Source organism: Ananas comosus, linkage group 1, assembly GCF_001540865.1.
Source record: "Ananas comosus cultivar F153 linkage group 1, ASM154086v1, whole genome shotgun sequence".
NCBI lineage: Eukaryota > Viridiplantae > Streptophyta > Magnoliopsida > Poales > Bromeliaceae > Ananas > Ananas comosus.
This window is the reverse complement of record NC_033621.1, coordinates 13,747,021-13,819,109: the sequence shown is the minus strand read 5'-3', so window position 1 is coordinate 13,819,109 and position 72,089 is coordinate 13,747,021. Positions and strand designations below refer to the sequence as shown.

The 72,089-nt window shown below is 39.2% G+C and overlaps 3 protein-coding genes and 1 long non-coding RNA gene across 4 annotated transcripts; 3 read left to right on the top strand and 1 right to left on the bottom strand.

Annotated features, from left to right (window-relative positions):
* LOC109720320 (histone H3.3-like) lies at nt 5,413-6,656 on the bottom strand. Its single transcript, XM_020247362.1, has 2 exons — nt 6,444-6,656; nt 5,413-5,877 (listed from the first exon to the last, which is right to left on the bottom strand). Exons 1-2 carry the CDS (start codon nt 6,513-6,515, stop codon nt 5,539-5,541), a joined length of 411 nt encoding a protein of 136 aa, XP_020102951.1. The 5' UTR covers nt 6,516-6,656; the 3' UTR covers nt 5,413-5,538.
* Nucleotides 32,839-34,807, top strand: LOC109707675 (transcription factor MYC2-like). Its single transcript, XM_020229138.1, has 2 exons — nt 32,839-33,377; nt 33,570-34,807. The coding sequence occupies exons 1-2, from the start codon at nt 33,119-33,121 to the stop codon at nt 34,130-34,132; spliced, it is 822 nt and encodes a 273-aa protein (XP_020084727.1). The 5' UTR covers nt 32,839-33,118; the 3' UTR covers nt 34,133-34,807.
* On the top strand, nt 49,214-50,211 carry LOC109718621. The gene is made up of 2 exons (XM_020244935.1): nt 49,214-50,012; nt 50,110-50,211. Exon 1 carries the CDS (start codon nt 49,253-49,255, stop codon nt 50,000-50,002), a length of 750 nt encoding a protein of 249 aa, XP_020100524.1. The 5' UTR covers nt 49,214-49,252; the 3' UTR covers nt 50,003-50,012; nt 50,110-50,211.
* LOC109709886 lies at nt 61,608-63,880 on the top strand. The gene is made up of 3 exons (XR_002216229.1): nt 61,608-61,657; nt 62,466-62,515; nt 63,325-63,880. It is a non-coding gene; the product is annotated as an uncharacterized LOC109709886 (long non-coding RNA).

Below are 72,089 nucleotides of genomic sequence, written 5' to 3'. Positions count from 1 at the left end.
TATCTTTGTAACTGTTCGTTGATATAAAGATTAGCTTGATGTATATGTGTTGTTTGTGTACTATGTCGAATACATGAATCGTAATGCTAACTTTGATCAAATTGTTGTTCGTAACATTTTGTTATTTGAACTCATGAAAATTTTAATAAACAGTTGTTCGTAAATTTTTGGTAATTTCAAACTCACAAAAGAATAGTGAAAAATGATTTTGGTAACAAATTACGCTAAAATTAATTTAATTTGACTCCCCAAAAAATTGCAAAAATATAAATTTAAATGCTTAAATTAAAAGCTCTTATTTACATAGATTCATGTGAGGTTATTTTGGTCTTTTTATCTCTATAACAACCTACTATCCTTCTTATTCCAGCTACTCCAACCAAACACTATTTTATTTATACCTCAACTAAACCCAATTTTCAACCAAACTATAGTATCCCAGGTGTTTGGTTGCCCATGAGATTTCAGCATTTAAGGCTTGTCGACACATCTGGAGAGTGTCGGGACAAGTCGGAGTCATTTTGACGCGAAATGGACGCAAAACGGACTCAGTGCGACACGAGAGCAGAGTTTGATATTGAAATCTGCAAAGTGCGGGTTTCAGTATTGAGTACCGGTACCATGCAGGAAAGTACCGGTATCCCAGTGTATTTTTCGAATTACTGCTCTCGGGTTTCGATAATTGATGCCGAGTACCGGTACGGAATCGAGCTGGTACCGGTACTCCAGCTGGGATGTTGAGTTGGTGAGGGACAGAATGGTCTTTTTGGTTGTTTGATAAGCATGCCACCTACTCCCTCGTTATAATTATCCATTCAACTTGGTTAGTTGAGGATAATTATCCTTTCCCCCTCTTTCTCTAGTTTAATAGTGTGCTTGGTGGAGGCTACGACTTGAGCTCGGATTAACGTCGACGTTACGCCGGGGAGCCGTTCAAGCGCGTGGACGTCGCGGTTGCGCCGTTGGAGGCCGGGCGAGCGCGTGTTTTCCCTTCTCTCGACTTCTCGCTGTATTTGGATTAGCGTTTCAAGGTGGATTGAAGTTTACCAAAATCATCGAAATATCTTCTAAGTTTTAGCATCGTCGACATGTATTATCTGTGTATTTTTTTACTAGTACTCGAATTTATGGATTAGTGTTTACATTTGAATTTGGAGTTAAGTTATTAGTTTAATTTACATGTTGGACTTAGAATTGACTTAGGAGAAAACTATTAGAATCTACACTGTCACTTTCTGAAAATTACCAGATTTAGCTTTAGGAATTATGATTCATTTGTATCACCGCTGTTTGTATGCAGTGGATATCTAGAATAGTATAGAATGAATTTACGCTCGTGCTGGGATGCCGAGCTTATTTTATAGTAGTGTATAGACTGTTTCAGACTGTCGGGTGCCGTCGCAGTTGACGGTGGATCCAATTTGCTATTTTTGTATCGGATTGTGCCAAGAGCACGTGAGTTTTGGTTGTAGGACCAGTTAGACCCATTTACTTTGATTATAGCCTATGAGAACCTGATTGAGCTCGGCAGAGACACGCTTGCATACTCGGTTGGGTAGCACCCACGAGTGCCATTCCGGAGTCGGGTTTGTGCGTTTGCGTTATTGTCATTGTGTCCTGGTTGGACTCGTTCTCCAGTGACGACCCAGCGTGGTGGTGGTTAGTGTAGTTTCGACAGGCGGGACGGGTGCGTTCACAGTCTCTAGTTAGATTGAGTCAGAAATTGTATCTTACTTATATCTACTGGTATCTAGTGTTAGTTAGCGATAGTATAGTGGCATGTAGCTGTAGAATTTTTTCAGCTTCTTTTACTATCCTTGAGCATACTTTCTGCAGACTTAGTGGGTGAGCCGTTGAAGTTTGTAGCGGTACCCACTGAGAACTACTCCTTTTTGCAGTAGTTCTCACACCCAGTTGTTGACCCATTTTTATAAAGTCTTCTTCTGCGGCTGCTGCTGTCGTTGTTACTAATCGTGGAAAAGGAGTCGCGAGCTAGATCCCTTCTAGTTTTGTTGCTGTTTTAGAGGAGTACCAGCTACAGATAGTTTTGATTTTTAGTTCATGTGCATACTGATGTTGGATACTAGCGAGTGATGTCTGTATCCTGGAGACTATGTATATATAGTGAACTTGATGGTTATTTATATTTGTTTATAGTTCTATTAGTAGCTCTATACTCCTAGTTGTAGTTTTTATGATTACAGACACAGTTACAGCTATTGCTTAGTATACAGAGAAAATTCTTTTGTATACGACGGGTCTATTGACGTGCCTAAAAAAATGTAATAATCCGGGGCGGGACACAAACACAAATTTACTAACTCTGAACTTAACTCTAACCTTAACCTTAAATGAAGGAGACATTATACGAGTTTCGGAGAAAGTGAAAGACTATAAATTTTCGAGGTGCCAGCGCAGGGTGGACCTTTCCACGATGGCGAAATGGCTAATAGGGATTCGAGCAATTCTATTCCAGGACACTCGAAACGATGATGAGGGACGAGGCTATAAACAGGTAGTGCAGATTTTTTTTTATAAATAAATCTTCCAACTTTTATAATTATAAAAAAAATAATTTTTTTAAAAAATTATAAAAATAAACTATATATATATATATATATATATATATAGTCAATGAATCACTATATTTAAATATAATTGCATTCATAATTTCTCCTAAAACTTTATAAAGATATAAAAAGGAATAAAAAAAAAAGAAAGCGGTAAAGATTTATTATTTTTAAAAACGATGAACTATTCACTAAAATTATAAAAAATTTAATAAATGCGATAAATTATTTACCGTTTTTATTAATATNATATATATAGTCAATGAATCACTATATTTAAATATAATTGCATTCATAATTTCTCCTAAAACTTTATAAAGATATAAAAAGGAATAAAAAAAAAAGAAAGCGGTAAAGATTTATTATTTTTAAAAACGATGAACTATTCACTAAAATTATAAAAAATTTAATAAATGCGATAAATTATTTACCGTTTTTATTAATATTTCTTTCAATCTCTCCATCATAAAACTATATTTACAAATAAAAATTTAACAAATTTAATTTTAGAATAAAATTTTGAAAAAAAAAATATTGTACTAAAATCTCCCTTTGAGCAACTATTGTACCATTTCGTCTAAATATTGCCCGCTTTTAAGTTTTATTGTACTATTTAAAATACTATTGCACCACTTATCCACCGTACCGTACATATTTAATTCTTAGGATGCGTTTGGTTCGTGCTATTTTTCAAACATTCCTAATAATCCAATGGGAATAAAAATTATGACGTTATTTGGCTAAACGCACTAAGTAATCTAGTTGGTAATATTAGATTCACTTGGGAATAAGATTCACCCCAAAATACTAATCTCATTCCCTTGAGGGAGGGTGGGTATCCTCATATTAATGGATTGGGGTAATCATAATATGTCTAATTTCTTTCTTTCTTCTTACCCGCCGGCTAATTAATATTATTTTTCTTTACACTCTAACCTTATATCTCTCTCTAAACTTATTTTTCTCTCTAAAATTCAACTTTTTTTTCTCTCTCTAAACTAAGCTTTCTCTCTCTCTCTCTTTCTAAAATTTTAACTCTCTCACTCCCTCTAATTTCGACTATATTTTTCTTTCTATTTTTTTAATTATGCTCTCTCTCTAACTTATACTCTCTCTCCCTTTTTTTTTAAAAGATGTTGAAACTTTTGATAACATTATCTAAAATTAAATTAATTAATTAATTAATTAATTGTATATTTTTTGTAATATTAAATAACATGGCTAATTAATATTACCATACGAACCAAACACAAAAATTCCACATTCTTAGTAATAGAATGAATAGAAATAAGATTCTCGAATATCTTTTATTCCTAGTAATCTTTCATAATGCGAACCAAATGCACCCTTAAATATTTCCTGTCAAATTTTTTTTTTCTTAAAAATAGAATCACAACAGGCAATTATTTTATTCGTGACAGCAGCTGAATCTACGAGGGAGTAGAGGCGGACGGGGCACATTTTCATCCGAGTACCAGAAAAACCAACCCAAATCTGAAAAAGGTTGGTCTGAATTTGCAAAATCTCAAAAACAGTAAATCTTTTTTATGCAAATTGGCCATTCTCTTATTTATTAATTAATTTTAAGTGTTATAGAAAGACTATTAATATCATAGAAAAATAGTCAAAACATTTATAACTATTACCTGCTTTGGGCGTAGAAGTATATCTCATACCTTTTTTAATTAGGAAAACTATTATAAGTAATTAACTCATACACCATACCTATAAAAATACAGAAAAATCAAACATTTAAAATGCGTACACACCAAAATTTACCAAATATTATGAATTTTAATACATAACATTGTGAATTCTTATACACGGACCCATGTTGGTGGTGCTGCGGATGGCATCTACCAAATTATATCTTAATTCTTTAAGATTGATGGTTGAAAAGTAGGAATAATTTATTTTGCATAAACACCTCCAAATCAAAAAGGAATAATTGCATACATATTGCACCTTCACCTCTGTAAAACTTCCCAAAAAAACAGTTACATATTTGTGCACACTCAAAACTCATTTATATTTTACTTCAATTCCATTTCACAACATCTTTGATTACTAATTTTATAAGAGTGATGAAGTCAGCAAGAGGAAAACAATCTTTTCAAGTAAAATATAATACCGTTCGACTGGTTAAAAAGATATATTTATAAAAAAAAACTTTTTTTACCTTGTAGAAATATATTTTTAATGGGAGAAATATAAGATTGGGATGCAGGGGCCCGGCCGCGACATGGATTGGCTCGCCAAATTGGCTCACAGAATTAACATAACACATTTCCAATCTCCCAATCAAACAAGGTTTATTACAAGTTTTTCCAAATCCAAGAAAAGAAGACAAAATCCGGCAAAGCAAGTTGAAGGTCCAAGAACTGTATAGCGCAACAGCCCAGCCTCGCCGCTTCCTTTGGGGCCCAGACCAAAAGTTTTATTAGTTTTCCAATTTAAAATTACTAGGCTTAGTGTGCATTTTCGTTCGTAAAGCCATGCGGCGCCCACATCAGGCCCAAAACCAAAATACCTGCTTCTCATTCACAGATTACTGTTAAATTAAAAATTCAAAATCCAAGTCCTGAGCATATATGACCAGATATATAAATATATATATATTAAATATCCAAAACAGAAAGAAAAGAAAAAGGTCCAGAGAGCGGCGACATCATACTAGGAAACACATATTATCCACATAGTCTAAACTAAACCTCTCTGTATATTATAATATAATATATATACCAGCCCACAGCCATGACCCATCCCAAAAGAGAGAATTTACACGACACCAAAAAGAGGGATGGGATGCATGCATGCTTTAAAAAAGCTTAAAGCTAAAAGACAGGAGGAATTAGCTAGTAATAGAAAAGTGGCGGTGAGAGCAGATGGAGAGAGAGAGAGAGAGATGGAGATGGAAAGAAAGAGAAAGAGAAAGAAAGAAGAGGAGGGGGGAGGGGGGAATTGGAGTCTAAGCGCGCTCACCGCGGATGCGGCGGGCGAGCTGGATGTCGCGGGGCATGATGGTGACGCGCTTGGCGTGGATGGCGCAGAGGTTGGTGTCCTCGAAGAGGCCGACGAGGTAGGCCTCGGCCGCCTCCTGGAGGGCGAGCACGGCGTGGCTCTGGAACCGCAGGTCCGTCTTGAAGTCCTGCGCGATCTCCCGCACCAGCCGCTGGAACGGCAGCTTCCGGATCAGCAGCTCCGTGCTCTTCTGGTACTTGCGGATCTCCCGCAGCGCCACCGTCCCCGGCCGGAACCTGTGCGGCTTCTTCACCCCTCCCGTCGTCGGCGCCGACTTCCGCGCCGCCTTTTTTTAAAATTTTTATTATTTTACAAAATATAAATAAATGAGATAAGATAACCCAACCAACCACCACATTTAGTAGAGCAACAACACAATCAGAATTGAGATCAAGATAAATAATAATATTACTACGCATCAGATCAGATCAGATCAGCATAAGAAATAAGAAATAATCCTAGACCCCTACTAGAGGTCGAATCGACCTTTCCTTCCTTCCTAAATCAAGACCGATATCGGACAGACATTTCCACAGTAAACCCTAAACCCTAAACCCCAAGGCCTTGCCGGATTATACATGACATGATGTAGAAAAAGATTGAAGTCAGAGGGGAGCTCTACCTAGAGATTGGATTGATCCTCGCCGCATTATACTTTATATAAGGCAGGATAGAGATCACGATCAAGATCACAGGGGAATCTACGTAGAAAACCCTAAACTAGAGAGGTCGGATCGATCCTCGCCGCGTTATATGACACAAAATCGAGATCGAGATCGCCATTGAAGGGATCTAGAAAGAAAACACAAAACCCTAGGCGTTTGATCGACGGATGGATCGATCGGAGCGTACCTTAGTGGCGAGCTGCTTCCGAGGAGCCTTGCCTCCCGTGGACTTGCGAGCGGTTTGCTTCGTACGCGCCATTAATGCCGCTGGGGTTGAAAGGGAAGGGAGCGAGTAGAAGGATTAGGGTTTTGGAGACGGATGTTTTTTTTAATTTTTTTTAAATTTTTTTTTATTATTATTAAGGATATGAGAGGAGAGAAGGCGTTACGAAGAGTTTGAAGAGGTATTTATATGAGTTGGAGAAACTTAGAGGGCGGTTGAGATTGTGTGTATCGGAGTAGGGCAGGGAGTTTGGACGGGCGAGATTGAACTTTGACGAAGCACATGATCCGTGTGCTGCGATCTGATTGGTTGGGAATTACGGACGACGACTGCGGAGGATTTAAAAGATTTTCTTGCTCAACGACGGTCAACATGTTGGACAGTGATACTTGGTTTGTTGACTAGGTTGACTAGAGGAATGTTTGGACTTTGGATTCTCATTAAAAAAATTTTATATAATTTATAAACTGTATTTTCCTCTGGATAAAATAAAAAATTTTGTAACTCTAAAAAATTTCACGAATTTAATTTTTAAACTATTTGGACGCATAGTGTGTAATTCTATAAAATTTCTTGAGTTTCAAAATTAAAAGTTAAAATTTAAATTTTAAATTTTAAAATTTGAAACTTAAATTTTCAAATTTTTAAATTTGAATTTTAAAATTTAAAATTTTTATTAAAATTTAAAATTTAAAATTTAAAATTTAATTTAGATTTTAAAATTTAGAAACCTAGGTGTAAATTTTGAAATTTAAAATTTAAATTTCTTAATTTATAATTTTATGTTGGAATTTAAAATTTAAATTTTAAAATTTTGAAATTTAAAGTTTAAAATTTGACACATGTTGGGGGTGAGGAAGTGCTAAAATGTGAAATTATTTTACTTTGGTTGGAGCGAATTGTTAATTTACTTTATTTTTTGGGTATAGTTAGCTATACTTTAAAAATGAGATGCTCTTTTGTATCTGCAAAATATTTTATAGGATAATATTTCTATTGGTTCTGTTGGTATAACATAGTTTAATTATACTACATTTTTAGAGGTATCTAAATGGGCCCTAAGTTTGATGGGGAACAAGAATCAGTCTCCATCTCTCGGATCATGATAAAGTTGTTTAATCAACTTGATCTGTATTTATTTAAAATTATTATTCTAAATTGTGTAAAAAAGTTTTGAGACTAGTCAACCCGATGTTTTGATTGCATATGAAGTGCTAAAGAAAAGGACTTAGTTATGACGGCCAAAAACGAGGATTCGGTGATATTGATTTTACTTTTTTTGCTTATATCTAGACCAAAATCAAATCCGAAATAAAGCCTTTTAAAAATCATGTTACAATACTAGTTGTAATGCTAAATGACAGGGGTTTGTGTTATGATCGTCAAAAACAGAAGCCTAATAATTTCGTTTATACCGAGTACGAAATAAAGCCCGTTTAGAAACTATTTACAATATTAGTCACAGTGCGCGTGTTAGGCATACCAAGGACAAAAAAAAAAAAAAAAAAAAAAAAAAAAAAAAAATCCATCAAAACAACCACCACCTCCCAAGTATCATAGAAACTGGATAGCACCTTCATTTGGATGCTCCAATTCTTTTTTTAGAGAGATAAATAAATCACTATCTGTTTCATTTATTTCATTTAAAAATAAACTTAACTACAAATGTGAATCAACTAGGATTTGAACTTGGGTCTGGGATACCAACCATCAAGTCCTTTGCCACTTACTGCAGGAACAGTCGGTGGATGCTCCGGTTCTTGCAGTTTCATTGTGTATTTGAAGTTGCAACATATCCACTTTCCATCTCTCTATATATCTCTAATATAACTTTGTTTGGTAGGTAAATGAAGAAGAGAGTAGTTGTAGTTTTCCTCACACATTGGAGGTAGGGGTGACAATCCAGCTCGCTGTTCGCAAGCCAGCTTGTGTTTGGCTCGAAATGAGCTCAAGATCGAATCGCTCGTTTAGTAAACGAGCCGAACACGAGCTGGGTCAGCTCGCTCGTGTTTGACTCGATAACAGCTCGAATACATATATTTTATATTTATATAATTTATTTATATATATAAATAAATAATTATATATAATATTTTTTTATTATTTGATTTTTAGCAAAAAAAATTTTGAGCTCCATTATAAAAAGACTCATCTATATATAGAGTTTCAACCAGATCAAAGTCTAATAAATAAAATTTTATAATTTTTTTTTTATATATATATCCAATGCAACCCCTTTAACTTATTGTTCGTTGGTCAACTCGTGAGCCAGCTCGTATTCGGCTCGTTTATTAAAACGAGCCGAACACGAGCTTAATTTTTCGGCTCGATACTTTAACGAGCGAGCTCGTGTTCGGTTTTATTAAACGAGCCGAACACGAGCCGACCCCAGCTCGCTCGTGTTCGGCTCATTGACACCCCCAACTGGAGGAAGAGTAGAACTATTAGTGGGAGGAACCTTTTAACTTTATTTGAATTTCTTAACTCTCTTCATCCAAAATGGCTCGAGAACACCCATTTACATAGAGGATTTACCATTCTTCAACTACTCTGTAGACAAAATATTATTGACTCATATTTCTAATTTTTATGCAAGTGATATTTTGGTTTCATAGATGTAGAGTAATTCTAGGAAATACTAAATGTCATTGCTAATAACAAAAATATATATTAATTTGGTTTATAAATTCAAACAACGGATGTTTATTATGTGATTCGGGGTTCCAGCCCCGTATAAAGCTGTCCAAAATATTCGATATCCCACACCTGACTCGGATCCTATCCGGCTTTATTCGGACCCAAACATTACGCAATAATATATGAATAGCATACGGTTAAAAAAACATACTATTAAAATTTCGGATATGGATCCAGATACTTTATATCCATACTAGATTTGAATCTGACCCGAACTCGATCTTTTGATGGTTAAGGTTCGGAATAGTTTTCAAATTCGGACCTGGATGTGGACCCGAACCTAGTGAAATACATGATAGTAATTAAAAAAAATTTGAAGTTGAGAGATCAATTTTAACAGGACTTATAGATGAGGAGTTTCTGTGTATTTTCATCATAGTAAAATCCTAACCGCTCGGTTTACTCTTTTTTTTTATTAATTTCTTTACTCCTTATTTTTTAATAACTATTTTATTGGTTATTGTGACTATTATGTTGTTGTTTACTTGTGAAAATTGAAAAACTTGATACTTATTTTTTCACCGTAATGTTTCAGACCTATTATGTATATGTTTTAACTATATATAATAGTAGGTGTATCTGCTTGGATCCATGTGTATTGTAGTATTATATGGTTCATATTAAATTTTGGTAGATGCATATGTTTTGGATCCATGCTTACTGTAGTAATATCTGGCTTATATCCATTTAAGATATCTTAGTATATACTACTTTATGATTATTTTATATTTTTTATGGAGTATGATAGCTTTTTCATAATTCTTGTGCTCATGGAAAGTGATATGCCTTTCTTGTATTGGAATATTTTATTCTTTTTTGAATAAATTTTTATTGAACTATGTGCAGCTCATTAGACGACGAGTTTTCTATAGTGAGAGATCTATGATTTATCCATAAACTATTTAATAAAATCTATAAAAATTATATACATACGGATGTACCTGTTCTCGATCTAGATCTAATTCGTACCTGACGTGTACCCGATCTTAAACGTGTAGTATATAGGTAGATACTATCCAGACCCACTCAAATAAACCCGATAAGTACATTAGTAAGTTAAGTATCTAGATTTGGACCTAATTCGAAATTAAATAGATAGGGTATATATTCCCGCCCCCCTCCCCTCCCTTCTTTTTTGTTTAAGATACGGATACAGTATATCAACTATCCAGACCCAATCCAGTCCATGAACACCTTTAACCCCGTATAAGCTTAAATTTGAGGTTCAATATAACCTGCCTCGGACTGATATATAGATGCTTGGAAAGAAGGTTCTGGAGTTAACAATCACTAGATCTTGGTCAATTTTGAAACTTTTAAGCTACTATTATATTTTTTTCAAGAGGCTTAATTGTAAATATCAACTATTTGGTGTGTATCTATAGAAGATCCAGGGAAAGATGGTTTTAATGCTTAGAGGCAGTCCTATAGAGGTAGTTTAAACAGTCTATATTATTTTTTATTTAGTTTAATTTTATTATTTTTTTCTATTTATCTAGCAGTAACTAATCTCCTGTATAGGCAGTTTAAACTGCCTCATGAGCTAACCAACATGTTGTTATATAGAGATGGTTTAAACCGCCCTACATAAAAATAGTAGAAAATTTTTTTGACATGATTATTTTAACCGGCAGTTATAAGAAAAAAATTATAAATTTGTCAACAATCAAATTATCTTAAATGTTAATAGAAAACAAATATCACATTTCTTAATACAATACAATCATAATAATAACTCATAATTGTATAATATTATCAAAATTCATTACTCAACATAACGTATAATCCGAAACAATAATTACATTCAATATCCATAGCAATACATTAAATAGAAGAAAACTTAAATAGCTTCACAGATAGTCGAGATGTCCTTCAATTATAGGTGTAATGCACCAAACTATAGCTAAATTAATAAAGTGCATGTTATACATGATTAAGATGAGTTTTGTGAAGTTTAGATCAGTTTGGATTGAATTAAACTGAATTCGGAATCGAAACAAACTTCAAAACCTAGAAATCAGAGTTCCAAACCACTTTCAGACACTCAAAACAGGAATCGGGCCCCCAAAAATGGTGTCGGAGGTTCCCTCGAAGTGCCCGGATCAACTAAACGCATATCTACACTACAACAAAATTGAGTTTTAGTGGCGATTATTTTTTAAATTTTCGACAATTATAATTGTTCCTAAATAATTTCGTGGCAATTATGACAATTGCTAGTATTGATAGTGTTGGAAAAAATTATAATGACATTTGTTCCGGCGGTTAGTAAAAGTCCAAATAAATGCCGCTAAATATTATATAATAGCAACTATTATAAATGCCACTACAATTAATTATAATTGCCACAAAAAAATATACTAAATAATTGATAAATGAAGCTTATAGCGGCAATTATAATTAATATTAAAATACTTATCCACAACTAAATACTTCAATGAATTGAAATATTAAAAAAAAAAAGTAATAACCAAAGAGTATTAATAATTTATATAACAAATAGTTTTTACTCTCAAATTATGATCGCAATATTCAAATTAAATTTCGGATATAAATTCTAACAACAAAATACTTGTTCAAAATTTAACCAAAAAATAACAAATTCTAAATAACACTAAACACCCATAATATCGAAAAAACTCCAAATTATAAATGTTTAAAACTTTTTGTTCCACTTCGAAAGCTTGCTCTGATTGATGACAAAGCCCCAAAGAATTTATTTCCAAAATAATATTTTTGCAAAAAAATATTTTTGCAATCTGTGATATGAATAAGCATATGTTTATTTTTAGGATTGAATAGGGTTTCAAAATTCATTCTAATGTAACAACATTTATATAAAATCGAATTAGACGGTAAATAAACCCCAGAAAAGCCTATAGATAAAATACTGTCATTTAAGAAATAGCGAATGCAATTTTAATTAATGCAACATTATTCTCTCAATAGTGGTAAATGATAATATTCTTTAGAGCTAATTACCGGGAGGCTTGACTGACGCATTTTCTGTGAAAACTAAGACCAACAAAATCATATTTCCCACATTTGGAATATAGAATATGATGTTAGGATTTGGTTAGAGTTGTAGATTAATTCTAGTTGGATAAAGATTAATATTTAAATCTATTGGAGATAAATTAAGATTTAAATATTAATTAGAATATGAATCTAACTAGATTAGGATAAATATTTAAATCTATTAAAGATAAATGATATATAGATTTAAATATTTATTGGAGTAGGAATTCTAAATATATTAGGATTCGGATACGTTTTGATATAAGCTTTATAAATAGCTTTATTGGTGGAGAGCATAAGGTGTAATACGACCAAGTTGAGATTCTTGAGGAGGGTACGGTGAGGTATTTTGAACCCATTGGTGGACCGTACCAAAGAGAAGTTTGGCCATGAGTTGCATGCACCTAATGCACGGGTGCATGTGAGACAGAAAAAGTGAAGGGTTGTCTTCTTTGTAGGTTTATAGAAGACGAGAGAATGGTAGAAAAGACTTAGAAAGAGGGCTTGGGTTGTACCTACTCAGTTTCAGAAGAGGAGTCAGGCGTAATCTTCTCTTATTTAATGAATCTTTTTTTACCTGCATATTTTTTGTTTGGTTATTTTTTTCCTCTTTTATGATTGTATCAACTTTTGTTGAAAAGGCGGGTTTATGGTAAAAACCTGATTCGACGCTTTCCATTGCGGAATTCCAACAATCGGTACTAGATCCACAACAATCGGTATCGGAGTAGGTTGCGGATTCTTAAAATCTGGTATTAAGGCGAGTACCGGATTCCCAATAATTGGTATCAGAGCTTAAGATTATCGATCTGCTGGAGAGATCGATGGAGATGGCTACAAAATTTGAAATCAAAAAGTTCGACGGCAAGAACAACTTCGGATTATGGCAGATTAAAGTGCGAGCGATCCTCATACAGCAAGAGTTGGACGAGACGTTGAACGGGAAAAAGGCGAAGCCAGCGGAGGTCACGGATGTGGCATGGACGAAAATGGTGTGACGCCCCGGGGTCCCTTTTTAATTAAAAGTATAGTGGAAGTGCTTAAATTTTTTTTTTTTTTTTAAATCTGACCACCAGGGTATGCCAGATCTGTCACAAATATAGGGAATCCACTGTTCACACGGACAGAGTCTCCCCTATATTTGCACGGCGTCGCACAAGTACAAGACTTATCCGCCACAAATATAGAAAATCCACTGTTCACACGGACAGAGTCTCCCCTATATCTGCACGGCGTCGCACAAGTACAAGACTTATAACAACTACAAATAAATATACAATATTCAACCATTTATACATTCATACACCATTCACCACAGATTTACTTTTAGAGTCTAATCATAAAATCACGGCTATCAGTTGAGATGTTTCCTATCCGGAAACTTGTTTTGAAATATTAAGTTACGAAAAACCACGAGAAAACCTTTTTAAAATTGTATCCCACACGGAAACTCTTTTCTTTTAAAACACGCTACCACGAGGTGTAGAAAACTATTTTCATTTCCTAGAAATCCCAAATGCGTTACTACATTCAAAAACCAATTGAAATCCCGCAATATCAAATACAATAAAATACTGAACCATTTAATTGTCTAAGTCAATTGTTCACAAAGCCAAGTTTAAGGGATAACCGAACAACGGGACGGAGGCACTATCGGTAGCTAGACTCGCTCCTCATGAACCATCCTACTAGGACCAGCGACGTCACCTGTAATAGGGGCGGGGGGTGAGAACATGTAAACATGTCTCCTTTCCCAGTGGGTACCGCAAGCCGACGAGGGCGAGAGGTACTCACCAGCAAAGGAGGATATATAACAATATGGGTAAGTGAAATACACTAGCCATAATAACAAATGAACAGGATATATAAATGCACAACTACCGCTACTGTATGAATGCATCAACAGACAACGAGTCCAAAATACCCAATCTGGGACAGCCATATTGGTTCGCAACACCTTAGGCTTGTGCCACAACTGCTCAACCTATACGTGACCCTCGCATAAAGCACCAGGGTCCGAAAGGTATATGACCCTTGTATAAAGCACCGGTGTCTGAAAGCATATAAACCTTGCATAAAGCACCCGGGCTCACGGGTTGGTACTCCCAACCACTTTTTCGAAAAAGAACACCCTCTTATGGTGGATCAGACCGCTGGTGTTCGTAAAATGCGTACAAGCAGTGACGATCGATGCTGAATGCTTAATAGCCGACCGTCGGCAACCAGCCGACAATCCTGCCCACTCGGGGCACACTGACCGTATAGGTCATCACAGAGTCAAACCTACCAACAAGGTCACTGATACGAAGTACGAGAACCGACCAACCAGGTCAATAGATACTGAATGCAACAACCGACCAACCAGGTCAATAGATACTGGGTGCAACAACCAACCAACCAGGTCAACAGATACTGGATGCAACAACCGACCAACCAGGTTAACAGATACTGGATGCAACAACCGACCAACCAGGTCAACAGATACGGGATACAACAACCGACCAATCAGGTCAGCAGATACCACATGTAGATAGAACTACTCTACTCCTACTCAGGATACTAAACATGCAAACAACAAGTAGAGTGTAATAGAATAACATGGGTGCAAGGCTCAATATATACTATGCAATAGTAACCACAGGAGAGCAAGGGTAAGAGGATACCACCGAGCGTGCACCACTATACTGACTTCGGATCGAAGTACCCAGCTGTACAAATGTCGCGCCTGTCTCCTTACTGCCAAAGAACGTCAACCGGACCTAAGGAGGGTCCATCAGGTTAGTGTCTAAACCACGATCACCAAACACTAACTCACAATCCCCACTAATAAACCCACGGGAATCGGTTTTTCAAAACCGATTGTCGTAACTCTCCGGAAGTCCCGAAAACCGCATTGGGACTCCGCCTGAACCCACGAACTATCCCAGAAATCACCGACTCGTACTACGAGTCACCCACTGCCACAAAACACCATTATTCATGGTTCTTGGCAGCAAACACAAGATCTCACCTCCAAACAATTATTGCTGGATAATCGTTCGGATTCAGGTTTTCGAAAGTGTCTATTTCGACACCGGAACTCATCGTCGCTCACCCGTCATTTCTGAACCCTCGAAACGACACGAGTGACCAGCAAAAAGGCTTGGCGACAACACAACTTATCACGAAGCACCGCCGGAAGAATTTCGAACCGAAAACGCGTTCCGCTGACGGATTTCGCCGGAAAACGCACCGAAAATCAACATTTGATTTCTAGAAAGGCTTGGGGCCTTGGACAACCAGTCCAGAGGTCACCTACTGCCCGCACATGCTGCCAACAGTGACCACAACAAGCAAAATTGCATAAAAGCCCTCCCAAATACATAAAATCACATTATTTTATGTGATTTTCGGGCTTTTATGGTCCGCCTACGCAAACCAGAGGTCAATCAGCCAAGCCGAGACACTCGCTGATAGGTTTCAGCGTGCTGGAGGCCGTGCTTACCTTTCGGAGCACTGCCGACCCCTGTGGCAAGCTCACGAGCGACGCGACAATCAACGCAACAGCGCGCACAGCGAAGAGAATGCTTCTAACGCGCAAACCGGGGCACTGTTGACCCAACGGAGGTGAGCATGATGATCAGCATGAAATAAGGATGATCATGCTCACTTCCAGGGTTATTGGAGTGTCCTCGGATCATCGGAAAGGTGACTGGAAACTCCAAACTACAGTGCTGGAATGTAAACAGTGCTTACTTGGCCAGAGAGAGCTAGGGTTGGTCGTCGGCGGCCGCTCCGGTCGGGGATGAGCGCGGCCGGTCGGTGGGGTACGGGGCAAATGCTGGCCGGTAGCGGGAGGCGGCCGGTGGCGCGGCGACACGGATCAACCCGCGACTTGCTCTTGGGTTTAAGGGGCCCGCAGCGGCCCGGCGGCGGTCGGAGGAGCTCTGGGCGATGGCGATCCGTCGCTGGAGGCCGAGGGAGGGACGGTGCGCCTCGCTGTGGGCGGCGGCAATGCGCGGTGGCCGAGGTAGCTCAGCCTCGGCCAGCACCAACTCTGGGGGGCTGCAGGTGGCACGAGCGGCGGCCGGCGGCGCGCGGGGACAACGGGGACAACGCTAGTGGTGGACCTCAGCCGAGGGGGACGCTTCCAGGGGGTTGAGACTGCTTCCCAACCACTTTGGCCGAGATGGAGGAGAGGGTAGCCGAGAGGGGAAAAAAGGGAGGTGCTGCAGGGATTTCCGGGGGCCGGAGCTGCTTGTTGGCGGCCGGGGCATGCGCACGGTGAAGGCAGGGCTGAGGGGGGTGTCTTCTAGGGTTAGCTGGGGGATCTTGAGTGTGGGCTGAGCCTCTTCTGCTGCCTGTGGTTCATTTCCTGGTCATTGATCCTTACGAGGTTTGAATGGATGGTTCGGATCGAGCAACCTCCAGACCTAATCTTTCTGAGAACTTGCTTCCCTTATCTTCACCATCTTTGAGTGTGTCGTGTTTGGCCTAACTTTCGAAAAGTAATTTTAGGTTCAAAAATAATTTTCGGCTCAATAGTCTGGCAACCTCGATTTCAAAATTTGATTCTAATTTTTAGAATCAGTTTTCTGATTTTCGAGGCCCAAAATCAAAAATAGCTAAAACCTGTTTCTTAAAATTTGAATATGATTTTAGACTCAAACTTCAAAATTTTATTTTAATTATAGATTCAAAACTTAAATTTAAATTTAATTTTAAATTTTTACTTTTAAATTCATATTTGAATACCTAAATTTTAACTTTAAAATTTAAAATTTAGATATTAAATTCAAATTTTAAATTATAATTTGAAATTTCAACTCTCAAATTTTAAAATATAAAATTCAAAATTTAAAAGTAAAAATTGAAGAAAAAATTTAAAATTTGAAAATTTAGAATTTAAAATTAAAATTTATTATTTAAAAATTTTAAATTTAACATTATAAGTTTTACTTATCAAATTACAAATTTCAAAATTTAAAAATTTAAATTTTAAATTCTTAAAATTCAAATCTTAAAATTTAAAATTTAAAATTTAAAATTTAAAATTGAAAATTAATATTTTATTTTTAAAATGTTAATTTTAAAATTTAAGATTTGAATTTTAGGAATTTAAAATTTGAATTTTCAATTTGAAATTGAAAATTTTAAATTTAGATATAAAAATTTAAATTTTAAATTTTAAATTTTCAAATTTTAAAATTATTTTTAAAATTAAAATATCAAAATTTAAATTTTAAATTTTAATTGAAATTGAACATTTTATTTAAATTCAAACTTTTAATTATTTTATAATAAAATTCAGTAAAAATATTATTATATGTAAACAAATTTTTTTTGCTAAACAGTTTTACAAAATCATTTCAGAAAAATCATTTTTATCTAAAATCATGCTTCGTTTGAGATTGCGGGGAGTTTGTGTTACGTACGGTGAGGAAGTACAATGGGAAAATGCCGTTTGTTTTCGTACGTAATATTGCATTCCGCATATCGCGATGAGTTGATTATGATAAATTTTTTCTTCGGTCGCCCCGGAGTACACAGAAGCATATCCCTATATACTTTTATCCCAACTCTATTATATCTAATAATGTCAGATGGGCCTCAATGCCAAACTAAGCCGTAGCCAAACGCTTTATAGTTTTTTACTAAAATCAATGTTTTTCAAATGAAAATCAATTCAGTAAAAATTATTTTTTCAGAATTTAGATCAAACGGTTCTTATATCTCTCCGAATCAACTACAACAGCTTATTGCCTCTTCTCATACAATCAGGGGTGGAACTGGGCCGGGCTTGGGTCGGGTAATACTATGCCCAAGCCCGGCCCAAAAAAAATGTAGGACTTCGGGTTGGGCTTTTTCCCCTTTTTTTCGAAAATTAAGGACTGGCCCAAGCCCAATCACAATGCCCAATACCCATCGAGCTTTGTAAAGGTCTCTTTTATGCATTTATTATATAATATATAAATACTTTTATTGTATAAAATTAAGAAAAAACTTTAAATATCACCCCTATGGTTTCACACTTTCTCACTTTAGTGCCCTGTGATTTAAAGTGTGTCAATTTAGTGCCCTGTGGCTTTCTTTTTATCTTTTTATTATTAATTTCACTAATTTTTTTCATTAAATTAGTGACGAGTATTCGATAAACCTAGGTTGGATATCTGAAGTTTTTTGTGTATAATTTAACGAAAAATTAACGAAAAAGCTGACGAAAAGATGAAAACGAAACCACAGAACACTAACTTGATATATTTTAAACCATAGAGTACTAAAGTGAGAAAGTACGGAACCACATGGGTAGTATTTGAAGTTTATTCTAAAATTAAAATAAAATGCCTATATTTACTGGGATTTGATCATATCAAAGAAATTAGTATCTAATATCAAATATAATACCATTAATGTCTAACAATAATTATCCATCAATGAAATAAGAACAAACAAAGAAAATTAATAAAATAAAACAAAGACTTAGACAAGTAGATGATGTGTTTCAGTAATCTTCACTCCGACTACAATACTAGAAATCCTACAAAGTAAATAATATAATAGGAAATTCTCACATAAGGATAAAAATGTTTAATTAAATTAGGGCATATGTGGTTTTCTAAATGAGTATTGTGGTATTTTAAAATTTTAAAATTATTCTTATGTTATGTACATAAAAAGTCTAATTAATTGTTTTAAAAATTTTAAAATAAAATATATTTAGTAAGTGTAATGTACATAACTAATTAGCTATATATAATAATATGTACTATATATTTACTCATAGATACGTATAATTAATTAATTATATATAATAATATTATTTAATATATCCTAATGTGGAAGTAAATGTTTTTTAATATATAATATATCATCATATATAAAAATATATATCATTAATAACAATATATATTATATATGATATACTATCTCATTTATTCCTTTTATAGATAAATATTATATATACATAATTAAATATTTTAGTTCGATAATTAATTATCGGGCTTTTGGGTCCGGCTTGGGCCGGGCTTGGATATGTCCAAATAGGCCCAAACTTTTTTCAAGCCTAAATTTTTAAATCCGGACCGAACCCAAAGTTATGATTTTAGTATCCAAAGCCCGGCCCAAATATGACCCATCGGGCCGGGCCTTGTTTAGGCCGAAAATAAAATATATTTGAGCTCTAACTCCTCTATTTTGACCAAAGCCGTTCGGGTGATTTTGTTGGACATCCGACTTTTTTGTTTAATATCAAAGGGGCTTTTTTCTGGACTCTTAACTTTAAATTAAAATCAATCTAAAGAGGATTTTTTTCTGACCCCAATTTTAAATTAAAATAAATTTAAAGAGAGATGTTTTCGGATCCCAATTTTATATAAAATAAATTTAAAAGAGATTTCTTCGGACCACAGTCTCATATAAAATAAAATCAAAGAAGCTTTATTTGGATTCCAATTCTAAATTAAAATAAATTTAAAGAAATTTATTTTATTTCCCCAAATCAAAATAAATTTGATGGAAATTTTTTTGAACACAATCTCAAATCATAAAAAAAAATTGTGATCTTAAATTCAAAGTAAAAAAAGAGAAAAGGATAAAAAAAGAAGAAAAAGAAACAATAATGCCCAGTTTCATTTAGAAATAAACTTAGCTGGAAATGTGAATCAACTAGGATTCGAACTTGGGTCTCGGATATCAATCACCAAGCCCTTTGCCGCTTGCTCTAGGGATTATAAATAATGCCCAGTTTCTATACACACATAGTTCTCATACAAGCCCATAATCCCACACATAAACCAAGTGTACATAATGGTCTAGTCCATATACAAGCTCAGCTTACATATACACCCGTAAACACTTCACAAAATCAGTCCATATGTGAACTTTAGCCCACACGTAGGGGTGTAATGTGGGCCCACACGAGCCGGCCCGGCTCGGCCCAGTTCCAAATCCGCACCTAGCCGTGCCGGGCCGGAGCTATCAAGTCTCTAGCTCAGCACGGCCCTTCGGCCGGGAAGGCCCATGCCGTACCGGGCAGGGCCGTGCTCCGGGCAGGCCCCTAAAAAATTTTTTTTTAAAAAAAATATATATTAAAATTTAAAATAAAATAAATAATTATTTCTATTTAAAAATTTAAAATTTATAAAAATAATTATAATATAACAAATATTTAAAATTTTTTTAAAATATATATAATTTTTTATTTTTTTTGAAAAAAAATTGACTGTTTTTGGTCCAATGGACAAAAATTGTTTGGTCCATTGGACCAAAAACCTCCTCCCAAGGTCTATTGTGGTAGACCTTGGGAGGAGATCTCATGACCCTTCTCTCCGGGAGATCCAACCCCAAGACCCTTCTCTCCAGGAGAAGGGCCTTGGGGTTCAGGCGGCCCAAGCGGGCTATGTCGTGCCAGGCCATGGGCCTCTCCTCTCTAGGCCCAGTTCGGGCTGTGCTGGGCCACCTATTGGGCCCAAGAGGAGAGGCCCAGCACAGCTCTCAAGCTCCGTCCAGGTCGGACCGGCACGGGTGCTCAGCACCCGTGCTGGCCCATGGGCCGCCCAGCTCGTTTTACACCCCTACCCACATGTGACTCCAATTCACATACAAATAATGCATAAAATAAAACCCCAGAATTCATTCTCCATGCAAATAAAATCGAAAACTAGATTTGGACCCAAAACTCAATTCACATATAAATAAAAATTGAACAATATTTAGTTCACAAATAAAACTCAAACTCATGTTCAGTTCACAAATAAAACCCAACCCATATTCAGTCCGCAAATAAAATCAAACCCAAACCAGGCCACAAGCCTAACCAGTCCACTTGCATGGAAGCCCAATCTACATATAAGGCCCAAACCAATCCTCAAATAAATCTAATCCAGTTCAGCCCAGTCCACAGTAGGAAAAGAAAATGTCATATTCAGGCCTAGTTCAGCCCACACAAATGATGCCAGCACAAACTTCAGCCTAGAGCCCATTAATAGTCCACAAAAGAAAATCTAGCCCATAAAGCATTAAAACCAAAAATATAAAACTAGTTGACTACAAAAATACAAATAAAAATGTCAATTACATGTGATTATATCTTCACTGGTCAGTAAGGTATTTGTTTGTGCGTTTCAGATTTTGTCCAACATCTTTATGATGCGCTGTCAACTAAAATTGAAGTAGTGTCGAAAGCAGCCAAATTTCTTTTAGGTACCTTTCTAGGAGAACGAATTCAGATATTCTGAGACTCAGTGTTGATTATTAAAGCGATTCAGTTCAGGTTTGACCAATCTGAATCGATCCCTTGGGACGCTAGAACGGAAGCTCAAAAAGCTTTGGTCCTTCGTCGACGAACGTGTGGTCTTTTCTTTCGGATGGAATTCTCGCTTCTCCAAAATGTTATGAAAGCTGATCAACTAGCTATTTAGGGTCTGTCCAATAAAAAATGTATTGTATAGTCATCTTTTAAGAACTTTTCCAACTTTGTGTCATCTCATCTTGTTTAAATAAATTTTTGCTCTCGGGTGATTTCTCTCTCTCAAAAAAAAAGAAGCAAAGCCATCAAAATTAACCCGTATGTATACATATATGTGTAACGTAACAATACTTTATATGTGTGGGGTATATACGGGTACATGACGGGGATTAGCAGCCCGCCCCGTAATCAGTGATATAAATTACCCTATCTCCGCTCCTGCAGGGTCAAAATAGCTCTCATTCTCTTCCAATTCGAGATAGATCCCTACAAGTACGCAAGGTCACGAGTAATTTGGTTTTCTGAACCACGGTTTAAACAATAATAGATTAGCAGGAGTTAGTTTTTATCTGTCAGCAATAAAAAAAAAAGGACAAATGTGCAAATTCAGGTGTTTGAATTGTGCATATTAAAAAAGAATTCGAGTTGTGTAAAATGAACTTCTTAATTGTTCTTTTGTACAATCACTTGTTTTAATTTACTTTAAATAAGGTTAAAAAGGTTAACTTGCAGCTGAAGCTAGCAAACCCAAAATTCTTTTCAAGGGCTTAGAGAAATTGTTGCGGACGACAATGCTCAAAAAACAAAAAAAAGTATTTCCGTAAAAAGTATAGGGACTGTGCTGCAAATATTAAGATAGTGCGAGGACTAATCCATACATTTTATGGTTACTAACTACCTCTTTAAGAGTCACAAATTATAACTTCTCAGGGGCGTACAGTCGTATACGAATATACGATCGAATATAATATATGCATTTTATAGCAAATACATGCAAAAAAAAAAAAAAAAAATCGCTGTAAAAACGAAGTAAAAAAAACGTAGGACTTTGTTACAGCCCCAAAGTAAAATTGTATATATAGAAGAGAGATTAGCAGCTAACTTCCTAACTTTAATGACAATTTATTAAAAAAATAAACTTTTATTTGTCGGACGTGACATTTCGTTGGTGATGGCGATAAAAATTTAATCAAGTTTTAAGCAATGCTAAATATATATATAGTAAAATAGCCATATTTTCTGTTGAAGATAATAATTCAAACTTAATTAAAATATAATTAGAGATAAGTTTAAATTTTTTATTTGATTATGATTAGGATATGTAATTATTCAAAGTAAAATTGAATTTATCATCTGTTATGACTTGATGGCTATATATAGTAAGTCATGGATTAATTAGAGAAAAAAAAGCCATAATAGATATGACTGTATAGGTGTTGCCCAGAATGTAATTAATTGCTTATTAGTAGAGATGTCAACGGGTCGGATTCGGGGCGGATTTTTAAAAACCCGAACCCGAATCCGGCTCCAAACTCGAGACCCGAACCCGAACCCGAACCTGACGGATTTTAAAAATCCATATCCAAACCCGAACCAGACCAAAAATCCGAAACCCGAACCCGAACCCGAACCCGAAAATTTGAACCCGAAACAATTATTTTTTTTTCAATATTTCAAAATATATTATATTAAATTTAAATTTTTAAAATACAAATTCAAATATAACATCAAATTTTTATATATATATATTATATATAATACAAAATAAATGCGGGTTCGGGTCGGGTTCGGGTTCGGGTCGGGTTCAATCAAAATCCATATCCGAATTCATATCCATCGGGTTTTTATTTTTTATATCCATATCCAAATCCATATCCAGATCCATCAGATATATCCGTTTCATTCGGGTTCGAGTTCGGATAAAATTTCGGGTATCCATACCCATTGACATCCCTACTTATTAGTTTAGTTATATTCTTCCTCCTTCAATATCTCTTCTCCATATTATTTTATTTTATTTTAAATATTGAATTATACAATCAGTATAAGAGCAAATCACGCTTCCAACATTTTCTTTATTTAAGTTATTCTCTAAAAAAGAAATACTATTTTTCTTTCGAAAGAAAAAAATGAAAGTGGTTAATAGACGGCTTATGCTAATTTTTAAGTTTTAACTTATATCTATTTTAAACGAGTATATTGTTATCTTAAATAGCTAGTATATAGTAACTCGGTGCACTAACACTAATAATTTATTGTGTTCAAACCATTAGCACAAAATGGTCATGCCCACTTATTATTTTCAATGTATACAATTTTTTTTTTCTATCAAATGCGAGACTATTAGAATGTCATAAACTCTTCCTGTTTAAGTTCTAACGTCCTTATCAGTGCAAACTCCTTAGTTATTCTCTAAAAAAGAAATAGCTATTTTTCTTTTGAGAAAAAAAAAACTCAGTGTGTGCAATCTGGAATTAGTTAATAGAAGACTTACACCAATTTTTAAGTTTAACTTATCTACTTTAAATGAGTATATATATATTATTTATATTAAATAGCTAGTATGTAACAATTCAGCCCGCTAATACTAATAAATTATTGGGATCAAATTATCAGCTGAAAATAGGTAAGCCCACTTATTATTTCTAGGATCCATGATCCCTCTTTGATTGTCACACTCTCTCTGTTTAGACATATAACAGTCCAAACTTTTTCTGTTTGGGCCTTGATGTCCTCATCAACTGAATTACAAGCATAACTCAAAACCATCTAGCAATATAAACCTCACTTCATACTTTCGGCTGATGAATCGACTCTGATGCAAAATGTAACGACCTAACCCACTAGAATTAATAACTAGTTGGTTCAAAACTATTGGCACTAAAAGGCTTAAATTTAGTTATTATTATTATTAAGATTCATCATATTTTATATTTTCAATTACGTACAATTCTTTTTACATCTGATGCGGAACTACTAAAGTGTCACATAATACAATGACAAAATAAGTGCATTACTATGTTTAACTAGATACTATTTCGTATGGTTGCTCAGGAAGAAGTTAAACGAGAGGCTTTCTTATATGTCACTTAAACTCTTTCTAAGGCTTTATCTGCTCGTTGGGAAAATATGAAAATTTAATTTCAAAAAATTAACGAACAAATTTGGGTAATTAATTGTCCTATAAATAAGGCTAGATTATATAAATATGTCATGTGCTTTAGCTCATCTCTCAATTATTCCCTTACGTACATTAAAAAAAAGGTGTCAATTTTCATCATATTTTTTTATTTTTGTATCAAATTAACAGATGCAAATATTTAGAATGATTGTTGAATTCAACTGCTGATCTTTGTGAAAATAATTAATCTTTTTGATAGTGTAATTTTGTTTTCCACAACAGAGTAGTATAGATTGAATAATTGTGTCATAACTATTCTGTTTTTCAAAGCAGAATAGTTTTATCAAAGTATGAGATTCTTTTGTCTAATTTTTATTGTACGTGTTGTAAATTAGATAGATGTTGATGTGGGGAACAAAATGATATACATGCCGCATCATTCTAGTGACATTTTGTTACTATATACACAAATTATTTTTATTTTTTCACCTTGTTTAAGACACTGGCAAATCGCAAAGTGAAAGCCCTCGATCATAATGTTTAGAAAAGGAGGGGTACTTGCGACAGGTTTTAAAGTGCAAACAATATTTTTACAATTCAACATATGTGATGTGCCTATTTGGTCGAGCCTCGCTTGAAATTTTACTTGGGCTATCCAAAAGGTGTAAATAAATATTTGGAATGATAAGTTGAGAATTCTATTTTTTTAAAATTCAAGGCTTAATTATTTTAAGTTTCAATTAAGTGTGATCAACCAACTCTTGTTACCAATTTTTTTGTAATATTATCACTCAATAATTTTTTGCTAATTAAATAGTAAAAATATTGAGTTACAGGTAATAGAGTGCGCAATACAAAATAAAAATATAAAAAGTAGGGATAATTTATGAAATATCTTATATATATTCTTATTTTTTGTTTGCAAATATATTCCTCATATATTTCTCCATTATTCAAAATTAACAACGTTGTTAGTAGGAGTTAAGTTATCTCTTTTGCTCCTAACTAATTAAGCACAAATAAGAAAAGTCTGTGACCTTAGATGAACATATTTGAAGGGTCAAAAGTATATATATATATATATATATATATATATATATATATATATATATATATATATATATATATATATATATATATATTTTGTTCGAAAATAAAAAACAAAATAAAAAAATTAGTGACGGTATAAGAGTATATTTGAAAGGACAAACTAGTAATTTCGTATAAATAACGACTGCTTAATTTGAAACATCAAAAGAATATTTCTTCTAATTAGTCTTTTAAGAAGGTAAATAAGAAACTCCGAAACTTCTAAAATATATGGCTAGGCCTACTATAGTTTTATAGGTATAGATTATTTTGTACTCATAAATTTTTGGCCGTTATATGAAAGGATGTGCGGTTAGGATGATAGTAGTCCCTTAGGATTGAATGGTGGTTGGTTGAACAGTATGATCTAATGAATAAAAATAATTAAATGAATAAATCTAACGGTCAAAAATTTATGAGTATAAAAAAAATATATACTTATAAGAGTATAATAGTCGGGTTCCAAAAATATATACATAAGTAATTGTCTCAAAAAGTTAATGACTAACGAACAGATAGATCTTTTTTTTTTGAGAGAAAGGTAGCATGCTACCCGCTTCGTTTATTTCATTTAGAAATAAACTTAGCTATAAATGTGAATCAACTAGTATTCGAACTTGGGTTTCGGATACCAACCATCAAGTCTTTTGCCATATATATATATATATATATATACTAGTTGAATGTACGTACGTGCAAATACACGTAACAATTAATTATTATAATATATTTCAAACTAATATAAATGTGTACATTATATAAATCCAAAATTTTATAATAAAAACTATATTTATAAATTAATATATTATATTTTATTAGAAAATATTTACAATATCCTATGTGTTCTTTTTTTTATATACATCGAACATTTTTATATACTTTTTGATTTTTGATGAATTAAATTTAAATATGTGTTTTAAACTAAAAGCATCAAAATTTAATTTATATTTATTTTCAAATTTTAAAATTTAAGATTGATCCACTGTAATAAAAAAATTAATTGTTAATTTAAATTTGATATCAAAAATTAAATTTAATTCATAATTTAAACTCAAATTTTAATGTAAAATAGATAAATAGGAATGCTTTTTTTTTACAAATTGATCATAACAGTTTGTTTTTATTTGAGGTATTTTTTAACAAATTGATTATAATCGTTCGTAGGATTGAATTTATAGATGGATAGGAATGCTATTTTTTAATAAATTGATCATAACTATTCTTATTTGAGATTTTTTTTATAACAAATTGATCATAAGCATTTGTAGAGAATAGATTTTTATATAGTAGAGATTTAATAGATTGATCATAATCGTTCTTATTGATTTGAGATATTTTTAACAAATTAATCATAACCATTCGTAGGGAATATTATTTTATATTTAATAGATTAATCATAACCGTTTGTTTTTATTTGAGATATTTTTAACATATTAATTATAACCATTCGTAGGTAATATTATTTTATTTATTTTTAGATTCCGTCTGTTATTGTCGGAATTCCTATACGCTTATATATATATATATATATATATATATATATATATTGAGTTTTATATTTGAAACTCGACCGTGAGCAATTTTCGGCTGTCGCCAAAGAATTAACAAATATCTATTCGGCGCACTATCGAAATTGGCGTCGAATTATTTAATTTGTAGTTTTTGAACACACTGAAGAACATAATTTACTACGTACGCATGACATTGATTTCTTTTATATATATGGTCGATGGCCTCGCATGTCCGCGCGCAGATCGAGAATCTACTCCCAAGTTTGCAGCCGTACGTCCTGACTCTGCGATGCCACCCACCTTCCATGCGACTTCTCGCCTGACGGCCGGACTTCCGCCGTCGCATGTGCATGCACGCGCCCGTGCGTCCGGCAATCCAAGCGAATCCCCTTCTCCGCCTATGCTGCAACTCCGCAATATCCCCCCATGCCAACGTACGTATACATACACACATATACGGGGAGAGAGAGAATGAGAGAGAGAGAGAGAGTAGGAGCACACTAGTTTTTATATTCCTAATTTTTTAATTATTTATGAAGTTTGATGGGTTGTTGGTACTAGAGACAGAAAAGAAATTGAGAAGAAATTCAAAAAGAAGAGAAATTGAAACACCTAATTTCTCCTATATTTCTCTTTTTTTTTTTCATTTTAGAAGGACTACTGTACTCCTAATAGCACGGTAGTCCTACTTCTCTTTTTTTCTCTCTCTATCTATATATATAATTGGATTGGAATACTATTAATAGTATTCGAATTTCTTTTGCTATCGAGTTTGTAATTTTTGAATAAAAAATTGTAAGGTTAGAATGATAGTAATCGATTTCCTAGGATTTAGCGATGATCCCCCTAGAGTTGAGTGGCTAGTTGATTGAATAATACAATTTAAATGATAGAATTAATTAAAGTGTAAATCTATTAGCCATTGGTGCTTATAGGTTTTCGGCCCAATGAATTAAAGGACGTGTAGTTAGAATGATAGTGGTCGCTTAGGGTTGAGTAGATGAATAATTGAATAGCATGATTTAACGGGTGAAAATAGCTAAAGAGATAGATCCAACGGTGCAAAACTTATAAGCAACAAGTGCTCGGTGCTTTTACAAGTAAGCTAACGTAACCGGACTTATATATATATATATATATATATATTTATTGATATGTATACGATGGATCCCTCCCCATGCATGCAAACCAACAAAATTACGCTCACGTATGAAGCTCCTGCACGTGCCGGATCGCACTGCGCGCTGCCCGAGGCGCGCCAAACTAGTCCTCGCCGGAAACGGAAACCCACGCGAAGTATCCCGCGCGCGTCTCCTTCTCCCGTACTCGTTTAACTTCCTCTTGCATGCATGATGCTGTTGTTGTTGTTGTTCTGGGTGTTGATTAGGCTTCGTTATCCTATACCTGGCCTGTTATAATAAAACCCTTTTTACGTACGAATGGAGTGGAGTGTTAATGGGAGCAGGTGTCTCGGTATCATTAAATTATTGCCTTGCACACGATTTATTATTATTATTATTATTATTATTATTATTATTATACGCATCATGCTTCATGCATCTGGGTTTTATTAACCGTCAATATTTTATTTTAACAATATTAATGGGGAAAAAAGAAATGTAAAGAAGATCCTCTTTGTAAATAATTGGCATTTCAAGTTTCAATTTTAGTACTTACTGATCTCGTAAACTTTAGCAAATAATTTAATAGGCTTATCTTATTATTAAACAACTGTTGTAATTGAATCGTGCACCTAATTAATATTGTATGACTTGAAATGTAAAAAAAAAAAAAAACAATCGAGTGTTGAAGAACAAGTTGAGATAAATTTTGATTTTTATTATTTTTAACATATTATAATTGAAAAAATAATTTTTCTTGTGTTTCGAAAATTTGTAAGATTATATGCAAGACATAAAGGTAATGACTTTTATAATTAGTAACTCCAATTAATTAAAACGAGGGGTCTATATATTGAACTATATTTTTTTATAGAGTTTAGGAGGTCCTAATGCCAAATTTAAAAGTTCAGACTCTTTATTTACAAGAAAAGCTAAAGTTGAGAAGGTTTCCATATCTTTTTCTTTTAAATTAAAATATAATATGATAAATACGATATATATACTATTGAAAATATTTATTTACGAAAAATTACAAGTTTTCTCAGCCTACTATATATGATTTATGAGGTATTGGAGCCCAAAATTTACAATTATTTATATGTAGACATTTTTAATGTTATGTAACATGTACATCAAATAAATTAGATTTAATTTTTTTTTTAAAAAAACCTTATATCGGTTTTCAAAGCTGTGATATATAAAATGTGATCATACACCTGGCGCACGCAATATTTTCTCCTGTTTGGAGGCTCCCAATGTAAATTTAGTCCAATACGGCCTTGAATAAGACAAAATTTCAATAATTTTATGTAAAATGTTACATGTGTATTTATATATAGCTGTAAATCTTGCCCCTAAGCATCCAATAATCGAGAAAATTCTAAATAAATTTTACTAACGAAAAAAAAAAAAAATGATAAGACTAGAAGGAGAATAAGGGCCAAATATTGGTTGGGCGGACAAAAATTGCTTGGGAATGGAACCTCAATTGTCGATTTGAGATTGTTGAGTTCATCATCGCGTGGATATGAAATTCCACATCTCGAGACAAAATCTAGTACATATTAAAAAAAATAAAAAAGAAATAATTAAAAAATTAAAAAAGATTTTGAAATACATTTTTATTGTCTGAACTTAGTATCAAATTAATTTCAAAACTCTCAAATTTTTTCATTTTTTAGATTCTTAATCATTTTGTTTTCGAACAAATTTATCTTATTTTTAATACTGTAAGCCCACCAACGGTTGTCTAAACCCTTGATGGGTTTACCTAAAAGATTACTTTAATGTGAAATTTGATGCCCACATGGCAACATTTCTTACAATCTCAAATGTGAAATTTGATGCCCACATGGTAACAGATCTTACAATCTCAAATGGAGAATTTGGTGTTCAATTCCCAAATAATTCTTGTCCCGGATGGGTGATTGAAAATCTTACGCCTAGTCTCGAGGTATACCTGTAGCATTGCTCATTAAATATATATTAAAATTTTCTTGGGTATATGATTTGATTTTCTGTTTTTAATTCATAAGTTTTAGGCCTTGCTTGGCATCTTTGCCCTTATTTCGTCCTTTTAAATTATACATATATATATTTTTTTGTAAAATACCATAGAAAAGGATGATGAATTACTTATAATTCTTACATCAAGGAGTTTGTTTGACAATAAAAAAAAAGGATCTTTTATATGTTTTTTCAGCTTCCAAGAGATTTTTTTTAAATAAGAAGTTATTCATGACGTCAACCGCTCTGTCAAATTATATAAAATTAGTATTTAGGAAAAAAAATAAAAAAAAATCAACAATACCGAGATCTTATTAAGGTTTTGAATTGGGTTCAAGCCCTTTCATCACAATATGTAGTTTTAATTTTATCTTTGAAGTTATGAATGAAGCAGGTAGCTTGCTACCTTGTTCTCAAAAAAAAAATTTTATCTTTGAAGTTCTTAGTTGGAATGTTATTTCTAGAGTTTAATTTCAATTTGAGTTTCATTCTCAAAATTTTAATTTTCTCAATTATTGTTTAATGATGGTTTTTATGTGTTTATCTTTTCTGGAATACATATACAGTAGAATTTATTAATATTATTATACTAAGGAGTTGAGGGCCGTATAGAAAAAAGGTGAAGTAAAAAAAATATATATATCATATATATATATTTTTTAAATTTTTTGATGGAATTATAAAAATTATATCTTAGTGACTTGTTACGATTCTGGAAATATGTACTCCCAAGTTTAAATTGGTTTTAGAGGCAAATTGTTTCAATTAAGATGATACGAATGAAACCGAAATTGAAATCCAAGTCAAATTTCAGATGCGAAATTTGGTATACTAACTCCAGAATTACAGTTATTTAGACTTGTTTACATTTGCTAAGGTTTCTAGAATATTTTAGGCAAGTAGAGCTATTTAGACAATCACTAAAAACTTGAATCCCATAAATTGAGCCTCTGCTGCCTTTTAGTAGGAAAAAACATATTTTTTTGCTTTCTCTCCATAATTAATGTCTAAATAAGATATTCATTGGTTAAAAAAGTGGAAAATCTTTATATCTTGCTTTCCTTGCCTTCAAAAAAAGTGTAGCTCTTCTATTCCAAAAAAAAAAAAAAGAAAAAAAAAAGAGACTAAAAATTATTACTGTGATAAAATATATATAGGGTTACATTTTAAGGTCGAAAAACAGAATCTCTAATTTAATAGCCCCATATGACTTACATGTTAGCCTTTTTAATATGAGAAAGTAGAATCTCTACCTAGGCCAAAAAAATTCATAAATTGTTTCACCTACCACATGATGTCACTAAAAAAAATTTTAACAAAGCTAATAAATTATACTAATGATTCTTAAACTTTTCCAAAAGTAGTTTTACTTTTGTATCTGTTCTACTGAAATGACAATAGCACTTCAAAGTTTGATGAGTGCGTGAAATCGCAATTTTGGATAACTTCTTCCTTAACAAAATAGACCTTCGATATGCCAATAAGGCAAGTTTATGTTTTGGCTAAATTACATTGGTAAAATTTAAACGAAGCGGGTAGCGTAGTACCTATCTCTCTCTCAAAAAAAAAAAAAAGAATAAAAATCTAATGTGGCATTAATTCCAATAAGTTAATTATTCTTGGACTAGGATTATTTTTGTGCTTGCGCTGAAATATTCATTATTTACGTACGTGCTCAAATTTTCTAATTTTAAAGCATTATTATTGTTATTGCAGTAGGAAGTGACGAATTCACGGCAATGAAATAGTAACTGGACGCGTCATATAAAATTTTCCTCATTTGAACCATGGAACCTGAAGATGAGGAGGACTAAGATTAAAGGATTTTCAGAGTTGGAGGATCTTAGTGTGAAAAAGAAAGCAAAATGGGAAATTGATGAAATTGGAAGTAAAAGTCAAACGTTAGATTAAGGAGACTAATTAATGGTGGTGGTGGGATTTGCTTGTATTTTCATTGTTGTTTATTAACCTCCCTCAAGTTGGGTGGGACTGCAAAAGGGTACAAACTAGCAAGAGGGGGCGGGTACATTCATAATTAGAAGAAATGTGAGGTAGGAAAGCGCTCAATAATTGTAGTACCGGATGAAATAAGCCATGTGATCCATTTGTTCTCCTCCTCGTCGTCTTCGTCTTCGTCCCCACACAGTGGTGGGCCCCGCCGGGGACAGGGACCTTGTTATACCCCCTCGCTCCCAACCCTTCAGGTGGGAAATATCGGAATAGAGCGGCGGAATTAAGAAGACCCCTAATTCTCCCTCTTTCGCTCTATCCTATATTTATCCCGTCATTTCTCGGCTCCCTCCCTCCCTACAACAAACATATATATATCTATCTACTAGTTATTCAGTTTCCGCAACGCAACATTATTATTATTGTTGTTGTTGTTGTTGTATACATACATACATACATGATTATCATGGAGGAGCTCATCTCCACGCCCTCGTCGTGTTCGCCGCCGGCGTCGCAGCAGCACTTCTTAGGGGCGGGGCCGTCGAGTTTGCAGAGCAAGCTGCAGTTCCTGCTCCACGCGCGGCCGGAGTGGTGGGCGTACGCCATCTTCTGGCGCCGCACCCTCGGAACACCACCACCACCACGCTCACCCTCCTCACCTGGTGCTGCTCTCCTTCGGCGACGGCCACTTCCGCGGGACCCGCGACGGCGAGCACCAGAGGCGCAGAGGCGTCGATCAGGAGGGGGAGGGGGAGGGGGCGGGGGCGGGCGGGGACGGGGACGAGGCGGAGTGGTTCTACGTGGTGTCGCTGACGCGGTCGTTCGGGGTGGGGGACGCGGCGGCGCCGGCGCGGGCGTACGTGGCGTCGGCGCCGCTGTGGCTGACGGGGGCGCACGCGATGGCGGCGAGCGGGTGCGAGCGCGCGCGCGAGGCCCACCTGCACGGGATCGAGACCCTGGTGTGCGTCCCCGTCCCCGGCGGCGTCCTCGAGCTGGGCTCCGCCGACCTCATCCCCGAGAACTGGGTCCTCGTCCAGCAGGCCAACTCCATCCTCTCCTCCGACGCCCCGCACCACCACCTCGCCGCCGCTGACCCCTCGCTGCGCGCCGCCCCGCTCCTGCCCAAGAAGGAGGGCGCCGCCGCCGCGGGGCTCTCGTAGGGCGAGCGGCGCCGCGGGGCCAAGAAGCGCGGGCGGCGCCCCGGGACGGGGCGGGAGACGCCCGTGAACCACGTCGAGGCCGAGCGGCAGCGCCGNGAGAACTGGGTCCTCGTCCAGCAGGCCAACTCCATCCTCTCCTCCGACGCCCCGCACCACCACCTCGCCGCCGCTGACCCCTCGCTGCGCGCCGCCTCGCTCGACTCCGAGCACTCCGACTCCGACGCCGCGGGGCTGCTGCAGGGCGAGCGGCGCCGCGGGGCCAAGAAGCGCGGGCGGCGCCCCGGGACGGGGCGGGAGACGCCCGTGAACCACGTCGAGGCCGAGCGGCAGCGCCGGGAGAAGCTCAACCACCGCTTCTACGCCCTGCGCTCCGTCGTCCCCAACGTCTCCCGCATGGACAAGGCCTCCCTCCTCGCCGACGCCGTCGCCTACATCAAGGAGCTCCGCGCCAAGGTCGACGACCTCGAGGCCGACGCCAAGCGCGCCCGCAACGACCGCATCGTCCCCCGGCGGCGGAACCGTTTCCATGGAGTTGGAGGTGAAGGTGGTCGGATCCGACGCGCTGATCCGGGCGCAGTCGGAGAACGCCGGCCACCCCACCGCGGTGCTCATGGCGGCGCTGCGCGACCTGGAGCTGGACGTGCGGCACGCCTGCGTCGCAAACGTCAAGGAGGTGGTGCTGCAGGACGTGATCGTGACCGTGCCCTACGCGCTCCAGACAGAGGACAGCCTCCGGACGGCGCTACTCAATAGTCTAGAGAAGAGCTGCTAGCTGATCCACACCAACCAAAAAAAAAAAAAAAAACAAAAAAACAAAAAAAAAACAAAAATCGTCATCTGCTGGGATTCGTTTCGTCCGATAAAAGTAATTTTAGTTTCCTGCTATTTGTGATATCGACTCGACTTAGGTGTACGAGCGTGCCCCGTGTACAGAATAAGTAAGTATTTGGGCCTTACACATAGAAATTAAGGTTTTAGATGATGGCTTAATTATTAAAAGAGCTAAAATGGAGTTTTAAGTAACTAAGATCAGTAACTTAATCCAAGGAAGGAGTACTTAGTTTAATTGCTCGGTTTTTTTTCCTTTCTTTTTTCCTTTGCCGTTTATTAGTGATGAAGATATATCAATGAGGTTACGTTCTTGACTACTCAGTATTAGCATGTTTGTATTCGCTGATCGATTCAGCCTGCATGCTTAATTAGTTGGTTACATTTACTACGTACAAGTATTAGAAAGAAACTGATAGAAAGGGGACTAAGAAGAAGTTGAAGAAGAAGAAAGAATGAAAAAGTACATATGTGACCGGTAATTAATAGCTTGGTTAACTCCGAAGGAGAAGAGCTCGATCGAGAATGGTAGCAGTTTTATTTCTGTATGGAGGAAAATATTTTGAGAAATAACAGCTTTTGATCAGTTGCTTAAGCAAAGCTTCGTCCTGTTTAATCAATAGTAATGGTGTTTTTCACAGAGCTTTCGTATTTAATTGCACCTTGTATAGTAGTACTCCATCCTTTATTTTGAGTTAACTTTATTTTTGCTTCTCAAAAGTTAATTTGAGAAAACCACAAATATCGAAGTAACATGCATGCTCTTATGATGACGACGAATGTGCCATAATATATGTGTACTCTCCAACTCAACGGTCCCGGGACTGCACCAAACGTTTGTTTAATTTTTGATTGATATGAGTTAGCATATTAATTAACCTTTTTTACTTAACTTAATTATTAATTAACTTGCTTACCCTCTTCTTCTTTTCCTCTTTCTTTATTCTTCCTCTTCTTCCATTTTTCCAAAATGTTATTTGGCAAACAAAATATTAGAGGGCCACAAGGTTAATTGCTCGGCAAACTTAGCCAATTATATTGTATATTCAAAAATTGTTTTAGATACATATTCTGTATGTTAATACTAATTGCGCATTTACATAGGCCAAACAAGCCATGGAGTTTCTTTTTATCTTCTTTTCCTTCGAACAAGCTCGGAAGTCCCAATAACTCGCACTAAATCATTCTATTTTTAAATTTACTTTTGTTGGTATCGAATCCCCAACATCTCCGATTGCGATTTGGGATTCCAATCAACCACGCTCGATCAAGCAGTTCTGATAAATTCTTTTCCTTCCAGCGAAATAATTCTGGAAAAGTGGTGCGATTTCAAATGTGATAAAAAGAGATTTCGGAAAACTAGCTATATATATTGAGATATACTAAGTTTACAACCCAAAAGGATTATAGAATTACAATACTCAGAGTGAGCACCGGTCCAGAATTTATTTATTTTTCTAATTTTATTATTTAAAAGGAGAGTGATAAGACTAGTGTTCAGAAGTTAGCCTTTCGGTAATATAGATTTATCCGATTTCAACTGTATTTGGATTGTAGTACTATAGCGCAACTATATATGTACGTAGGGTTTTGTAGGATTATAAACGTATAATTAATTTCATCTATTTTTGAAATTTAGACGCTAAATGTAATCACCAAGAGAACACACTACAACAGAATTAGGTTATAGGGACACATGTTTGGGACACTTTTGAGTAAGTGTCCCATTTATCCTAAAACTTAAAAAAATATCTACTAATACCTAAATATAAAGTCCAATCCAACCAAAAATAAAAGATTACTCTACTCAACCCATCACACCCAGTCTATTTGGCCCGATTACAAACAGAAAAGAAAAAAAAAAAAAGAAAAATCAATTACCATCTTTTCTTCTCTCTTCACTCAATCCACTGAAATTCTAGACGAAGAGCCTTTCCTGTCGTCCTCCTCCGCCACCGCAGCCAACGAGATAGAGTTTCGGCGGTTGCTAAATACTTAAATAAGTGTTGGTAAATTAGCAGCACTCTTTTAGGTTATAGCGACACTCTTTAACTGTCACTATATACCTAGCGACCCCACATATAGCAATACTTTTTAAAAGTGTCGGTAATTTTAGCTAGCAGCACTTTTTTGACATGTACCTATATTTAAAAGTGTCGCTATAGACCGTTTTTGTTGTAGTGACACCATCAACTTCTCCCTTACTATTACAATCGTCAATCCAATTCTGTCCTTAATATTTAGATTTTGTATTTTATCACGCTGTCACTTCAGCATAGAAAAGATACAATGATACTACTGTATATGCATGATCCTATGGTTTTATATACCTTTTGATTTAAGCCAATTTGTCTTATATATATATATATATATATATATATATATATATATATATATATATATATGATTACACGGTGTTCCACCTAGCGTGGCGCCTCCCCATTATTTGTTACGTACGTTCATCAAAAAAAAGAAAATTGAATTATTCACTACCATTTTAAAATTCATATAGTATATATGATTGCTTTTGCTGTAGTTTAATTTACTATATTTTCTATTTCGTTTTTTGTTTAGAGCTTTAGCTCCTTTGAACTGGATTAGTTGTTTAGGTTGGAATTAATTACCGGGACAAAAATCATCCCCATCCTTTTTTGAAATTTAGATCTGTAGACCGCGCGCCATGAAAATCTTCTACTAATTCTTTGGTTAATTTGGAGTTATTTATATTAGATTCTCCATTTTAATTTGTTCACAAGTGGTGCTTAAATCATTCCCAAAGCTGCATTCTCATTATAATTCAAGCTCATCCTTCAATAAATGCTTGCGGACAATTTCTCTCCAAAAAAATCTGCATTCTACGGAATTAATAGTGGCCACAAACTGTTTTCTGAAAAGGAAGGAAAAACTTTAATTTAATAAACTTTAAGTTAACTGCATATAGCTTTATCCGTTTTTACTTTGCTATCCTATAGTTTACAAAGTAGTATTTAATTACTTCTAATTTTATTTTTGTATAAGGACGTATCGTTATACATAGTGGCAAAAATATAATGATGATAAAGTGTAGTCAGAGTAAGTCTGTGCACTACAATAAAAATAGTATATAGCGACACTTTAAATGTCGGTACATGTCAAAAAAAGTAGTGCTTGCTAAATACCGACACTTTTTAAAAGTGTTCTTATATGTAGGGTCGCTATAGATAGGATCGTCTTGATATTTGGCACCCACTCCTCCAACTACCTGTGGTGAGGGATACGTAGCGATCGTAACACTCTACGGTCCCTACGAGATCCTCGCGGCAGAACTCCAGCCGCCGGAACCTTACCTCGTCGGCTGCGGTAGCGGAGGAAGAGAAGGGGAGATGGTGATCAATTTTTCTTTTTCTTTTTCTTTTTCTTTTTTATTTGTAATTAGGCCGAGTGGGCTGGGTATGGTTAGTTGAGTAGAGGAACTTTTTATTTTTGATTGGATTGGGTTTTATATTTAGGCATTAATAAAATTTTTAAAAAAATTTTGGTATAAATGGGACAATTATATAAAAGTGTCCGAAGAATATATCCCTATTACCTAATTCTGTTGCAGTGCTCACTCCAATGCGTCTCGCTCCCCTGACACGGCCATCATATGACAAGTGCCCAGGTCCACGCTCCGTAACGTCGCATGCTACGAAGGGCACTCTCGAATGTAGGTTTTTCCACAATATTGTCTTTAGCGCTTTATGACGCTTACGACTATACCGCTTACATAGCCCGCTCACTATGTTCGCTTGCGTTACCTTTTCGAGCCACTCAAATATGTGGCACAAGCTAGCAAAACTGCCAAGCCCGATGAGTTAGCGAGACACCTTGCACGTCAATGCTTTGCACATTTGTGTCACCTATTTCGCCCGCACGACTTGTATGTCTCATCACTTCTAGTGAGTAAAGCCAAAAAGCCTGCATTGTCCTTTCAGCTATCTACATGGCCTTTACTTGCCGTGGCGCTCCCGCCCATGATTAGCCTCAACGAGATACTTAACTGATTCAATCTTATTTCATTCTGCTTGCTACCACGTTCTTTCATTGCCTAACCAAGCTTGGTTGTTAGTACCCTCAATTTAGCCCTACGGTTCACTTTTTGGATCCCAACATGTCACGCCCCGGGACCCAGCGGAAGCCCGCCCGGCGCGTGCCCAGACCCGCCATACGTCTAAAACATATAAGGCATCTAAAAACAACAATAAATAAAGCGGTAATACAAGACAACTAGGAGTATCAGAGTATGATATAATACTAAGTTCTACAATAATGAAAGGAGCATAAAACTGGAATCCACTAATAAAAGCATAAAGTAATACAAAGAAAATCCCAAATACAAGTGCCAAAGGTAGATATATAGGTGGTCTCTATACATGGATACAAAATCTCTCACTCTCTCTCAACTACAAAAAGAAAGAGCAAACCACCTAGGCAAGAGCCGCTCCTCGCTAGCTAGCTATGCGATCCCCTTACCGCGATCCCGTGCCTCTGCCGGTGCAGAAGGTTCTGAAAGAAAACCAGAAAACGGGGGCGTGAGAACTATTAAAAATAGTTCCCAGTGGGCAATTACTGACTTCAGTGAACTGCGCCACAAGGCCCAAAAGCTACGAAAAGAGGTCAGTGACTAACAATGTAGTAAAGCGAAAGGTAAGAAAAGTATAACTTACTATAACATAGAGTCTCTACTTAGCATGATTTGCCTAAGTAATAAAGCAACGATATCATGAATGTATATGGATGTGTATGACATGCATAAGCATAGAAATGCAACCAATCCGATGTCCTCGATGCAAAAATAGTAAATATGTCATTGTTTACTATTCTAGTTCAAGTCCACTTTAATAGTTTTAAAGTTCACATAGCATGTTTTGTCACTAAGTCCCAATGATATAAGACCCACCCGAAGGCTGTCTGGCCTGCGCCGTGCCTAATGGCCCCGTGGTAGTCAACATCCCCACTCTAGGGATGAGCCTCCCCCACGGCAATCCACTTCGGCGCCCAATCCCGCACGGGCGAGCATATGTCGCGATGGCTATCTCCGGAGTGCCAGCTTGTAGGGAGCAACCCTCACAAGCATGTGCGAATGAGCACAATGGCAAGCAAACAATGATCTGTCTCAAGAACCAAGTCCTCATGTCTAAAATATGAAATATATCAAGTATCTTAATAGCCTATCTCTATGTCATCATGTCTCTAATATGGAATATAGCAGATGTACAATGGCCTATCATCATGTCTTTAAGTTGCATTTTCATAGTTTACTAATTCTAAGTGCCCCTTTATGATACTTTTGTTCGACGAGTCCCAAGCATGGCATTAATATATTCATGATGTATAGTTCACTCAATTCTAGCATGGAGACATGTTCTCAACTTGCAAAACCAAGTACTATCCACAATGCATGCAATCTACACATATAGCTCTACTATATGGAGTACAAATTTTACGATACATGAGGCATGCATGCAGGGGCGGAGCCATATTGGGGCCCACAATGGCCATGGCCCCCCCCCAATATTTTGAAAATTACAATAAGCTCTAGTATTAAGTTCCTGAAAAAATTAAAATTTTATAAAGTGTGGGGGCCAAAATGTAATTTTGTTACAAAGTGGCCAGTGGGCAATAGAGTTGCTTGTGGGCCAAGTCTCCCGCCACCCAGACGCCATGATGGCTGATGCATCATGATTGACGCCCCGCCGCGGTGCCGCCCACGCTCTCTCACAAGTCACAAGTTACAGTGCCTAATTACGTAAACCCCTCTCTCTCTCTCTCTTCTCTCTCTCTCTCTCTCGTTCTCTTTTTCATCACTCTCTCAATCCCTCGCCTCACGTCTCCGGCATCCCGCCTCTTGGACCGCCGCGCGGCCGCGCCGCCTGCCGCCGCCGATGCTGCTCGCCTCGCCGCCTCGCCGCTTGGGATCGACGCCTCACGCCTCGGCGCCTCGGCCTACGCCTCTCCGCGGCGCGGGCCTCTTTCTCGCCTCTTAGACCGCCGCGCGGCCGCGCCGACTGCCGGTGCTGCTCGCCGCCTGCCCGCCTCGCCGCTTGGGTTCGGCGCCTCGGCGCCTCAGCCTACGCCCCTCCGTGGCTCCGCCTCGCTCCGCACTACCGCAGTTAGTTTTTTCTCGTCGCTCGTCGCACTGTCGCAGCCTCGCAGGGCCGAGTCGCCCACTCGCCCCATTCAACCACGGTGCGGACTGCGGCGGCGTGCTAAAAGCCTAAAATCCTTACACCGGTGGCGCCGTGGTGGACCGGTGGTAATCTCTCTCTCCGTTTTAGATAATTAGATTATTTCAGATTTTCAGTTCAATAAGAAATTAAGAATGTTTATATTTTAGCACTTTAATTTGCTTTGCATAATTAATATATAATTGATTAATTGTGTTTGCCTGTTTGTTTGGTATTGCCGTATTGGATTATTTAATATTTGCAAATTGNTCTGGGCGCCTCCCCACATCCGGCTCCGTGGCTCCGTAGCTCGGGTTCGCCGCTGACCGCTCCGCCGCTCGTCGTGGCCGCCGCCGTCCGCCGCGCCAGCGCGCCGCCAGGTTCTCCGCACTCCGGCCTCCCGTCTCCGCCCTCCCCTCCCTAACTCTCTCTACTTTTTCTCTTGTTCTCTCTCTCTCTTCTCTCTCTCTTCTCTCTCTCTCTCTCTCCTCAAATGCATTAATCCGTGACATTAATTGAACACTGAACACTAGCTCTCTCGCATCCGCCGCCCCCGCCGTCCCGCAGTTAGTACTACGCAGTAGCACCGCACCTCTGAACCGGGTGTTCTGTTAGGTTAACGGGTGACGGTAAAACATTGTTTTAATGTAAAACCGGGGGTATGAAATATTTTAAAATTAAAAAAGTCCTTGAATTATGATCTGGAACAACATTAAAAATTTTACAACCCCCCCGGTACCGGTAACACCCGGGGTTATACCGAGGCGGGGACTAATACTTCTGTGATTAATTCGTCTAGAATCTAAAAGCTTTCCTTTCACAAAAACTTTACCAAACTCCAGTAGAAAGCAATTTTTTTCTTTTTTTTTTAGATTTTAGTAGGAATACTGATTTACCACTTAGAAAAGCAATAATATGATCAAGTAATAATTAATTATATATAATAATAATCCAGCACCTTCCATCACCCTTGCGAATGGGGACGTACGTCGCCGGCTCGGCGTGCATCACCTATCCACACCACCCTGGGTGTTCCTGCCCGGTAGACTAACCCATGGAACACCAGGGGTGGACGGGCCAGCGCTGTGAAGCACTAGAGTTGGTGACGAACTACGAGGCCCAGCAGAGAAGCACGCGCCTCGACGCACGTGCTGATGGAAGGCGGTGCACCGTGCGCCTGAGGGTGACGCCCACGTGTAACAGATGTGGGAACAACCACATATGTTGAATCCTCTCCCTGGTTAACCTGTCCGGTTGCACCGCGAAGAATACTTTGACCGATTCCGACAATTTTGATTTATTTATTTATTTATATAGATAGATAGATAGATAGATATGATATATATTTTCGCATATTTTTAAAGCTGTTATTATTTGCTTTAGGTTTTTTTTTATTTTTTTATAAGGAATATAAAGGATGTTTGCCGCCTATACTAGTGAATTAAGTTTTTTAAAATTAATTTTTTTTAAAGTTTATTTTTGCTTGCTAATACTAATTAGATATGATATATATTTTCGTATATCTTTAAGGATATTACTGTCTGCTTTAGCTTTTTTTTATATTTTCTTATATGCTTACCATTATTAATTAAACAATTTTCTATAAAGTTTATTTTTGCTTGCCAATACTAGTTAGATAATTTTTTATCATAAGGATAAGTAGATATTTAAGTTAAGATGCTTGTCAATATTAATTAAACAGTTTTTTATAGGGTTTATTTATGTTTGACAATGTTAGTGAAATAATTTTTTATCGTAAGGATAGGTTGATAAAATGTAATTTTAATTTTAAACTCAAATTTAGCACTTAATTTAAATAAAAAACTATAGTTTAAACTTAATTGTTAATTTTAAAAAATTAATGTCACTTTGTTGTAATTTAAAATTTAAAATTTATAATTTCATTTATTCTTAATTTTAAAACTATGGAAATCAAATTTTGTGTATAAATTTAAAATTTAAGTAGTTTTTTAGTTTTTTATATATTTTTAAAAGTTAAATATATTTTTCTATTGTGACATTCTATAATGTTTATAAAAGATTATTTTATATTATATACTTAAATATTTTATATTAAAAATAACATTTAAATACTTATTTATATTATATGTTTAAATATAATTAAAATTTATTTAATTTTATTAGCAATGCATATAGACATGCATATAAGCTGATCATATATATATATATATATATATATATATATATATATATATATATATATATATATACTCATCCCGATGATATGAGTCATAACCCAGGAAATATGAGTATTCAACAAAAGTTACTACCTCGAAGGTTTAGCTGCTAGGTGAGGCAATTTATACTAGATCTCATAAAGTTTGAAGATCTTTTTCTTAAAGCATTAAAAAACTTTAGTATTATTTTAGGTAGTTCGCCATATTTTACTTGCCAGTTTTAGCTTGCTGTTGAATTTTTACCTACTAGCCTAGGAAGTTAAATTCTAGCCTCAATAACTAGAAATAAATACATCACTTATGTTAAAAGATAGTTTTTAAGTTGGCTAAAGCTAAGAAAATGTGGCAATTTGATCGTTTATAAAGTATGGCCAGCAATTTTTAACAGTTAAAACACTGGAAAACTAATTCCATTTACTACAGCTTTTTAATATTTTAAACTAAAGATCTGCAAAATTTACGCGATCTATTACAAATTGCCACACCTAGCAGTTAAGCCTTCGAGATAATAGCTTTTATTGAATACTCATGCTCCCACTAGCATGAGTATTATCATATCATCGGCCTGAGATACCCGCACAAATCAAGCGAAGAAAAAGTGGGATCTTAGCCTCAGCCTTACCCACTTAAGCAAACATCCACAAACTATGCGTCATCAGGGTAAGGCTAAGGCTAAGGGCTCACCTTACACTTAGGGGGTTAGTGGAATAAAAAATTAGCCGGATCCTCCATCCTAACTTTCAACTTAGGCCTGCCTTACCTATAAATAAGCCTAATTTAAATAAAAAAGTTGAAAAAATTAATTTTATACTCAATTTTAAATTTTTAATTTATATATTAAAATTTAAAATTAAATTTGAATTTAATTTTTAGTTTTAAATTAGTTCATAAAGCTTAGATTGAATACTTAAACTTAAATTTAATTTAAAATTAAATATATTTCAAAATAAGTTTAAAATAAAGTTTGAATTTAATTTAAATACCTAAGTTTAATTTTAATTTTAACATTAAAATCAAACTTAAACTTATTTAGTTTTAAATCAAAGTATTAAACTTAATAGATGAGTTGAAGTTTCAAATAAATTTTTTTTTTTATCTAAAGTTTATAACTGTAATAAAGTTTTAAAACTATATTTAAAAATTATAAATTAAAAATTAAACTTAAATTTAATTATATAATATTACTATTACAATTATATAATTAAACTAATGCAAAAAATATAGGTGGACTTGGTTTGTGCCTATTACTCTTACTAAATAAGGCTAAGGCTAAGTCCACTACTTAGTTTGTCTTAATCCATTATTCAGTAAGGCTAAGGCTAAGGTCGAATAAACAAAAGAAGGAGGAATGAAAAGTAGAAAAAAATTTTATCTAATTTTAATCAACTATTATAAAATAAAAATAATTTATTCTTATTTAACTTTAATAGTTTAAACCATTTTAATAGCTATCTAAATTATTTTAAAACGAGTTTTAATGATTTGAAGTTTTGTAATTAAAGAGAAAAAATAACTCTGATGGAGTTGAAAATAATAACAATACTTTAAATCAATAAAATCAGTTAAAAATAAAATAATTTATAGTACTGTGAATTAATTTCGGGTAAATCAATCTTTATTAATTTTATATTATATTAATTTTTATTATCATTGATGCTAATATACATAAAATAATTTTAATATAATCGTTTTTTATTCTATTAATATTTATTTAATAATTTAATATACGTCAATTTATTTATTTATTTAAAAACCGAGCATCGTCAATTATTGACAAATCTTAGTTTGTCGGCCTTAGGCTTCCTTAGGGTGGCGGCTTAATAGAAGAAGGCGTTAATGTCTACACGGGTTGACGTTCCAATTAGTGCATTTATCGGCTCTCACAGGGCTTCGTTGGAAGCACCCGGGGTGACTGGAGGTGCAGTCGTATCGAGGGGAGTTGCTTTTTAAAATCTTACGTTGCCCATATAATTACTGCACCGCATTGTTTGGTTAGTTTAATTAGGAAAATTCTTATATACAGAGTAGTACTAACATTTTTTCATAAAAATAATATGAAAACAAACTTTTCTTCTTTACACTAACCGAACAATAATTACTGCACCACATTCACACTGTCACATCTTAAGGAGGGGGAGTTGTCGTGGTGCAGTAGTATCGAGATGATCCGCGGTGCACCGTCGGCGATATATAAGAGGGGCGGAGGAGAGGAGGGAGAGAAGAGAAGCGCAGAATGGTTAATTTGTGCTCCTTCGCGGAAAAGAACCAAGGTGGTGGGAGCGCGAGAGCTAGAGAAGAAATAGAAGCTCGAGAGAAGAAATTAAATTAAATTAAATATTTGGGTTCTCTAGCTTCCACGTGGAAGCTCTCCAAAGTGGTACGTACATGTTTTTCCTTCGCTAAAAATCTCTTTGCGTGACATGTCCGTGTGCGGTAACGGTAACCTAAGTCTTTCTTCTCCAAAACCCACTTATTCTTTTTCTCATATATATATATATATATATATATATATATATATATATATATATATATATATACCCATCAAAAGGTAAGAAACAGAGTTAGGGGGTAAAGGTCGACAAAGGACGAGTTTGGTTGAGACGGAGTTTGTAGTCAACAAACTCGAGAAGAATTAATCTGATTTTGTGTTCCTCATCCTTGTGCCCTAGTCTCCTCTTCTCCTAAATCAGGTTAAACTCAGCGGGAAAAGGAAAAAAAGGAAAAATTAAGATTAAAAAAGTGGCTGGAGAGTAAAGAGAGTATTTAGGTGTATTCTATAATTCTTACGACACTAAGGTTCCTATGGATGGGTCAAGGATAAAGCACAGCACTCCATTTCAGTAGTAGAGTTAAAGAGAATAAATAAAAAATAAAATCTCCGGGAAAATCAGCTAAAGGAAAGCGTAATAGTAGAATAATAACAAAAGATTAAACCCGGGTGCATTAATTAAATATCGGACACCTTGTTTCTGGGTTAAAACTCTTTCAAGAGAAATATTTATAGAGAAGAAACAAGAACTAATATATATATATATTAATTAAAGAAGAAGTGTAATAGTAGATGAGAAAATTAAAAACATACGTTGGCAACCTAAGATTAAAACCCCCGTACGTCAATTAGTATCAGATATCTTGTCCGTCGAAAACTTCACACAAGTCTTAAATTCGAGTCTTTGACAAAAATTAATGGTGCGTACCGCACACTAACTTATTACGACTTGTTAAGAAAACCCTTGTCGAACCCTCATCTCTGACTCCCGCCGGTACCGCAGCTTCCCATAGGACTTCTTGTCGGCCAGCAGCTTGGCCTACCCCCCCGTCGTCCTGCGCCCCTCGCCTCCCCGTGTCGGTGTCGGCCCCGGCTGCCACCACAAGCCCTCCGCCTGCCTGAGACCCGCCAAGTAGTCGATGAGTGCCCTGCTGGACCTGTCGCTCTAGTCGTCGTACCTGAAGGTCCTGATGGTGCAGGTGTAGGGCTACTGGGGGCTGTTGGTCGGGTACCTGCTCGGGTAGCTGGGGGCGCCTTAGAGACGGTTCCAGCTCCTCGTCATGCAGTTGTTGAGGGAGAAGTGGCCGCCTAAGTTGTGGTAGTGGGCGCGCGTGGAGTACCTGTTCCATGTACACCACCGGAGAGAAAGAAACTTAAACACCTTAACATAATCCCAACTAAGTAGTGTTTAAACCAAAAACTTTTACTTAGATCTATCTAAAGTTAAAAGACGACATCGAAGTCAACATTGTTAGATTACGATAGACAAGACGTACTGTTAAGTCAAAAAGCAAACAGACGCCGCACTTTTTTCGGTACAATTAAAAGTGGCAGTGATCCGAACTGTTAAGTCAAAACGTAAACAGACGCCGGACTTTTTGCGGTACAAACGTGGCAGTGATCCGAACTACGGCAATACTGGTACTTGAAGCTCCCGGTTTTACTTTGATTACAGTCCCAGTTTGAGACGCCTACTTTAATGATCAACTTACTTCGCCATCGTACGATGAAAAAGAGTTTTTTTTTTTTTTTTTTTTTTTTTTTTTTTTTTAATATTTTTTTTTTTTTTTTTTTTTTTTTTTTCTTTCTCGCCTCTTGGACCGCCGCGCGGCGCCGCAGCCGTGTCGACTGCCGGTGCTGCTCGCCGCCTGCCCGCCTCGCCGCTTGGGCTCGGCGCCTCGGCGCCTCGGCCTACGCCCCTCCGCGGGTCTCTTTCTCGCCTCTTGGACCGCCGCGCGGCGCCGCGGCCGCGCCGACTGCCGGTGCTGCTCGCCGCCTACCCGCCTCGCCGCTTGGGCTCAGCGCCTCGGCGCCTCGGCCTACGCCCCTCCATGGCTCCGCCTCACTCCGCAGTTGGTTTTTTCTCATCCGCTCGTCGCACTGTCGGTCTGTCGCAGCCTCGCAGTCGCAGGGCCGAGTCGCCCACTCGCCCCATTCAACCACGGTGCGGACTGCGGCGGCCTGCTAAAAGCCTAAAATCCTTACACCGGTGGCGCCGTGGTGGTAATCTCTCTCTCCCTTTTAGATTATTTCAGTTCAATAAAAATGTTTATATTTTGGCACTTTAATTTGCTTTGCATAATTAATATATAATTGTGTTTGCCTGTTTGGTATTGCCGTATTGGATTATTTAATATTTGCAAATTGCAATTTTGCTTCTTACCTTCTTGATTATTATTTATTAATAATTTGAGTTGTCCATAATCCATAATTTCATATATTGTTTGATACTTTGATCATGATCAATAATTATAATAATAATAATGATAATTTATTCATATTTATATAAATAATGATAATTTATTCATATTTATAATAATAATGATATTTATATTGTTTGATACTACTTGCCTTCTTGATTTTATTTTTATATAATTTTATATAATTTGCAAATTACTTTATATTTATATAAATGAAATCTTAATACTTGATTTTATTTTTATATAATTTTTGTAGATCTCTAGAGAACTAGACCATTATTATTTTAATGGGAAAGACAACTACACTCGATTCATTTTTTAAAAGAAAAAGTACTGAAAATTCGGAAGCTAATGAACAAGAAGCAATTTATAGAGATGAGGCTTCGGGTTCCCAAACTTGTCGTTTGAAATCTCCAAGAATAGAAGCTAAGGAGGCTAATAACATGCCCTTTGAGCGTGATCCTGCATTACGACCACAAATTTGGGATTATCCTGTTGAACAACGTGATGAAGTTCGACGGGCATATATAATTAGTGGTCCATATCAACCGAAACTTTTGGAATATCCAAAAAGTGGGCCTCTTTCTCATCAGCGTCGTTTCCAACCTTCATGGTTTGAATCATTCAAATCGTGGTTAGAATATTCTCCAACCAAAGATGCGGCATTTTGTCTACCGTGCTTTCTTTTTAACAAGCCACATGGGCATTCTTCACAAAATGCCTTCACTGTTGACGGTTTTCATAACTGGAAGAAAGTCAAAAATGGAAAAAGATGTGTTTTTCTAAATCATATAGGTAAAGTACCAAACTCGCCTCATAAAGTTGCCGAAAGAGCTTGCGAAGAATTGATGAAACAATCTCAACATATTCAGAATGTGCTTCATAGACATACGTCACAACAAAAGGCAAACAATCGTTTACGTCTTAAAGCATCAATAATTGCAGTTAGATATCTTACTTTTCAAGGATGTGCTATGAGAGGTCGAGATGAAAGTAAAGAATCTATTAATCGGGGTAATTTTCTAGAAATGTTGAAGATGTTCTCTTTTCTTAATGAAGATATGGCAAAAGTTATTTTAGAAAATGCTCCACAAAATGCTTCTTATACTTCGCCGGATACGCAAAAAGAAATTTTGCAAGTTCTAGCAGAGAAAGTAAGAAGAAAAATTCGAGATGAAATTGGTGACTCGAAATTTTCTATAATGGTTGATGAAGCACGCGATGAATCAAAAAAGGAGCAATTAGCTATCGTTTTGAGATTTGTTGATGCACAAGGTTTTATTGAGGAAAGATTTTTTGGCCTTGTTCACATCTCGGATACTAAAGTATTAACTGTGAAAAATGCAATTTATTCCGTTTTTTCTCATTATAGTCTTGATGTTCAAAATATTCGCGGCCAGGGTTATGACGGGGCGAGTAATATGAGAGGTGAATGGAATGGATTACAAGCATTAATTTCTAATGATTGTCCCTATGCTTACTATATTCATTGTTTAGCCCATCGTCTCCAATTGGCTTTGGTTGCGGCATCTAAAGATGTTCTTGAGATTTATGAATTTTACTCAAAATTAAGTACTATAGTCAACATTGTTGGATCTTCTACCAAGCGAAATGATGAACTAAAGAAGTTTCATAGTTTTGAAATTGCCGAACTAATTGAAAAGAATGAGCTTGAGACAGGAACCGGACTCAATCAAGTTGGCGGTTTGCAAAGGGCCGGTGATACTCGTTGGAGTTCACACTTCAAATCTATTACAAGTTTGCTAAGAATGTTTAAAGCAACATGTACAGTTTTAGAGAATATTATTGATGAAGGATCCAATGCTGCTCAACGCGGTGAAGCACATTTAGCTCATAAGGCAATGACATCTTTCGAATTTGTGTTTATTTTACATCTCATGAAAGAAATAACGGAGGTGAGCTGCATTCTTTGTCAACATTTGCAATATAAATCTCAAGATATTCTTAATGCTATGCATCTTGTGGCATCAACAAAATCACTTATTCAAAAGCTTAGAGATGAAGGATGGGATTCTCTTTTTGAGAAAGTAAAGTTATTTTGTGCAAAGCATGACATAGAAGTTCCAATTATGTCAGCTCCTTATGTGGGAAGAGGAGGTCGTGCTCGCCTTCAACGAGATCACATTACACTTGAGCATCACTATCGAGTTGATATTTTTAATGGTGCAATAGATTGTCAATTGCAAGAATTGAATACAAGATTTAGTGACAATATGATAGAGTTACTTACTCTAAGTTGTGCTTTGGATCCTAAAGATGGTTGCAAATCTTTTAATATTGATGATATTTGTAATCTTGCAAAAAGATATTATCCTCAAGATTTTACAGAGTTTGAAAGAGAAGGGTTGAGAATAGAGCTTCGTCATTATGAATTTGAAATTTCACGACATTTCGACTTGCAAAAATTGGCAACTATTTCTGAGTTATGTCAATGGTTAGTAACAACAAGAAAGTCAGAAATATATCCACTTCTCTACCGATTAGTTAAACTTGTACTGATTCTTCCAGTTTCAACTGCAACTACTGAACGGGCATTTTCTGCTATGAACATTATCAAAACCGATCTCCGGAATAAGATGGATGATGACTTTCTTACTAATTCTTTGATCGTATATATTGAAAGAGAAATTGCCGAGAAGTTCACCGTTGATTCAATTATTGATGGATTTCGTGATTTGAAGGAACGTCGAGCACTATTCTAACTTTTGCATGGTAAGCAAAATTTTTAAACTTCTCTTTTAACCTAATTGTTTTTCGATTCGATTCACGTCTTCGATCATGACCACGATCTCGATCTCAATTGTTGCAGGTATTTTTTTTGGATTGCTCTTTTGGAAGCTTGGAATCATGTTGGAAGAGGAGCACCACTTTGAGTCGAAGGCCTATGCAGGTGCGTGCAAGGTTTGGCTCATCGTAATCTCGATCCGTTCTTTATATTCTATGTGTTAAATTTAGATCTCTGTGTTTGCGATATGGTTTTTGCTAAAGTTTCATCTCGGTTACGTGTTTCCTCGATGAGCAATTCGTCTTTTATATGGTAAACATGTACTCAGATCCCGTTAGCTACAGGCCATTTTGATTTAGACAACTCCTTTACTTTATCTTAATTGAGACACGCACCTTAACTTTTGATTTTCCTTGAATCGTTTTATTTACTTAGGTTGAAATTTTTGCATAATGTGTTTTTGGCCCCCCCCGAACTAAAATTTTGGCTTCGTCCCTGCATGCATGTTAAGTGTTCTAAAATTCACATAAATCATGTTTAGCATGAATTTGCATTCAAGAATACTTTACGAAAAGTTTAGAAGGCATAGGGGCCATTTTGCCCCATTTTCATGAAGTCAAACCCACCAAAATCGACTTCTTCGTTTCGCCGAACGAAGATATCCACAAGCTTCCTAGTACCCTAGAAACATCAAAAATAGGGTCACCCAAACGAAACGAAGAGCAAATAGCTCAATCATTAAGCTTCTCAAGATAGGGTTGGAAAAAACTTACCGATTGCGAAGGAGGCTCTCACGATCTCCAAATGGGAGTTAGAGTCCTTCCAATCTAACCTAAACAAAGGTTCTAAACCCATCAATTAGGTTTCAAAGCCCTGAAATCAAAAATTCCCATTTCTAGCCCTAGAATCCAAATCTAGGGTTTCATCCAAGAGAAACCTTCAAAACTTAATCCAAATGGGAGATTAAGTTTACTAACCTCACAAGATACTCAAAACCAAGCTCCAAGTCCTCTAGGGTTGAAGGTTAATCTCCGAACAAGCTCCAACCAAGATTCCAAGCTTCTCCAATGGTGGAAAAACCCACAAAAGCAAGAAGGAGAGAAGGGAAAGAGATCAAAACCCATAAAAACCACTAAAAAAATGGAGATCAAACCAAGAGGGGAAGACTCACTTTGTTTCTCTCAGTTTGGAGCTCAAGGAGAGCAGCCAAGGGGGCTGGGGTGGTATATAAAGGTGTTGTAACAATTACAAAAACACCCCTCTACGAAACAGCCCCAATCTGCACTGTGTACCGGTACACGGGATTGTGTACCGGTACACAACCCATGAAAACGCAAACCCGAGCCTCGGGTTTGGCCGAAAAGCTGTCTGTGTACCGGTACGCGGGCCCGTACCGGTACAGCCATCAACCCCGTACCGGTACAGCCACCAAGCCCGTATCGGTATACAGCCTGCTGGAGGCTACCCGAGAGCTGACCAAAAATCTAATTTTTTGGATTTTGATGCAAGGTTTTAAACCACAATTCTCGGGGCTCGAACCATAGGTCGGAACACTGTCAACGACCCACCAGAATGTCTGGAAAAGCTCAGAACACAATCAATCACTCGAACCCCGCAATTTGCAAGGTCCAGTGCGTTACATTCACCCTTCCTAAAAAGGAGTTTCGTCCGCAAAACTCGAAAAAGGCAAAGTACCTCAAGCCTCCATCTGAAAAAGATGGGGATAGCGCTCCTGCAGTGCGCTCTCTAGCTCCCATGTGGCCTCCCGCTCCCCATGGTTGCTCCAAAGGACCTTCACATACGTAATATCCCGATTCCGCAGCTTCTTCACCTCGCGAGCCAAAATCTTCACTGGTTGCTCCTCGAAGCTCAAATCCTCGCGCAGCTCCACTGGTACAGCTTCCAAAATATGAGCTGGATCATGAATGTACCTCCGAATGACCGATACGTGAAAGACGTTGTGCACGCCCGATAGGTTCGGCGGTAGAGCAAGTCTATACGCTACCGGGCCTACACGCTCCAAAACCTCATACAGTCCAATGAAACGGGGACTCAACTTCCCCCGAATCCCAAATCTCTTTATTCCTCTAGTCGGCGAGATCCTTAAGAAAACATGGTCTCCAACTTGGAACTCCAAGTCTCGCCGTCGTCGATCGGCGTAGCTCCTCTGTCTACTCTGCGCCGTCAAAAGTCGCTCCCGAGCAATTCGAACCTTGTCCTCAGCTTCCTGGAGCACATCAGGGCCTAAAGCCAAACTCTCGCCGACTTCACTCCAATGAAGTGGCGATCTACACTTCCGTCCATAAAGTGCTTCGAAGGGCGCCATCTTGATGCTTGCTTGATAACTGTTGTTATAAGCAAACTCCGCCATAGGTAGATGCTGCGACCATCCTCCCTGGAAGTCTATCACACATGCCCGGAGCATATCCTCTAAGGTCTGAATAGTGCGCTCCGACTGTCCATCACTCTGCGGGTGGAATGCTGTACTGAAATCCAATCGGGTGCCTAAGGCGTCCTGTAGACTCCTCCAAAAGTGAGACACGAAGCGCGTGTCGCGATCAGATACAATCGATGTAGGCACTCCATGAAGTCGCACAATCTCATCAAGGTACACTTGTGCGAGCTTCTCTCCGGTCCAAGTCGTATGAATAGGTATGAAGTGCGCCGACTTCGTCAACCTATCCACGATCACCCAAATAGCATCGTGCCCTGCTTGAGAGCGAGGCAACCCTGTCACAAAGTCCATGGTGATCATCTCCCATTTCCACACAGGAATAGGCAAACTCTGAAGTTTTTCCGCGGGAACTCGGTGCTCACTCTTTACTTGTTTGCAAGTTAGATAACGAGCTATAAACTCGCAAACGTCTTTTTTCATCCCGGCCACCAATAGAGTAACTTTAAATCCTTATACATCTTGGTGCCTCCCGGATGTATAGCATACGGCGCTCGGTGCGCTTCTTGAAGAATATCCTCTTTAATCCCCGAATCCGCGGGTACACAAATCCGCCCACGGAAACGCATCAATCCCTGATCATCCAAAAGGAAGTCGCCGGTGCAACCATCAACCACTTTACCTCGAATCTTTTGCAATTCCAAATCGAAAACTTGCTTCTCTTTGATTCTGTCCAACAAGGTAGGTTGCATTACTAATGTCATCAATCTCAAGGGTGTGTCAGGAGTCACTATCTCCAACTCCAACCGCTTCATCTGCTCGATCAACTGCGGTTGAGTCACAACATGCATCGCTAAATTTTTCATCGATTTCCTACTTAGCGCATCCGCCACCACGTTAGCCTTGCCCGGGTGGTAAAGAATCGTCAGATCATAATCCTTGAGTAGCTCCAACCATCTGCGCTGCCTCAAGTTCAACTCATTCTGAGTGAATAAATACTTTAAGCTCTTGTGATCCGTATATACTTCACATCGCTCGCCATAGAGATAGTGGCGCCATAGCTTCAAAGCAAAGACTACGGCTGCCAACTCTAAGTCATGCGTTGGGTAGTTCTTTTCATATTCCTTTAGTTGGCGAGAAGTATACGCGATCACCTTGCCATCCTGCATCAATACACAGCCCAATCCATTAAGTGAAGCATCACTATAAACCACATACCCTGCTCCAGCTACTGGTAGGGTCAAGATCAGGGTGGTAGTCAATCGTTGCTTCAACTCTTGGAAGCTCCTCTCGCACGTATCATTCCAAATGAACTTGACTCCTGTATGCGTGAGCCTCGTGAGGGGAGTAGACAGTTTAGCAAATCCCTCGACAAATCTCCAGTAGTAACCGGCCAATCCAAGGAAACTCCGTATCTCCGCGACGCTCGTCGGTCTCGGCCAATCCTTGATTGCTTCAATTTTTTAGGGTCCACGGCTATACCCGATCCAGAAATCAAGTGTCCAAGGAAGGCTACCTCTCGAAGCCAAAATTCGCATTTCTTCAACTTGGCATAAAGCTCCTTTTCTCGAAGTACTTGGAGTACAATCCTCAAGTGTTCCTCGTGATCCACATCGCTTCGGGAGTAGACCAAAATGTCGTCGATGAACACTATGACGAACCTGTCTAGATAAGGCTTGAAAACACGGTTCATTAGATCCATAAAAGCTGCCGGGGCATTAGTCAGCCCAAACGGCATAACTGTGAACTCATAGTGTCCATACCGTGTTCTAAAAGCCGTCTTCGATACATCCTCAGGCTTGATCTTCAACTGGTGGTATCCCGACTGCAAGTCGATCTTGGAATACACACATGATCCCTGAAGCTGATCAAACAAGTCGTTGATCCTCGGCAACGGATACTTATTCTTGATCGTGACCTTATTGAGTTCACGATAATTCACGCAAAGGTGAAGTGATCCGTCATTTTTCTTGACGAACAAAACTGGTGCTCCCCAGGGTGAAACGCTCGGCCGAATGAAGCCCTTGTCCAACAAATCCTGCAGCTGTGCCCTCAGCTCCCTCAGCTCTGCCGGTGCTATCCTATAGGGCGCCTTTGATATTGGGGTAGTCCCAGGGACGAGATCTACCACAAACTCAATCTCCCTATCAGGAGACATACCCGGTAGCTCAGCTGGAAACACATCCTGAAACTCCCGCACCACCAGGATATCCTCAATCCTAGGGGTGTCATCCTCGCCCCTTAGCACAACACTAGCTAAATAGGCTACGCAACCTCTGCTGATCAGCTGCCTAGCTCGAGATGAGCTGATCGTCATCTCAAACAGCGAACTCCGGCATCCACTAAATACCACCTCGGTCTGCCCCGGTTCTCTAAAAGTAACCGTGCGATTTTTGCAATCAATCGTGGCATAATACTTGGTTAACCAATCCATTCCCAAGACCACATCAAAATTTCTAAGCTTGCGCAAAGCTAGCAAATCTACAGGCATAATCCAGTCTCCTACCCGAACAGGGCAACTGGGGCTATACTCTCTAATGTCCAAAATGTGGTCGGGTACTACAACATATCCCGGATGCAGTAAAGAAACTAATGGGATGCCATGCGACTCGGCAAACAGCCGATCTATAAATGAATACGATGCACCGGTATCAAATAAAGCACGAACTCTGATGCCATCAAGTAAAATGATATCTGCCACCACATCCTCGGCTGCTGCCGCCTCCTCGGTCTGAGCGGCATACATACGCCCACTCGGGGCTTGTCAAGATCCCTTGCTCTGGCGCTGGACGGGTGGCCGCCCAGGCTGATACTGTGCCGATGGAGTCCCCTGGCTAGCGGCTGGTAGAGCCGGTGCCGATGCAGTCGACGGTGCTGGTGAAGATTCCCTCGGGCACTCGGTCCGAAAGTAGCCCTCCTGGCCACACTGGAAACACCTCCCTCCCCGCTGAGGACACTGCGGTGGAACGTGGGGACCACCACAGATCACATACTGGGGAGGTCGGCGTCGATCGGATCCTCTACGGTGAGTCGCCGAGCCACGCCCACGCTGCTGGCTCCTCGGATGCTTCGGCGGCCTCCTAGAGTGCGTCTGGCTCGCACCCTCAGCCGCAGGCCTCTTGGCCTTCCTCTTGTCCCTAGCCTCTCGCTGCTCCTGGACATCCGCCGTGCCGCTCTCCACAAGGAGCGCGCGATCCACCACCTCTCGGTAGGTTTGGAGGATAGAGGATTGCACAAACCGGAAGATAGACGGTCTCAATTCTCGCTCGAAGATGGTCGTCCCGCACGACGAAAGGCACGCAATGCAGAAGCCGAGAAAACTCCCTCTCGTACTCGGCTACGGTCCTGTCACCCTGGCGCAAGCTGCGCAAATCCTGCTCCATCTTCCTCTTGACGCTGGTATGAAAGTAGTGCGCCAAAAGAAGCTCCTTGAACCTCGCCCAAGTAATAGCTGCCAAGTCTGTGCGGGGGTTCTCCTGGAGATCCAACCACCAGCGGTTCGCCTCGCCGTCCAAATGGTGAGTGGCGAGCCAAACTCTATCCCTCTCCTCCACGAAGGTGTCGCGGAAGAGCTTCTCCATATGCATCAACCACTTCTCCACGATCCAGTGGTCGACCTTCTCGCCGTCAAAGATCCTGGGGCTGCACCTCCTGAACTCGTTGAGGCGCTCCATCAGTCTATCTCGCTTCGCCCCCTCAACCAAAGTAGGGAAAGCTGCTCCAATCGGGGGCCTCTGCACAGGTGGTGCCGCCAAGACCTCCTCCTGGGGTGCGGCCACAGGCGCCGCACGCCAAGAACTGAGTGCAGGGGACGGCGATCTCGGTGCGACATCCACTACGGGTGCTGGCGGTGTGGGGCCCTGAGTCTCCCTAGAAGCTGCTACCTGCTGCAGGAGTAAGTCCTCCAGGCGCTTCATCCGCGCCTCCTGTCGGCGAGCCTCCTCAGTCTGCTGTCAGGCCGCCTGCGCCTGCTGAGTGACTAAATCGGTGAGGGCCGCAAGCTGGCCCCTCAACTCACGGATCTTGCCCGATCCGGAGGTAGCGGAGGTCTCGACCTCCTCAAAGTTCGCCGCATTGTCCGCCCCGGCAGATTGGGAGCGAGTAATCGGCATCGTCACAACAACATCATAAAAAACGTAAGTTAGTAAAATACCCGCACCTCTATCCGATACAACCTCATATAAGACCCAAATAAGTCAAAGATCATGGCGAAAGTAGGGACAGTGTTTTCCACAACTATCCCGGATGTGGTACCGTTGTCGCCCCAGAACCTCGCACGCGAATTAGATAGTCATACACTTCCACAGGCTTTAACGATCTTTAGAGTTTTAATCGATAATACTATTAATCAGATACACTTGTTGGGCTTTAGTCGAATAGACAGCTCTTAGATCTCTCCGACCTATTCTATATCCAGACGCCTACGCAAGGTTTGCTAGGTCCACTAAGACTAACGCCTAGCTCTGATACAATTATTGTCCGGTTGTATTACCAAGGACTGTCTCATACTCGCCAATACCGAACACAGCGGAGCGTCGCCGCGCGTGCTCAGACCTGAAATATCCGTCTACTGCCAAACTTATAAGGCTCTAAAAACGAACAATAAGATGAAGCGGTAATACAATGTAAACCAACTAGAGTATTCAGAGCATGATAAATATAAGTTCTACAATAATGAAAGGAGAATAAAAACTGGAATTCACTAATAAAGCATAAAGTTACAAAGGATCCAAATACAGTGCCAGTAGATACATAGTGGTCTCTATACAGGATTACAATTCTACATCTCTCATCACTATAAAAGAAAGAGCAAACACTAAGGCAGTAACCTGTTGCTCGTAGATAGCTATGCGATCGCCTTGCGGCGATCCCGTGCCTCGCCGTGCAGAGGCTCTGAAAGAATACAGAAAACGTGGGCGTTGAGAACTATTAAAAATAGTATTCACAGTGGCAATTACTTGAGGTTCAGTGTAAATTGCGCGCAAAGGCCGAAAAGCTACAACAAGAGGTTCCAGTCGACATAAAATGCTAGTAACAGCGAAAGTAGGTAAAGTGTAACTTACGTATAGACATAAGAGTCTAACTTAGCATGAGTTTGCCTAAAGTATGAAAAACGATATTATGAATGTACATGATGTGTTGACATGATAAGCATAAAATGCACGATCCGATGATCTCGATCAAAATAGTAATGATGTCATTGTTTACTATTCTAAGTCAAGTCATCTTAAAATAATTTAAAGTTCACATAGCATATTTGTCACTAAGTCAATATATAAGAGCCAGCCGAAGTGCCGGTCTGGCTTGTCCGTGCCTATGAGCCTGTGGTAGTCAACATCCACTCTAAAGGATACCCAAGCCCCTAGACAATCCACTTCGGCGCCCAATCCTGCGGCGAGCATAATTCGGCATGAGGCTATCTCGGAGTGCCAGCTTGATAGGGAAGCGAGCGCCTCACAAGCATTGTTGCGAATATACAATGGCAACAAGCAATGATTGTCTCAAAGTACCGAAGTCCTCTGTCTAAAAACATCGGAATATATCAAGTATCTTATAGCCTATTCATTATTATGTCAATCATGTCTCTAACATGGATATAGGCAGATGTTACGATGGCCGATCATCAACTGTATTCTAAGTGCATTTTTCATAGTTTACTAATTCTAAATCCTTAGTGAAAGCTTTGTTGCGACGATTCCAGGCATGGCATTAATATATTCATGATACATAGTTACGATCAGAGTTCTAGGCATGGAGAGAATGTTTCACTTGCAAAACCACAGCACTATCACAAGCATGCAATCTAAACATATAGTCTACTTATATGGAGTACAGAAATTTTACGATACATGAGGTCATACATGATTAATATTCTAAAATTCACATAAATCATGTTTAGCATGAATTTGCATTCAAGAATACTTTACGAAAAGTTTAGAAGGCATAGGGGCCATTTTGCTACATTTTCATGAAGTTAAACCTACCAAAATCGACTTCTTCGTTTCGCCGAACGAAGGTATCCACAAGCTTCCTAGTACCCTAGAAACATCAAAAATAGGGTCACCCAAACGAAACGAAGAGCAAATAGCTCAATCATTAAGCTTCTCAAGTTAGGGTTGGAGAAAACTTATCGATTGCGAAGGAGACTCTCACGATCTCCAAATGGGAGTTAGAGTCCTTCCAATCTAACCTAAACAAAGGTTCTAAACCCATCAATTAGGTTTCAAAACCCTCAAATCAAAAATTCCCATTTCTAGCCCTAGAATCCAAATCTAGGGTTTCATCCAAGAGAAACCTTCACAACTTAATCCAAATGGGAGATTAAGTTTATTAACCTCACAAGATGCTCAAAACCAAGCTCCAAGTCCTCTAGGGTTGAAGGTTGATCTCCAAACAAGCTCCAACCAAGATCCCAAGCTTCTCCAATGGTGGAAAAACCCACAAAAGCAAGAAGGAGAGAAGGGAAAGAGATCAAAACCCATAAAAACCACCAAAAAAATGGAGATCAAACCAAGAGGGGAAGACTCACTTTGTTTCTCTCAGTTTGGAGCTCAAGGAGAGCAGCCAAGGGGGCTGGGGTGGTATATAAAGGTGTTGTAACAATTGCAAAAACACCCCTCCACGAAACAACCCCAATCTGCACTGTGTACCAGTACACGGGATTGTGTACCGGTACACCACCCACGAAAACGCAAACCCGAGCCTCGGGTTTGGCCGAAAAGCCGTCTGTGTACCGGTACGCGGGCCCGTACCAGTACAGCCATCAACCCCGTACCGGTACAGCCACCAAGCCCGTACTGGTACACAGCCTGCTGGAGGCTACCCGAGAGCTGACCAAAAATCCAACTTTTTGGATTTTGATGCAAGGTTTTAAACCACAATTCTCGGGGCTCGAACCATAGGTCGGAACACTGTCAACGACCTACCAGAAAGTCTGGAAAAGCTCAGAACACAATCAATCACTCGAACCCCGCAATTTGCAAAGTCCAGTGCGTTACACAACATCAATAAGATACTTAACTGCAATGTCCTTTCAGCTATCTACAAGGCCTTCACTTGCCGTGGCGCTCCCGCCCATGATTAGCCTCAATGAGATACTTAACCGATTTAATCTTATTTCATTGTGCTTGCTACCACGTTCTTTCATTGCCCAACCAAGCTTGGTTGTTAGCATCCTCAATTTAGCCCTACGGTTCACTTTTTGGATCCCAACATCAATCTTTCCCGCATAAACTTCCTATATAGGATTTACATAATCAAACCGGCCTTGCTCCACATCACTAGCCATGTGGCACCTCCAACGAACAACCATGCTCAGCAACCAACACCCTTGTCCTATCTTCTAAGGTTCACTTTACGGATATTGATACCGATTAACATATGGAGCTCCACCACATAAGCTTTATGGGCACCGCACCCCATGAATCCCCGCTCACCACACTTACTTTCACAAGCTTTGCCTTTTATGGAGGACAATTTCGTTGCAAGATTGTCCCTCATCCACTCGTTCACTCCATTACAGAGATCCAAGATAGGATAAGAAAGCCCGAGCGATCCTGTTATACCTACCCCTTAATGTTTTCGACCTCATGTCTTTAACAATATTCCTGGCTCGTGTAGGTTCCACTATACTTGATCCACTCACATGAAGCACTAGAGTTAGCACATCCTTTTGCCAAGGGATAGTCTATATCCTATGGACTGTTGGGGGACTCGGGCCACTTCATAAGTGTTCTACCTTTCTTGTAATGACTAAGATTTTTGATTTATTGATTAAACCCTTTTGTTTGACGATGTTCTTGTGTGTAATATAATTATATGTGTACTCGCCAAATTTCAGGAGAAAACGAGTTAAAACGGAGAAGTTACGCGACCCGGAAGTCTGACTTAAGTGAATAGTAACTCCGGTTTTCCGGAGAGGCCGCGGAGTAAAGTGGACTTTCGACGCGTATCGGACTCCGAATATAGCCTTCCAATAGCTCGTTTTCAACCGCTCGACTATCCTGGACCCAAGGGCACTGATGGATTTGGATTTGGATGCACGGATTTCGAGAAAAAGGGGTTTAATGGTTTTTGCATATAGTTGTCTATGTGTGGTTTTTGGTGGAACCTAGGAGGGATGGTTTTGTCGCAAATCGGAAATCTTTTCGGGCGAAACGAGGTGCTAGATTCGATGCCTCTGTCGTGCTGATCGCGCTGGTGCGATCCGATCGGAAATCCGACGGACGGATCCTCGGGAATCGCGAAAAGTCCGCGAAGGGGCTGATTTGAGTAATCGGATTATTCGCGAAAAGGCCCTATATTTTATGCGTCGAATTGCGAGTTTTCGAACTTAGAGGGACTATCGTGCGTTATGCGACTGCTGGTTGAGAGCTGGGATTAATTAGATTCCTTTCGAGGGGGTTTTCCGCGAGTTTTCCGCACCTATATATAGGTTGTCCTAGGGTTTCTTGAGCTAACCCTAACCCTAGAACCCCCCAGCTAACCCCAGCCGCCCCTGCCATCCCAGCACCTCCCTGCCCTGCCCGTGCTCGCGTTCCGGCCGCCGCCGAGCAGCCCCGGCCGCCGGAAACAGCCTGCAGCCAACATTCCTCCTCTCTTGGACCACCTCACCACCGGCTTAAGCTTGGTCCTTGGAGAGGCCTGTTAGCCAGAGCACCACCTTCCCCTGGTCGAGATCTTCCTCCGGCGCCCTCCCCCGCCGGCCCCGGCCACCCCCGAGCGTCGCCGGAGCCGCCGGAAGAGGCTGCAGCCAGCCGGGTCTGCCCAGACCCGAGCCAGGCCGAGCTCAGGTTGCGGGCTTTGGGACCGCACTTCCCCTGCGGCCAAGCCCCCCTGTCGACCCCGGCGACCTCCAGCAACCCGGCGCGCGCGTCCCCGGCCGTCCCCGCGCCCCGCCGGCCGCCGCCAAGGTCTCCCGCCGCCGCTCGGGTCCTGTGCGGGCCGACCTTGGAGCCGCGCCACTCCCGAGCGCTGCCGTTGCCCTCTGAGGTGAGCACCACCTCCCCCTTGGTCTCAGGCACCGGATTATCGCCGCCCCCTCCCCCGGTCGTCGCCTCGCCGCCGGCAAGGTCCAACCCGAGAGGAAGTCGGCGGGCTCGATCTCCGCCGCCGCGCCACCGGCTGCTGCCCGCCGCCGGCCAGCACCTCCCTCGGGCCTCCCCGACCTGGTGCTCCCATCACTGGCCGGAGCGCCCGCCGCCCGATCGCCGGCGGCCATCCCTAGCTCCCACAGCTCCGGTGAGTAGTTTACTTTGGTTCCAGCACTGCTGTTTTGCGTTCCGGTCACTTTTTCGGTGATCCGATGACTCCCTGGCACCTCGGGAGGTGAGCACGGTGATCGTGGGCTCGTGCTGAACACGATGCTCACCTCCATTTAGGTTAACGGTGCCCTGGTTAGTGAGTAATGTGCGATCTTCGCGCTGTGCGCACTGTTTCGCTGAGGTTCGCGTCGCTCGTGCGCGCGTGGTTGCTGCCGGCAGTGCTCCGAAAGGTGAGCACGGCCTCAGGCATGCTGAAACCTTGCAGCAAGTGCGATGGCAACCTCCGTAGATCCCTGGTTTGCTGGTACGACCCGTTAGAGCCATGAAATCACATAAAATAATGTGATTTCATGGGCCATTAGGGATCCTTTTGCGTTTCGCTTCGTCGTGGCTGCTGTTGGCAGCAGGTTAAGGCTTAAGATAACCTCTGGACTGATCGTCCAAGGCCCCAAGCCTTTGCGGAAATCTATCGGTCATTTCCGGAGCGTTTTTCGGCGAAATCCGCCGATAGAACGCGCGTTCGACTCGGAATTCATCCGACGGTGCCTCGTGGTTGACTGTAGCGTCGCTGAGCCTTGTTGGCTGGTCACCCGCGTCTTCTCGAGGGTTCGGAAACGACGGGTGAGCGACGGTGGAGTTTCGGTACGGTTTCCGGGATTTCCGGCTGGTTCGGTAGTTGCGTTTGAGAAACCGATTTCCGAGGGGTTATGATTTTGGGATTTGTGTGAGAATGGTCGTGTTATTGTGTTTGTGGGTTAGACTCTAACCCGGTGGACCCTTCGTAGGTCCGGTCGCTTCGTCTCCGCCTTCGCGAGACCGTTTCAGCTTTATACAGGTGGGTACTTCGATCCGAAGTCGGTACAGCGGTGCACGCTCGGTGATGTCTTCCTTTACCCTATCTTTTACATCGTCTATTCATATTGTTTACTCGTTACATATTGAGCCTTGCACCATACTGTCTTTATTTACTCTGCCCGGTTGTCCTATGCGTAGTATTCTGTGTAGGGGTAGAGTAGATGGCATTAGTATATACTATACATGTGACCTGATTGGTCGGTTCTCCTGTTGCATCGGTGACCTGTTTGGTCGTTCGTTACTTTACGTACATTGACCTATCTCGGTCGGTTCACGTTGTACTTGATGACCTATACGGTCGGTTTGCCCAGAGGGGCAGTGATTGTCGGCTGGTTGCCGACGGTTGGCTATTGAGCATATCAGCATCGATCGTCACCACTCGTTCGCATTTCACGAACACCAGCGGTCTGATCCACCGCAGGGGGTGTTCTTTTCCGGAAAAGTGGTTGGGTTTGCCCACCCGTGAGCTCAGAGGTTACGACTGGGTATATGCAGGTTGAGTGATTGTGGCATTAGCCTGAGGTCTCCGGACCAACAAGGCAGGTTTAGATTGGGTATCCTTGGACTATCCACCAGTTGATGCATACATACAGTAGCAGTAGTTCATTACTTGTACATCAGTTCCTTACTTGTACTTTCTGTTCTTATATCATAGTAGCTACTGTAGTTGTTTACCTTTACTGTTGTTTAGCCTCCTTTGCTGGTGCGTACCCTCGCCCTCGTCGGCTTGCGGTACCCACTGGGAGGGGAGACATGTTTACATGTTCTCACCCCCCGCCCCCATTACAGGTGACGTCGCAGGTCCGAGTGGGACGGCAGGTGAGGAGCGAGTCTAGCGCGCGTTAGAGCTCCGTCCCGTTTGGTTATCTCTTTTCCCTTGCTTGAATAAATAGTAAACTTTCATTACGGTTCAGTTTCATTCGGTACTTGAATATTCAGTTTTCTGCTGGGTTTTCGTGATAAAAAGAGATTTATGGGCTTTTCAAGTAAAATGGTTTTCTACCCCTCGTGGTAGCGCTTGCTTTAAAAAGAAAAAGGGTTTTCATATTCGATACAGTTTTCGATGGTTTTCTACCCCTCGTGGTAGCGTTTTAAAAGATAAAGGTTTCTGTGTGGGAAACATTTCAAATGATAGTTCTGGATTTATGTTTAAAACTTGGAATACTGTCGTGTTGTGAATGGTGAATGTATGAACGTTTGCATGTGCGGTTGAGATTGCGTGTTCATATGGTTGTGGTTGTATTCTGGTTGTACTCTGATTGTGTACCTGTACTTGTGCGACGCCGTGCAAATACAGGGGAGACTCTGTCCGTGTGAACAGTGGATTCCCTGTATTTGTGGCGGATCTGACATACTCTGGGGTCAGGTGTTTAAAAAAAAAATTTTTAGTCGTTTCCGCTGTCTTTCCAAACTGCAAAGGGACCCCAGGGCGTGACATTTCTTCTATATACCTAACAAGGCCTCTTCCCTTTTGGCACCATAGGGGTACAAAGGTGCTCTACGAGGGGTACGTTTCTAGTCTCCTATATATGGCACCAATATTCTTGTTAGGACATGGACGATTGCTAAGGAATTGCTTTCATTGGCCTATCCGCGACGACAATCTGATGGACTATCTCAACTTCGTAACTATATAACCTCGTCAACCAAATGCTTTCCAAATGTGCCCCCCTAAGGATGTCACGGCCGTGCCCAATCGATTGGCATGTGACAGGCCAACTGTCGTATAGGCAATGCATGGCTGAGAGTGCCGCTTCAGCCTCACTACTTTGTGACAGTATTGAGGGACTACAATCGTTGTGACATTATTTGTACGCTCCTCTACCTCATGCCAGGCATTAGACGGGCATGTTTACAACACATGGCAACAAGAAAGAAATGCATTATAGGTGGTTTCATTGTAAGTATAATCTCCCTATTTGGCATTTGAGTTAGAACTCTTTTTGATACTAGAGCATCTCACTCATTTATCTCCTTTTCTTTTGTATGTAATCAAGGCTTCATGAAGAAACAATTGATTTTGGTGTTTTGGATGGAAATGCTCTATCACTATATCGACGTGGGCTGTTGGTTGCACCCTGTGTAGTTGGGAGACCAGATGTTCCAAACCAATTTGGTACTTATACTGCCAAGGTAGTATGATTAGGTGCTAGGGATAGACTGGGGCATCACACTCCTATCGAATGCGAGGAGAGGATGGAGACCTTCAGCATACTGAGAAAGAGGAAGTTTGTTTACCGAGCATGTAAGAACTTCTTTGCCATGATCATTTATTTATCTAAAGCCAAGCAACTCATGGATGGCGGATGCACAACCAATTTGGTTTCAGTGGACATCATTCGCTTGGTGGCTCCGAGGCTTGAGGAGATTTCGATGGCTAGGGAGTTTCCTAATGTCCTAACATATTTTTCGACAAGCTGACAAAAGTATCCCCAGAACGAAAAATCGAGTTATTTATAGGCTTAGTCCTTGATACTGCTCTTATCTCGAACGCTCATTTTTGGTTGGCCTTTGCCGAGTTGAAGGAGCTGAAAGATAAGCTCAAGGATCTTCTGGATATGACCTTAATCATGCCTAGCATATCTACCTGGAGCATACCTATCTTTTTCCTCAGAAAGGAAGATGGTAGTTTGTGGCTATGCATCGATTATCATGATATAAACAAAGTCACAGTTAGGAGCAAGTACCCCTTCCATGGATTGATGATCTATTCTATCAACTACAAAAATTATCGGTCTACTCAATGATCAATATGAAACCCATCAATTGAGAACCAAGGTAGATGATATACTGAAAACCGCATTCAAGACACGTTCCAACCACTACAAATTCATAGTGATATTGTTCGTGCTTACCAATGCCTCGGTGGCATTCATAGACATGATGAACTATATCTTCAGGTTGTACTTAGATCGGTTTGTTATGGTATTTATCTTAATCTACTAGCGGAGTGGTCAAAAATATGAGAATCATCTACAACAAGTTTTTCAAGTCCTTTGAGAGAACAAACTCTAAGGAAACTCAAGAAGTGTGAGTTCTGGCTTTGCAAGGTGTCTTTCCTCGGACACATCATAACTCAATTGGGTATTTTTGGGGAACTGAAGACAATGGACTCAGTAGTGGATTAGTGTCGACCGACTAGTGTGATAGAGATCAGGTGCTTCCTTAGTTTAGCAAGCTATTAGTGATGATTTGTTGAAGGTTTCTCCAAGATTGTTGCCCCGCTGAATAGGATGACACGAAAGGAAGTGAATTTTCAATGGACTTCCAAGCATTAAAAGAGCTTCGAGGAGCTCAAGGAGAGGTTAACACGAGCCCTACGAGCCCTATCTTGGCATTGTCGATTCCTAGTTAGAACTTTATGGTCTATTGCGATACTTTATGGATAGAATGGACTGTGTGCTTACGTAGAAAGAACGGGCCATATAGCATATGCATCGCGTTAAGTTACAAATTACAAGAAAAACTAACCTATGCACGACCTTGAGCTAACGACAGTGGATTTTGCCTTTAAACTATGGAGGCACTATTTGTACGAGGTGCGCTGTGAGGTGTTCATCAATCATCAAAGTCTAAATTACCTATTTATACTGTAGTTGAACCTCAGACAAAGGCATTGGCTCAAACTTTTGAAGGACTACGAACTCTCTATCCGCTATTACCTAGGAACAGCAAATGTGGTGACTAAAACCTTAAGCCAGAAACACGCCCCTATCAAGTTATTGATCATCATCACTAAGCAAGATCACTTGATCGAGGAGTTATGTCATTTAGAGTTAGAGGTTGTACGCCCATGATCGACTATTTAGTTGATAGACTTAGTAGTATGACCTACCTTGGCGGAGAGGATTAGCCTTGGATAGTGTTTAGAGCTGCACCTACAGAAGTCGTAGGCTGATGTTGAGCAAAGAAAGGTAGGGGACTTTGTTATCCACTCTAACGATTCTTTCTATCTTCGTAATCAACTATTGTGCCTGATGACACCAAATTGAGACAAGAGATCCTAACTAAGGCACACTGATCTCCATACACTGTGCATTTTGACGGTACCAAGATGTACAAAGATCGAAAGTAGAATTTCGAGAAGTCGAGAATGAAGGCTGATACGGCACAACAAGTAGTTCATTGCTAGGTATACTAGCAGGTGAAGGTTGAACACTAATATCTAGCAAAAAAGCTATAACCTCTCCTTGTGCCCATATAGAAGTAGGAGCAAATCACGATTGATGTCGTCGCGGTTTTGCCTTGATCACAATAAGGCCATGATACGATATTGGCTATTGTGGACAAGGGACTATTGAGGAAGTCGGTCCACTTTCTGTCAATGCACATGACCTGGTTGAGAGATCAACTAGTTTAGCTTTACATCGATAAGATTGACTTGCTTCACAAGGTGTTAGCATCAATTGTGCTTGATCGGAACATGTATTTTTTGTTCTAGTTTCGAAAGAGTTTACATCAGGCATTGGGTACAAAGTTGAACTTTAGCTTTGTATTTCATCCCTTGTGTGACAGCTAGTCGAAGCATGTTACTCAGACCTTTAAGGTGTCAATGTTGATCGTGTTAGTTAGGGATACACATTTTGTGTTCCACTTTTAGGCGAGTTTACATGAGGCATTAGGCACAAAGTTTTATTTCAGCTTTGTATTCCATCCTCTGAGCGATGGCCAGTTGAAGCATGTTACTTAGACCCTTGAGGACATACTCCACACTTGTGTGCTGATGATTACAAAGGATGGTTTAAGTTTTTACCTACCCTTGGTGTAGTTTACCTATAATAATAGCTATCGGGCAAGCATTGAGATGGCACTTTATGAGGCGTTGTATGGGTGTAGGTGTTGGTCCCTGATTTATTATGATGATGCTACCGAACGTCGGGTAATCAGGTCGGGCTTGGTGGAGGAAGTAGAGACTAAGATTTGCACCATGTGGCAATAATTTCTAACTACACAAAGTTGACAGAAGAGTTACATGGACTAGCGTTGACCCAACCTGGAATTTCAGGTGGGTGAGCAAGTTGTGCTAAAGAGTTCGCCGACAAAGGAGATCAAGCTATTTGTGTTGCAGAACAAGTCTATAGTTTTTTAGGCCATTTGAGAATCTGGAGTGTGTTAGTTGGGTGGCGTAGAGATTGGCCCTTTCTCCGAAATACATTACGAATCCTTCCCACCTGATTAGCCCTAATTTAATTCAACTTTGAGAGGATCTAAACTTTGATGCCGAAGTAGATTTTGGCTCGCTAGGAAATATAATTAAGGAATTGAACAATTCCATATGTTAAGATTTAGTGAAAAAATTATGAGGAGCTTGAGGCAACGTGGGAGTTAAAGTAATGTAGGAGTGGTATCCATATTTGTTCACAAGGGTTTATAATCGAGTTTCTAAGATGAAACTTTCTGTAAGTGGGAATTGTCAGATCATTGGTGCTAACCATTAATCCCAAAAGCTCGAGCTGCTAGAAATACGCTACCAATTCACTTAAAGCGTACAGATACAGCGTCCGTGGGTCTCGATTGTGACTCGGCCCAACTAGCCTCACGCCACTTCGAACATGACTCGGCCCACTTAGCCTCACGCCATTTTGAACATGACTCGTTCCAGCATGGCCTCCCATCACAAGGCAGGATGCTGGCCTATTTAAGCCAACAATCCCCCCTCAAGCACCTGCACATATTTGTAGCATGCGAGAATTGAACCTGTGACCACTGTCTCTGATACCACTTGTCGGATCGTTGGCGCGAACCATTAATCCCAAAAGCTCAAGCTGTTAGAAATACACAATCAATTCACTTAAAGCGTACAGATACAGCGCCCAGGGGTCTCGATTGCGACTTGGCCCAACCAACCTCACGCCACTTCGAACATGACTCGGCCCACCGAGCCTCACGCCATTTCGAACATGACTTGGCCCAACATGGCCTCCTACTATGGGGTAGGATGTTGGCCCATTTAAGCCAACAGGAATAATATTAAAACTTTGGTTTTAAAAGAAATTTCAAAATTTTTTGTAAAAAATTTTGAATAATTTTTAATAAAACAAAATCATCACTTATAATGTCTATATGTGCTGTAAGTCATGAAAGGAATTTATCCGCGATTTTGCACGATGCAAGTGATATTTGGAGATAAAACTAGCAAGAGAGCAACCGATAAAATAGAGTTTATATGCAAAAGGTGACATTTTATGTGTCAAATTGCGAGATTTCACAGCTGAATGGAATATTATCCAAAGTACACTTGCCAGGGATTTCTGAGCAAGAAACTCAAAATTAGAGAGGCAAAATTGCAAATATTACATTATCTTGAAATGGATGAGATTAGGCTTTTAATCTTTTTTCCTCCTCCTATCTCCCTTTCTCTCTTTACCCCTAGCCACTACCCACCCCCCTAGGTCGTCACTGGCACGTCGCCTACCCTCTAGGGATCCTACTCCGATTGATGTAGCCTCAGCCATTTGCATTTCTCCCTCTTCCTCTCTCAACCATTCTTAGTCTCCCTCTATTGGCCATGGTGTCTTCCACCCCACTCCCTACTATGTAGTTTATTAGGCTGTTTGAGATTCTAGAGCGTATTGGTCCAGTGGCGTATAAATTGGCACTTTCTTTGAGTCCCATCTGCATGTACAACGTGTCATGCGCTAGATTACAGTGGAAGCCCCCGAAAACGTCAATAGACCCGTTGTATTTATGGAGAGTCCCGCACACACGATGCGTCAATCATTTGCAAAAGCAGTTCTAGGAGTCTATAACTACAAAATTCCTAGGAGTCCACAACTAAAAGGTATCGAAGCATTATAGAAATAAAAACATAAAGCAGCACTATACATAAATATATCCATAATACATCATCCATCTCCAAAATTATAACAGTAACTATATACATCTTCACTAGCATTGCTAGTCCAAATATGTACAACATGCTCCCAAAATAAATATACAACTACTGGGTTCTCCACTAGCTCAGTCGACTCAGGTAGAAGATACTATCTATCACGTGGTTTTCTTTTCTCGATTAGTAGCATCAAGAGATAAGGGCTCTACAATAGAAAAATAACAAATAGAGGGTGTGAGAACTACTGAGCTGTAGTCCCCAGTGGGTATCATAACCAACGACAATGACCTACCCAGTAGGAAGGTGATAAATGAACTAAATAATAACATAATTTGTAGATAAGTGCTGGAAATAAAACTACCGCTATCATGCCTCTATACTACGACTGAAAATTGCAAATCATGGATAGTATCCATCAACTAGCTATTAGATAATCAAAGCTGTAGCCCAATCACATCGACCGACTCGTAAGTTCGGTCAAGCCTGTGCTTGTCTATTGCCAAGGCACCACTCCCTTAAGTAGCTTATCATTGCCCCTGGTGATTAGTCACCACTCCCGTAGGTGGTCTGTCAGTACAAAGGCTATTGTAACCTCAGATCGCTAGGCCACACTCCACAGCAGCACTCGAAGGGCGTATATCTGTCAAGCATAATGTGGCTCATGTAGGTTGTAGTGGAATGCGAATAATTAACCACATCATAATGAATACAATCCAGATCGCCTTGACATAATCCGTTATATATCTTATTGTCTAAAATTGCTGTATTGACCCACGACAATAATAATTAAGCTATCCACTAATTGTCACCGCCTAAATCCGGGGCATAGGCCCAAGTGACAGGTTATACCAATAATAATAATAATGTTCATTTGCTACTAGGAGCTTCTATTGAAATTAGAGTTAATCGAGGTTCAATTAGATGGCAATGATACTAGTTTTAAGAGTAGCGAACTAATGTAACCAAGCCCATACCGACAATACTCTATGTCCAAGTAGTATGTTTATACAAGAAATAGTCACTGGTTACAATAATTCATGATTCTATAAATGTTACGCCCCGAATTACACGTTCCCCGGGCACGCCGACAAATCCGCCATATACAAAGAAATTTTTCCTGTATACGAAGCGATAGCTGTATCTGTACATCATACAATACTACAAACAGTAGTATAGAGCTACTAGAATAACCAGTAATAAAACAAACCGAGTTCCATATACATACGCCAAATCCAAGATACAAAACTACTCGTACTGGCGAGTTAAATATATGTATGTATATAAACCCCAACAAAAACAACTACCTGCTGTAGGGGCACCTCTAGCTCGGCTCGTTGGGTAGGGCTCTAACTCGCGACGCCCTTGCCTCGATCCTGATAAGCAACAGCAGCAGCCGAAGACGATGGCTCTACAAAAATGGGGTAACAACAGGGCGTGAGAACTACTGTAAAAACAAGTAGTCCTCAGTGGGTGCCGCCCTCAACATCATCCGTCCACCCACAAAGACTACAGAAAGGAGCAAAGATAGTAATAAATGCTGGAATAAAAGCTACAGCTATCATTTATTACACTATTATGCTCTAATCTGACCTATTGTAAAATGTCAATCCTGACCCAATCTCTTTAGAGACTGTAAACATACCGGTCGCAGGGACTGTGAACACACCCGTCCCGTCCAGTTGAGACTATCCAGCTACCTCCACACTAACCAGCCCGTGGAGAGCGAGTCTAACTGGCATGCACGACACCAACGCGAAAGCACAACGCCAGTCTCCGGAGAGGCACTCGTGGGAGCTACCCAACCGAGTATGCAGCGTATCTCTGTCAAGCTCAATCAAGCTCTCTCAAGCCAAAGTCCAAGTAACCGACACTAACTGGTCTAACAACCCACAGTCACGTGCCCTCGGCACAATTCGACGCTAAAAAGGCGATATGGGTCCACCGTCAACCTCGACGGCACCCAACAGTCCGGAACAGCCTGAACGTTACTGTAAAAATATACTCGGCATCCCAGCATGAGCGTAACTGAATGCTAAACTACCTGGGGTATCCGCCGCCTCTATACTACGACGATACAAAATTACAACGGCTCCTAGAGCTAAATCAGGTAGTGTAAACAGGTGACAGGTCCAAATCGCTGGTTTTCTCCTAAGTAAATTTTCAAGTCCAACATGTATATTTATGGTTTACTAATCATGTCCTCCATGCTGATTTCATCCATGATACAATCAACAAAAATGAACTACAATATGATTTACAAAATTGAAAATCATACATATCGACTAATACTGTACTTAGGAATAAACCGATGTAACCCACCACAAAAGTTAATCCCCGGCAGTGAAGAAGGTCACCGGAGTCCCTGCCAAGCTCGGCGCAACCCAACGAACCAGCGACAACAACACTCCACGGATCTAGACATAGAAACCCACAATAAACACCAATTCTGCTCAAAACAACAGCAGAGTGGAACAGGGTTTCGACCAAGCTAGCGTTCACCAAAATTGAAAATCTTGGGCTTCGTGGATTCCTCTCAAAGTCCTGAATCCAACGAACCAAGTCTCGCTGCAATCCGATGCTCCTACACCGAACACGAGCCGAAACGCCAACGGTCAACGCAGGAAATCTACGAAACAGCATCCTTGAGCTCGGAAGTGATAAAGACTTGCCATAGTTGGAGGAATTGATGAATATCTCACCTCAACAGCGACTCTAGCACCGG

Bases quoted from the DNA above. Each gene is read 5' to 3' on its own strand.
- LOC109720320 (XM_020247362.1), bottom strand. From the start codon at position 6,515: ATGGCGCGTACGAAGCAAACCGCTCGCAAGTCCACGGGAGGCAAGGCT. The intron at 5,878-6,443 runs GTACGCTCCGAT...TTTTAAAAAAAG, and splicing joins GGAAGCAGCTCGCCACTAAG to GCGGCGCGGAAGTCGGCGCC.
- LOC109707675 (XM_020229138.1), top strand. From the start codon at position 33,119: ATGGCGGCGAGCGGGTGCGAGCGCGCGCGCGAGGCCCACCTGCACGGG. The intron at 33,378-33,569 runs AGGGCGAGCGGC...CGCTGCGCGCCG, and splicing joins CGCCGCCGCGGGGCTCTCGT to CCTCGCTCGACTCCGAGCAC.
- LOC109718621 (XM_020244935.1), top strand. From the start codon at position 49,253: ATGCATCTTGTGGCATCAACAAAATCACTTATTCAAAAGCTTAGAGAT.